The sequence below is a fragment of the Zea mays genome, chromosome 5 (assembly GCF_902167145.1).
Source record: "Zea mays cultivar B73 chromosome 5, Zm-B73-REFERENCE-NAM-5.0, whole genome shotgun sequence".
Classification (NCBI taxonomy): Eukaryota; Viridiplantae; Streptophyta; class Magnoliopsida; order Poales; family Poaceae; genus Zea; species Zea mays.
Genome location: NC_050100.1, coordinates 7,537,336 through 7,605,591, shown reverse-complemented (window position 1 = coordinate 7,605,591; position 68,256 = coordinate 7,537,336). Strand labels below are relative to the sequence as shown.

Sequence of the window (68,256 nt, the reverse complement as noted above, 5' to 3'; positions counted from 1 at the left end):
AATTTTAGCTTGTCAAATTCATTCTTGCTAGTCTTAAGTTGAGCATTAAGACTAGCTAATTCTTCATTTAATTTGGAAATTGAAACTAAATGATCACTACAAGCATCAATGTCAAAATCTTTACACCTATTACAAGTTTCAACAATTTCTACACAAGAATTAGATTTACTAGCTACTTCTAGTTTAGCATTTAAATCATCATTAAAACTTTTTAACTTAGCTATAGTTTCATGACAAGAAGATAATTCACTAGAGAGCATTTCATTCCTCTTAATTTCTAGAGCAAGAGATTTCTGAGCTTCTACAAATTTATCATGCTCTTCATACAACAAATCCTCTTGCTTTTCTAAAAGTATATTCCTATCATTCAAGGCATCAATCAATTCATTAATTTTGTCTACCTTGGTTCTATCTAATCCCTTGAATAAGCATGAGTAATCTATCTCATCATCATCACTAGACTCATCCTCACTTGAAGAAGCATAAGTACTAGTATTATGAGTGCTTACTTTCTTCTCCCTTGCCATGAGGCAAGTGTGACGCTCGTTGGGGAAGAGGGATGACTTGTTGAAGGCGGTGGCGGCGAGTCCTTCATTGTCGGAGTCGGACGAAAAGCAGTCCGAATCCCACTCCTTGCCAAGATGAGCCTCGCCCTTTGCCTTCTTATAGTTCTTCTTTTTCTCCCTCTTGTTCCCTTGATCCTGATCACTATCATTGTCGGGACAGTTAGCAATAAAATGACTAAGCTTACCGCATTTGAAGCATGAGCGCTTCCCCTTGGCTTTGGTCTTGCTTGGTTGTCCCTTGCGACCTTTAAGCACCGTCTTGAATCTTTTGATGATGAGAGCCATCTATTCATCATTAAGTCCGGCCACCTCAATCTGTGCCACCTTGCTAGGTAGCTCCTCCTTGCTTCGTGTTGCCTTGAGAGCAAGGGGTTGCGGCTCGTTGATCGGACCATTCAAGGCGTCGTCCACGTACCTCGCCTCCTTGATCATCATTCGCCCGCTAACGAATTTCCCAAGAACTTCTTCGGGCGACATCTTGGTGTACCTGGGATTTTCACGAATATTGTTCACCAAATGAGGATCAAGAACGGTAAATGACCTTAGCATTAGGCGGACGACGTCGTGGTCCGTCTATCGCGTGCTCCCGTAGCTCCTTATTTTGTTGATAAGGGTCTTGAGCCGGTTGTATGTTTGTGTCGGCTCCTCGCCCCTTATCATCGTGAACCGTCCAAGCTCGCCCTCCACCAACTCCATTTTGGTGAGCAAGGTGACGTCGTTTCCCTCATGAGAGATCTTGAGGGTGTCCCAGATCTGCTTGGCATTGTCCAAGCCGCTCACCTTGTGATACTCGTCCCTGCACAAACAGGCTAGCAACACAGTAGTAGCTTGTGCATTTTTATGAATCTGTTCATTAATAAACACAGGGCTATCCGAGCTATCAAATTTCATTCCACTTTCCACAATCTCCCAAATGCTTGGATGGAGAGAAAACAGGTGAGTACGCATTTTGTGGCTCCAAAATCCGTAGTCCTCTCCATCAAAGTGAGGGGGCTTGCCAAGTGGAATGGGGAGCAATTGAGCATTTGAACTATGCGGGATGCGCGAATAATCGAAAGAAAAGTTTGAGTTAACCGTCTTTCGTCTATCGTAGTCGTCGTCCTTTTGGGAGGAGGAAGATTTGTCGTTGTCGTAGTAGACAATTTCCTTGATGCGCCTTGTCTTCTTCTTCCTCCCGTCTTTTCTTTTGTGGCCCGAGCCTGAGTCGGTGGGCCTGTCATCATTGGGCTCGTTGACGAAGGACTCCTCCTTGTCGTTGATCACCATCCCCTTGCCTTTAGGATCCATCTCTTCGGGCGGTTAGTCCCTTTCTTGAAGAGAACGGCTCTGATACCAATTGAGAGCACCTAGAGGGGGGGTGAATAGGTGATCCTGTAACACTTCAAAAACTTAAGCCACAAAACTTGATTAATTGTTAGCACAGTAATTTGCCAAGTGGCTAGAGAAGGATCTCAACACAACACAATAACCAAGAGATATCAATCACAGAGATGGCACAATGGTAATCCCGTGGTTCGGCCAAGACCAACGCTTGCCTACTCCACGTTGTGGCGTCCCAACGGACGAGGGTTGCAATCAACCCCTCTCAAGCGGTCCAAAGACCAACTTGAATACCACGGTGTTGCTTTGCTTTTCTTAATCCCACTTGCGAGGAATCTCCACAGCTTGGAGCCTCTCGCCCTTACAAAAGATGTTCACGAAGAATCACAGAGCAAGGGAGGGATTAGCAACTCACACACGACACAAAGATCACAGCAAATACGCACACGCAAAACCCAGACTTGAGCTCAAGAGACTAGCACACTAGAACGGAGCTCAAATCACTAGAATGTCGAACAAGTGCGCAAGAATGAAGTGTGAGTGATCAATGATGCTCAAAGGATGCTTGGTGTTCTCCTCCATGCGCCTAGGGGTCCCTTTTATAGCCCCAAGGCAGCTAGGAGCCGTTGAGCACAAATCTGGAAAGCCATTCTTGCCTTCTGTCGTCGGGGGCACCGGACAGTCCGGTGCACACCGGACACTGTCCGGTGCCCGATTTCCTTCCTTAAACAGCGAAGCCGACCGTTGGCAAACTTGGAGCCGTTGGCGCACCGGACATGTCTGGTGCACACCGGACAGTCCGGTGCCATCTTCTAGCCGTTGGCTCAGCCACGTGTCCCGCGCAGATTGCGCGGCCGACCGTTGGCCCGGCCGACCGTTGGCTCACCGGACAGTCCGGTGCACACCGGACAGTCCGGTGAATTTTAGCCGTACGTCGCCGGTGAATTCCCGAGAGCGGCCAGTTCGCTCGAGCCAGCCTGGCGCACCGGACACTGTCCGGTGCACCACCGGACAGTCCGGTGCTCCCAGACTCAGCAGATTCTTGGCTGCTCGAGCCAAGACATTTCCAATTGGATTTTTCCTGTTTCCAGCACTTAGACACAATACATTAGTCCATAAAACAATGTACTAAGTCTGAGAAACATACCTTTATCCTTGATTTGTACTTTGTCCACCTTTTTACACTTAGGCACTTGTGTTGGACACTAAATCACCAAAACACTTAGAAATGGCCCAAGGGCACATTTCCCTTTCAGTGGTCTATTCAAGGATGAAGTTCTATTCTGATATCTAATTTTACCATGTCCATACATGAAATAGTCCTTCATTTGTCTCTCTTTTATATCAAGCAACATGCCAAATATGCTATCAAACACTATCTTCTGAACATGCATACCATGAATCTTGTGTCGTATGCCGAGCTATTTTTAGTATGACAAAAATTCTAAGAAAATTGGCATCTTCTTGAACGTATCCCCTTTTGATGGCTTCACAACCTTTCCTTTTCTTTATATACTTGGTATCCTTCCCCTAAACCAAGCTGATGTTGTTGACTACTTTGAACTATCTTATACCTATATTGTTACCCTAATGGAGCAATATAATTTACTTCGTCCATATTGTCGAAGTACTTATCCATTATTCCTAAGTGGTACATGTGTCCTCTCGGTAAGAAACGTTTGTGCCTCGTGCAACACTAGCTTGTTAGATGTGACAAGAACCACGTGAGAGGTTTAGTATATGCATACTATATAGCCAACATATCCATTGAATTGGCTCAGCAATGAAAAGAGAGTGGGCTAATCATTGATGTTAACAAAAATAAATAATGTTCTTAGCGTGCATTGATTTTTGCAAAACTCATCCCACATGGACACATCCTCTTCCCACACTATTCTCATGCCATCTATTAAAGACTCCATATATACTCCAACTTATATAGGTCCAAAAATAAGGACGATTGGGAAAAATATTTTTCTTTTGGCACAACCATGCATGAAGGTTGTAGATAGTTAGTGTTGGGGACTTGTTCTCAAATGCTATGAGTTAAGAACAAGGCAACACAGAAAATGTTAATCGGTAAGATCCTTTGTCCTTCGAAGCATTATTTCCCTTAGGATATAATGATTTTCGGACGAAGGTTATGAAGGACGTACCTTCATAACTACAGCATACGATGACGAAGAATAAATCATAAGGAATATGAAGGTTAACATAGACAATTATATATTATTGCCAACTTACTTTTTGCATTATTACTATGAAGAAACAGAAATGACATCGAATTACAAATGTACTTACAGCTTGGAAGGAGATGAAAGTACAGGTGCGACGTAAAAGCAAATGCCAAATCAGCGTGAACCGTACGGAGATACTGTTCACCTATTTATAGGCACGGGACACAACCCATACAGAATTACATTCATGCCCTTTACATTTGGTAATAATTCTATAGTAATCCACCGAGGTCTGAATGGCCTTTTCATCTTTAAGTCGGTTTCATTTTCTGCTACTACGCCGAAGCTTTTCCGCTCACATCTTCGGCGCTGTATCAACCTTCGTATTATTTTGGGCTTCTCCTACTGTGATACCGACTCGAGTCCGAAGATACCTGTTCACACATTATACTCCAGAAATACTGTTAAATCATGTTTTTGAGGACCTTCGTAAGCCGAAGGCCCCCAACAGTAGCCCCTCGCAATATTAATTTGTTAAAATAATAAATTTAGATTGTGACATGGACGAAGGCTTTAAGCCGAAGGTCCGAAAAAACACCTTCCCTTTGCTAGAATAGCAACATTCACTGACAGGCGGGGTCTTTCAATTTTCAACGCACTGGGCGTATAAATAAGAGCATACCGCAAGCTCATTTGGCACGCTCTCTTGCCATTTGTTCTTGCTCACTCAATTTTTAGCTCTTGCGCACCAAGATTTGCTTAGCTTTTTAAGTTTTGAAGCTTCGGCATTTGAAAACAGTTTTTTAGTGTTTCCGAAGATGTCTGAAGATAAGAAGGCTGCTGCCGAGATGAAGCTAAGTCTCTCTGAAGAGAAGAATCTGGGGTTTCTTATAGCAATGTCGAAGACCAATACAGAAAAAATCACCAAAGAGATTTTAGAAGGTTTGTCTGAAGATACTGATGACAGCGACAGTTATGATGTGGATAGTGGTGGTGAAGACTCCGAAGATCGCCCTTGGCAACCAAGCCATGCGGTTTTCGGCAAATCAAGTATCAAAGAAAATCATCTTGTCAACATGAGAGGAAGGTATTTCCGGGACTTGTCCGTTGTGAGGGCCGACGAAGGAGAAAAGACTTGTCCGAACCCTGAAGAAAATGAAGTCGTAGTGTACCGAAGCTTTTTGAAAGCTGGACTTAGATTTCCCCTGAGCAACTTTGTCGTAGAGGTGCTGAAAATATTCGAAGTCTATCTTCACCAACTTACCCCCGAAGCAATCATAAGGCTGAATATCTTCGTGTGGGCCGTGAGAAGCCAAGGTCTGGAACCTGATGCGAAAAGTTTCTGCAATATACACGAATTATTATACGAGACAAAACCTTGGGGTAAGGAACAATATCACAATAATTTTGGCTGCTACAGTTTTGTTTCTCGGTCTGGGTCAAGCTGTCCCGTGCCAACCTTTCGGAAGAGATGGCCCGGCGACTGGATGACAGAATGGTTTTATGTGAAGAATGGCCTGAAAGTACGAGAAGATATCAAAGGTATAATTATGCGCCCCATTTGGCAAAGTTTCGGCATGCGGAGGCCGAAGGTTGAAATGAATGAAGCTGCCGAAGAATGCCAGAGAGCCTTCGGTGTTATTTGTTCTTTTATTGGAACGAGAGATTTGGTACAAGAGCATATTGCCTTTAGAGTATGGCCGCTCGCGGAAAAATGGGAAATGTCGCAAGAAACCATAAAGGAGGCTGACGAAGGTGGACTTATCAGGCTGAAGTATACTTTCAAGTTCAGAGATAAATTCGTTGAGCCAGATGATGACTGGCTAAAAAGTATTGAAAATTTAAGTGATGAACTGCTTGGGGCTTATTCGAAGGCCGAAGATACTGCATTGTCAGTAGCCTTCGGAGGCCGAAAAAAGAAAAGACTGAACCGGGTGTTTGACGCAATTGGGTTCGTCTACCCTGACTATCGTTATCCCATTCGAGGGCATAAAAGAAAAAACACAACCTCTGCGAAAGAAGAAGCTGCAACTGCTCCTAGTGAGCCAGCACCGAAAAGAAAAAGGATAAAAGTCCTCACACATCGGCCACGCTATATTGAACCAGCCTCGGTGCCTGAGTTCGCCGGAGAGACCTCTTCGGCCACCGAAGCTGAAAAGCCAATCAAGCCAACCTTGCTGTCAGAAGTCGCAGAAATAGCCGAAGCGCCAACAAAAACAGAATTGGAAGAACCAAAGATTTTGTTATCAGAAAACAAAGAGATGGCCGAAGCGCCATCGTCAGAAAAAATGGAAGAAGCAAAAGGATCAGCTGAAGGATCAAAAATATCAGAAGTTTTAAGTCCTTCAGCAAATGTTGAGACAACAAAAATCCAAAAGGGGCCAGCGGTGACTCCGAAAAGAAAGAGAATGGTCAATGTGTTAGATGTTCTGGAAACAATTAAGTCTTCAAGCACAACTCCGAAGAAGACGGTTGCAACTTCCGAAGCGAAAACTGAAATTTCTGATACTAAGGCTCCAAAGCAAGAAACTGAAACTGAAGCTAGGCCCTCAGAGCCCACGAAAGTAAAATCCTTGGAAATCGAGGAAGAAAAAATAACGGAGCCAATTCTTGTTGAAGAAATCAGTGCTATTGCCCCCGAAGCATCCCCAAAGTCCTTGATTATATTGTTCGTCATGCTTCGGGGAAAAAATTATTAGAAAAAGAAAAGCAAGAGGCCCAGCTTTATGCCCAAAAACTGAAGTATCCAAAGGGGGCATTAATATTCAACGGTAGTGGAGAAGAAGACTTTTTGTATTGTCTCCCTGACAGCAAGGAGATTTCTGTCTGTCGAGAGATGAGCAAGAGCTTCGGATTCTCAACACTAGAAGACGGGCTCTCGGTGCTGTCGAAAAACGAACTGGCCGACAGCCTGGCATACAATAGCTTAAAGGTGCAAGAAATGAGATCTTTGTATTTTTTCTTGAGACCAAAATTTTTCGTTTGCTTAAATCTATTGATGCACACACATTTTTCTTTGCAGGGCCTTATACTTAGCAATGCCCTCAGGTGTAACACCCACTTTGTAATTTGCTAGAAATAATACCAATAGAGAAACAATTTCTCTTTATGTGAGTTTGATCTTTATGCATCATCTTATGTGAACATCATGCCCAAAAACAATTAATAAAAATATATACTACCAAATTATGCATCATGCTCGATTTTATTCTGTGTGCATTTTGTGACAACATATAATAATGTGAAAAAAAACAATATATTAATACCCAAATGGGAATTTAAGATTTGAAAGAAATTCTAGAATTAAGAAAAGAAGGAATACTAAACAAGGATAAAGAAAATAGTTTGATCTCCTTATTTGGGCTCAACTGGTACATTTAAAATAAATATAAATTCACAGTAAATTTGAATTCCAATTTGAATTCTAGAAATGAAAAAGGGGAAGAAATGAAAAAGGGAAATAAAAAGAAAAAAACATAACTATTTCAAAATGGGCCGGCAGCCACCCATTCGGCCCAGCTCTTCTTTTGATCCGTGCGGCCCAATTCCGATGGTGCGCGGCGTGCCGACAGCTGGGCCCTGTGGGCAGTCGCTCCGCGCACCCTTGTGCTCACTGGCAGGTGGGCCTGGGTTGGTGGGACTCACAGTTTGATGAACCGGGTCGCCGACTGGCGGGGCCCCCGTGTCAGCTTCTTCGTCCAGGCGCAACAGAACCCCGCGTGGAGGCCGGTGCGGACCTCTCCTCCGCAAATTCGAGCCTGTAACAAACTAGCCTAAAGCTTCGCGTCTCTCGCGGGTCGGCCAAGCTCGGACTTGCCCCCTCCGTCGCATATATGGGTCGCCATGTACCCCTGTGCCGAAGGAGAAACCATAGCGAGCAGAGATGGAAAGCGGGAGGAGAAAGCTCTGGCATGTCCGTCGATGGGGAATCTGCGGGGCGGACTGATGGACCGAACCTAGGGGAATTTCTCATCGGAGCTCACCGCCGCCGTGGATCCGCCATCGACTGTGGCCGTGGTGAACAACTACACGAATCACGGTGGTGATTGCTCACCGGAACCGCGGAGCCATCTGTACCGTGGGCAGGGCACGACGCAGCGTAGCAACTGGTATGGAGCCCTCATCTAATTCCCCTATGTTTTATCTGCGCTTAGCTTACCTCATATCAGAGTTTCGGGCCCGGGATCGGAGAACGGCAGTCTGACAATGGCGCCACCGTGTGGGCCTGGTGAGCCGCCGCGTTGGTCGTGCGGCTCCGTCGTGCATGTAAGGAAGAAAGGCTCCCAACCGTTGTTCGAGTAATAGACGGCCCAGATTGGTGGACGTATTCTACCTGCTAGAATTGATCCTGGCCGCTTGGTATTGATCAGACGGATGCGTGTGGGGCGCAGGTGTTTAAAAGATGGACCGTCGAGATTAGATCTAAGGGTAGATGGCGGATCAGACTTCATAAAATATAGGTCGTAGATCCTTGATCCGATGGTTCATGTCACTTACCGGTTTGTCCCGGGCGTGATCTAATCTGGATCGTGCAGGTTTGATCCATCGGCTGGGGTTCATCGGTACCCTTTCGCCTCGGCATTTATTCTAAAGACCCCCTCGGCTTTTCTCAAATCAGCCCGCCGTCCAGTGCGGGGAGAATATGAGTCTTGGGACGTTTGCAATCTAGCCCCTGGGCTTCTGTCTATTCCGCGCGCAGTCCAGAGAGTAGTAAAATTAGAGAATTAATTCTGGAAATTGATTTTTAATACAAAAATAATTCCCGAAACTTGTATAATTCATATTAAATTCATTTTAACTCCAAATTGAGTCATTCCAGTTGCAATAAGTTTGTTTTAATATTTTCTATCAACTAGTAACACTGTCTAGCTATGAAACTTAGATTAAAATTGTTCACTTGAATTAGTCTACACCAAGCATTAAATAACTCAGAGATTCATGACACAATAACCGTAACTCCATTTAGATCCATTCTAGTTGCATTAGTCCCACAACAATATTTATTATCATGTGGTAACTTTGTTTTGTCATGAAATATAGATTAAAATGTTGCACTTAGTCTATGATATATTTAACCACGTGGATCTTCGGAAAACCATAACTTCATAACTGTAACCCCGAATTTAGCAGTTCTCGGTCCCACGATCTCGTTATGACACGTAGATCATTATTATTCAGTTTGTACTTATGTTTGGTGTAATGTTAATCTTGTCTATATACTGTTTGTTAGTATTACTACGACTAGTAGCGAGGTCACGTGTCATCTGAAGAGCAAGTTGGTACCTGGAATCTCAAGTCACAGGCAAGTTGTGCCCTTGATCACTTCTTTTACCCACTCATGTTCTAATTAATTATAATGATCTGCATAGGTTAATTTGATGGGACCTAATAGGTTACCCTAGTTTGTCTATCTTTATGCCTTGTTTACCACTAAACTTTCTGGGTAGTACTTGCTAGTGCTATATGTGGATTTGGGCATTGAGATACATATTATTCATACTTTTGTTATCAGTTGCTATTTACTGTTCATGATAAGATCATTATGTTAATTGGAACATGGAGAACCACCCGGGAAAACAGTGCTACCACAAGGGTTTAATGGGACGCCCTTGGCTGATTAATTAGGAAAGCTAGTGGAAGACTACCTTACCCGAAAGGGGCAAGGGCAGTAGGGGAGTGGTCAGTGTAGGGAGGCCCTCGGGAGGATTTTGCTGCGATGGCGGTCCTGCAAGGGATTCCTGCATTGGAGCTTCCTATAAACTGTAGCGGGTTTTCTGAAGCTAGTGGAACTTTGTAAAGGCCTCGTAGTGTTACCCTGCCTCGCCTCCTCGGTAGAGGTGTATGGGAAGTCGCGATCCCTTGGCAGATGGGTAACATGACTTGTGGGTAAAGATGCGCAACCTCTGCAGAGTGTAAAACTGGTATACTAGCCGTGCTCACGGTCATGAGTAGCTCGGACACTCACATGATTAAATTATGGAACTTAAACTCAATTTGTCATATGCATTGCATCGCAGGTGAGGTTGTTACTTTTGTTCTACTGCTTAATTGGGTTGGTATTTACTTATACTTAGTAATTGCTAATAAAATGCTGACCAACTTTAAAAGCAATGCTCAGCTCTAACCATCCTCTTTGGTAAGCCTTACACTTCACATGAACTCCCACCTTTGGCGAGTCCATTCACATTATTCCCCACAACTTGTTGAGCGATGAACGTATGTGAGCTCACTCTTGCTGTCTCACCCCCCCCCCCACAGGTCAAGAACAGGTACCCCCAGGATGAGGCGCTTGGAGGATGTTGTGATGTGTTCGTGAGAGGTCTAGGCCGTCGTCTCCCAGTCAACTTTGGGTTGCTGGACCGTTGTCTCCTTATATTGTAATTATTTATTTATTTTGTATAGAACTCCTGTTATATAGTAAAGATGTGACATTCAATCCTGTGCCATGATTCATCATATGTGTGAGACTTGGTCCCAGCACACCTGGTGATTATGTTCGCGCCCGGGTCTTGGTGCCCCTGAAATCCGGGTGTGACATCAGGGCCCAAAAAGATGCCGAAGACGAAGGGTGCGCTATAGCCCTGAGCAACCTTCGTTCCGAAGTAATTGAACTGAGGAACGAAGGTCTCGAAAAAGATAAAATATTACATTCATTGATAAATAGAATAAAAGAAGACGAAGCTACTTTTAAAGGTCAAGCTGAGGCTCAGAAGCGTGAAATTGAAGATCTTCGAAAACAACTGGCCAAAGCCAAAGAGGAACGCATACTTGAAGAAACGAAGCGAGAACTTAGCGACCAATGGGCAAATCATTTAGAGGAAACTGTTGAAGAGCTTCGTTCATCCAAGAAAAGATGCTATAACAAATCTATAGAGTGTGCCAAGAAGTTGAAAGCTAGCTTCGCCAGTGTCGGCGCGTTCTCGAGCGAAGAGAACTTTACAAGAGGCAACCCCGAAGGTCCCATCGAATGGATTACTCACGAAGCTGAGGCCTTCGAGGAAATTTTAAATAGCCGCGGAGACATATGTGCTTTCTCGGGTGCCAGGGGAATTGCCACCATTTTGGAGAAAAAGGGCTGTGAGCATGTAAAGATTTTAGCGCAATCCGAAGCTACCTTGTCCTTCGAAGATGCAAGAGATCCTTCAGCCGAAGCTAGCATGGTTGGTGGAAAATTTTTCACCGATGTCTGGGATAATGGTGGCCGAGAAATGGCCCGAGAAATTGTCCAAAAAAGCGAAAAGGGTATTCACGATGCTAGAGAAGTAGCTGAGGCTGCTGAAAAAAGCGCAGAGCCCAAAGGGCAAATAGGTATTAACTAATGGTTTTTATTCTGTTGTAATTTTTGGTTTTACACTTCGTTCATAATTTGTAATAGCAATGTAGTCGTATCTTGTCCTCATTCAGATCCTACTAAAGCGTCTCCGGGCCCTCACCCGAAAGGAGATGACGAAATTAAAAAGATGGCTGAAGCTATCATGGATGAAGTTGTTGATCGGCTTCTGAACGAAGCTGCGGAAGTTGTTCTGAGAGAAGATTAAGTACTATTGTAAAAACTTCTGAAATGTAACATGTGTAACATCTTGTAGCCCTAAATATAATATACCTGTTTTTATTGTTCAATTCTTTACGATGCATGAAATTTTACATACGTACCGTTTTTGAGTCGTTGACGAAAAAACACCTTCCCTTCTTTTCATGCTTCGTGAAGAAGAATTTTTATTTATCACAACAATATCCGTAGTGCTCTGATGAATGATATCCAAGCTTCGTGAAGATATTTTCCGAAGCTACACTTCCGAAGATCAATAGTGTATCTGCTTACGACTTAGCATGATTTTCTCCTTTTTTTAAAAAAAACATTCTTCTGAAGATCAATATTGTGTCCCCTTCTTGTGCCATATGCAGCATGATGTATGATGCTTATGTTATGCGAAATGATGTAATGATGTTATGCTATGTAAGATGGTATTTATTCCGAAGACACACGCACATCCCTGCGATAAAACACATAATCTTTTTGAATCAGCGTTCACTTTTTGCCATAAGCCTCCCTTAGGAGCTTCTTCGCCTTTTACTTCAGCGGAATCAGCGTTTATTTTTCGCTGTAAGCCTCCCTTAGGAGCTTCTTCGCCTTTTACTTTCAGCGGTATTCGCGTTGACTTTTCGCGCTTTGTCTTTTACTTAGGCGGTATCAGCGTTGACTTTTCGCTGTAAGCTCTGCATTCCCTTTGGAACGACTTTGGAGCAGAGAACTTACACTGCGCTCCCTTTAGAACGGCTTTTTGTGACTTCAGCAAACTTACTCTGCGTTCCTTAGAACGACTTTTTGTTGCTTCGAAGAATTTTTTGATAATTCAAAGGTTATCCTTGTTATCCTAAAACTTTAAGCTTCAATGACTTAAGCCTGTGAAAAAAAATATATTTTCCTTGTGGCAAACAATGAAACTATTACATGAAATTTGAAAAATGTCCTTTATTACAAAGAAAATAAAACTGAATGAAAAAGACTAATATCAAGGTAGGATATTTGTCAATAGATGTGCTTCGACTCTGGCACAGTGCTGTTGACTGTGCGAGCTTCGGACTGTTCTCTGAAGTCCCTTTGGTGTGGAGCATATTGGCTCCCTTCTGACTGTTGGCCTTGTTGTAGCGGTGGTGGGGGCGGAGGCTGTTGCCAGGAAGCTTGAGGTTGACTCGCCGAAGCAACAAAAACTGCAGGGTGGTTGCCTACATATTCTGGGATGTAAGGCGAATGATACGAAGCAGTGTGCATGACCTGCTTCGGCTGAGCCTGTTGTGCCGCAGCTTCGGCTATTTCCTTTTGCTTCTGGATGGTAACATGGCACATCCTGGTGGTATGGCCCTTGTTCTCACCACAGAACAAGCAAAAAATTCTTCTTGGTTGATCTCCAAATCTTCCGCCGAAGCCCATGGCGCCTCTGCCTCTTGGAGCTGGTGGTCGGAAGGAGCCTTGCTGTTGCCCCGAAGCTTGTGAGGAGCATTGTGGCCTTTGCTGCTGGCTCCCCTTATCATCATTTTGAGCAGAGTTATGGATTGACCTAACGTGCCTCGGATAGAATCTTCCTCCGAAGCCCCTGGTCATTTCAGAAAACCTGAAAGCCTCCTCCCTTCTTTGACGAAAATCATTATCGGCCCGAATATACTCGTCCATCTTCTGGAGCAACTTCTCCAAAGTTTGAGGAGGCTTCCTAGCAAAGTATTGAGCTGAAGGTCCTGGCCGAAGCCCCTTGATCATGGCCTCAATGACAATTTCGTTGGGCACTGTTGGTGCCTGTGCCCTCAAACGCAAGAACCTCCGGACGTACGCCTGAAGGTATTCTTCGTGATCCTGGGTGCACTGGAATAGAGCTTGAGCAGTGACCGGCTTCGTCTGAAACCCTTGGAAGCTGGTTAACAACAAGTCCTTCAGCTTTTGCCATGAAGTGATCGTTCCTGGTCGAAGGGAGGAATACCAGGTTTGAGCAACACTCCTGACAGCCATAACAAAAGATTTGGCCATGACTACAGCATTGCCACCATACGAAGATACTGTTGCTTCGTAGCTCATCAAAAACTGCTTCGGGTCTGAGTGGCCATCGAATATGGGAAGCTGAGGCGACTTGTAGGACGGAGGCCAAAGTGTAGCCTGCAGCTCAGCGGACAGAGGAGAAGCATCATCAAAAACAAAATTCCCATGATGGAAATTGTCATATCAGTCATCTTCGTTGAGGAAACCCTCCTGATGAAGGTCTTGGTGCTGAGGCCTTCGGTGTTGCTCATCCTGAGTAAGATGACGGACTTCTTCAGAGGCTTCGTCTATCTGCCTTTGCAGTTCAGCTAGCCTGGCCATCTTTTCCTTCTTCCTCTGCACCTGTTGATGAAGCATCTCCATGTCTCTGATTTCTTGGTCTATCTCATCCTCTGGCGGTGTCGGGCTAACAACCTTCCTTTTCTGGCTTCGGGCCTCCCGAAGGGAGACAGTCTCCTGATTGTGGTCCAGCGGTTGCAGAGCTGCAGCCCCAGATGCTGAAGCTTTCTTCGGCGCCATAGCGAAGGTTTATGATCGCCGAAGGTGTTCAAAAACTCTAAGAGTGGAAATGAGTTCACCGGAGGTGGGCGCCAATGTTGGGGACTTATTCTCAAATGCTATGAGTTAAGAACAAGGCAACACAGAAAATGTTAATCGGTAAGATCCTTCGTCCTTCGAAGCATTATTTCCCTTAGGATATAATGATTTTCGGACGAAGGTTATGAAGGACGTACCTTCATAACTACAGCATACGATGACGAAGAATAAATCATAAGGAATATGAAGGTTAACATAGACAATTATATATTATTGCCAACTTACTTTTTGCATTATTATTATTATGAAGAAACAGAAATGACATCGAATTACAAATGTACTTACAGCTTGGAAGGAGATGAAAGTACAGGTGCGACGTAAAAGCAAATGCCAAATCAGCGTGAAGAGTACGGGGATACTGTTCACCTATTTATAGGCACGGGACACAACCCATACAAAATTACATTCATGCTCTTTACATTTGGTAATAATTCTATAGTAATCCACCGAGGTCTGAATGACCTTTTCATCTTTAAGTCGGTTTCATTTTCTGCTACTACGCCGAAGCTTTTCCGCTCACATCTTCGGCGCTGTATCAACCTTCGTATTATTTTGGGCTTCTCCTACTGTGATACCGACTCGAGTCCGAAGATACCTGTTCACACATTATACTCCAGAAATACTGTTAAATCATGTTTTTGAGGACCTTCGTAAGCCGAAGGCCCCCAACAGTTAGGACTCCCCCTCTTCCCTAGTATCATCAAAAATAGTTTTTTTTAGCAAAGATACAGTTTGGTTTGTTGCCTCACTTGCCATATTTTGTCACGTCTAAGGTTAGCCAAGTTTGACCAAGTTAGACATGTGTTTGGTTTAGAGCCACAGCTGTGACAAGATTTTTCTTCTGCTACGTAGATCCCACTTGTCAATGACTTATAAAAGTGTGGCAAGGTTTACTTGAACATGACAAACTATTGTGCAGAATTTGAGCGTTTAACCTTAGATAATTTAGGTAAGTGTGGCATAAAATGCGTAGTAATTTTTAGCAACTTAGATATAGAACTAAACAGGCCTAAAAACTTTTAGGACGCGTATATCTAGTACAAAACCTCAAAGACCAGCCCACAGAAGTGCGTTCTCGGCGATTCGGCCTGTTCCCAAATCTAGCAGCAGCGGCTAAGAGCCCAAGACGCCACTCGGGCCGGAGGAAGACAGGGTAAAAGTACGAGGAATTCAAAGGACGAGAAGCTCGCGCGTTTGGCGCTGGGTCTGGTTTGAATTCCCCTTTGCCTCTCGGGGCGCCGACGGCCCTGCCCGGCGTGCAGCGGTGCAGGTCCAGCAGAAAGGGCGCCGCTGACACGAGTGGCAGGCTGTAGCCTTTGCGAAACAAAAGGCATCCGTCACTCCCGTGTCCGTACTCCGTAGGCAACACCTCACCGAGGCGGAAACGCGACGAGATCGCGGTCGCGCAGGCCGCGCTAGTACCACACTAGCACTGACACGTCGGCAGGCCACGGAAGGAGGCGGAACCATTCGAATTTCGAACGCCGCCGGTCGCTCCCTGTTCCCTAGCTCTCTCCTCCGCGGCTCCGCCTCCGGCCTCCACGGTTTCGCAGGCAGAGATGAAGAAGGCGTCCGCGGCGTCGCGCTACGCGGCCTACGACTCCCCGTCCCCTTCGCCGCGCCGCGCGGCGCCTTCCGCGGCCGCCGCGACCCCGGGAGCAGCGCACGGCAGCAGCCGCGCCCTGGTGGTCGCGGGGAGATCCGGCCGCGATCTACTGGGCGCCAAGCCGCAAGCCCACGGCAACCTAGGCTCCGTGCTACGGCGGCTCATCTCCATGGACAAGAAGCCGCCTTCCTCCAAGAACCAGCTCCCGGTTCCCCCTGCCGCCGCCGCCGCAGCAGCAGCAGCAGCGAAGAACAACGGTGGCGGGAAGCTGCCGGGGCTGTCGCGGAAGTTGTTCCAGAAAGCCTCGTCCACCGAGGCGGCGGCGCCCAGGAAGACGAAGGCCCTGATGGAAGTCAAGAACAGCGGCAACAACGCCAACACGCGGACGCTCGGCATGGTGCTGCGCAGCGAGCGGGAGCTCCTGGCGCAGACCAGGGCGCAGGAGGACGAGATCGCCGCGCTCCGCCTGCAGCTCGAGAACAAGGACCGGGAGGTGGAGCGGCTCAAGGACCTATGCCTGCGGCAGCGGGAGGAGATCAGGACGCTCAAAGACGCCGTCCTGTTCCCGGACGTGGAGCCGGAGCCAGAGCCCGACCGCCGCCTCCGACACGAGATTTCCACGCTCACCGACCAGATCCAGTGCCTCGCGCAGGAGGTCGCCCAGGTTCGTTCTTCCCCTGTCACGATCTCGCCGCGTGTTATTTGCTTTTGCGCCTCGGCTGTTGATCTCTGATGCTCCGCCGCCTGATGTTTCACTCTGTGCAGGTTAAGGCCGAGAAGCACTCGGCAAGGTCGTGCTTTGACGAGGATGGATACTTCTCTTCCCCTAGGACGCCTGGGTTTAACGAGGAGACCGCTTTCTCTCTGGTGTGTTCGATTACTCCACCATCTCACTCTCACAGCGACACGATTGGCATGTTGATATACCTGTTTCCAAAATTACATCTTGAGTTAAGACCTGGCTATCCATTACTAGCAAATAGCAATATGCCTTCTGTCTTTGAAATTGCACCTTGAGTTAAATCCCATGTTTTATCCTTATCTGCTAGCAAATAGCAATATGCCTTCTGTTTTGAGGATGATTACTCATGTAGGTTGAGCATAATAAGTTGGGGAATCAGTTCACTGCTTTATTTATAGTTTTTTAAACTTGCATTTTGCATTTCTTGGCAAGACAAGCTATTTGGGTTGTTGTTGTACAAAAAACATTCTTTCTCTTCTATCTAATTGCTTGTACCTGTTTTGTGTTAATTCGTTTTATGTATTACAAGGGGAGTACCGCGGAAGCAAACTGGAAAATGGTTGCTTCGCAAATTAGCTAGCACTGGCAACTGCATAATAAGAAACTATCATCGGCCTAGTTCTAATGATGATATGATAGATGTACTCCGCTTGTTTAGCCTTCTCTAGCTACTGTTCTTACTTACCTGCAAGGCATGTCGGCATGACATACTTTGTTTTTTTTATTCTTAATGTGATACAACATCATTTGCACAGTGCAACTTGGAACATTTTTCAGTATCTTGTTACCTTGTTAGTTCAAACTTATCATAGTGTTATTTGCTGTCTATTCTTCATTGATAATCTATTCTTGCTATTGGCTGTCTAAAACAGGAGTGCAGCATTGGGGAAGCTGAGACGCCGAACTACGGTAGCCCAGACGAAATGTTCAGCAAGGATCTTAATCCTTGCTTGACCCCGTGCATTGCCAAGAGCAGATCTGATGTATCCGCACAATTCCAGTCGTCTTCCTCCCAGTTCACAAAGGTTAATCCTTTCTCCTGTGATCCTGTCATTTGTTGGCCTCAAGCCCAAAGAGACTTGAAATAACGTTTTTGCCATGTGCATCCTGCGCCTGCCAGGAATCTAGCGGTTCTCGTCGCAGCAGCGGCAAGGAAAGAGCAGACCGCTCTTATGGTTCTTTTGGCAGGCCAATGTCAAAGAGCTCTGACCATCACAAGCCGGCCGCCTCAGGAAGCAGCAACAAGCGACGAGTATACAGATCCGATCAAGACAAAATCAATCAGAACCTGTTTTGAGTTCACCATCGTCATCAGCTTGCCAGTGAAGGTAGCCTCCAGCTTCTACTAGGTGAAATATTTATAAGCATGTGGACTTTTTATGGTCCGTCGATACCGGTGCTCGTGATCTGTCAGTGAATGAAACCTTTGGTTTGTGCTTTTTTTGTGTTATGCTCTAGCTTGCCCAGCTATTTGGAATGGAATGCCAGTTTGGCTCTGCTATGTCATCGATAGGTGAATGTGCGTGCAAATTCTTTTTCTTCTTATTCTCAAAATTGTTCACAAAGAAATTTGGATCACGGCCTGTCTTAGGCCCCATTTCAATCTTAGAGATAAACTTTAGCTTCCTGCTAAACTTTAGCTATATGAATTGAAGTGCTAAAGTTTAGCTTCGATTACCACCATTAGCTCTCCTGTTTAGATTACAAATGACTAAAAGTAGCTAAAAAAGCTGCTAAAGTTTATCTCGCGAGATTAGAACATGACCATAGCTGCATATGGACCATATGGCAATGTGATATGTAGCATATGCATGACGTGTCATTTGCCGATCGATGCAGGTAGCATGTGATTTGTGAAGTGTACGTTGGTTTTGGTTTGCGAAATTATGGAAACAGGTGTAATGGACCGCTTGTATTTTTTTGTCGTGTTGACGTTTCGTCTATGGATACTCAAATTTTGAAATTTCGTAGACTAGTAAAAAAAATAAAGAACTCTTTGGGCGTCGGTCTATGGGGATTCAGGCATTGAGGACACGTTTGTTATTTGGGAAATTTAGATCCATACCATTAAAAGATCATCACTTTAGATCCATATCATTACTATCTCACTTACATGTGGGTCCACATGAGTCAATAACATGTGAGGTCCATGTTATATATCTAAAGTTTGGATCTTTTAATGGTATAGATCCAATTGTTCCTTGTTATTATTTTGTTCGGCGCTGTATGGCATCGAGTCTTGTATGTTCTGAGCTCTTTGGACTTGTGCGGACGAGATTTGGCTTCTCATGTTCTCCGTTCTCTCACGAATCACGATGGCGGCTCCAACATCCGTCGGTGCGAGTGCGCGGTCGTCGGGTAACCGATTGAACGACAAGGTCCGTACCGACCGCGTTAGAACCTGTATGGTCCAACTGCCAATTGCATTCATGAAATTTGAATTTGAAAATTTTCAACCCCTCTAAAATGGAGAATCTGAACTCATTCATGCAACTCATACTTTGAATTTCTCTACTACCTGCTCATACTCATCACACCCTCGTTTTATTTGATTTGGGTAAAGCGTTGTTGAGATGTCATGATCCAATCTGGATTCAACATGGCCGAAGATGAGGTGATGGAGTTGTTGCATTGCATCAAGTAATAATGCAGCGAACGTTGGAGATTGCTTCTGAGTCTTCCATGTCAATGAGGTGACATCAACGATGCCAAAGATACATGGAGTTGTATCCGTCCGTGGCCAGTTGATACAATACTACACTTCAACAACCCGTGCATGTACGTCCGTTGCTTTTACTTTTGTTGTAAGTACTACATGTGAAAGAGCATATTTCTTTAAAACTTGGAGAGATTGTGCGAGCACTCCCTGTATTCCAGCATCTCCAAATGACTTTTCATTTTTTTTGCTCTCTATTTGACTATCTATTTACGTTTTCATAAACATTACACTTTATATCTGCATCTTAGTCTAACAGATTATCTATCTAGTTTTGCTAGTCAGGTGGCTAGCCAAATTTACCTAGTGAGAGAGCCAATTTAGAGAGCCAGATAGCTTGCGAGTCAGATAGCTAGTCTGTTAAAGATTTATTTTGATATTGAGTATCTAAAATTTGGCTTGACGAGTTATTTAGCTACTCTTTTGGAGATGCTGTTAAAACTTATGCACTTAATGCAATGTATCTCATGCAGTAGAAGTACACAGCTAGCTACCCTACACAAGACCGAAGCATCACTGACTCCATTGATGTGTGCATCTAATGAGAAAAAGGTTCCTGTCCTGCACCGCCTTGTCCTAGACCCGAGTGGACCCGAGTGGCTGAGTCCACCTCTGATGCTCTGACCTCCGCCTCCTCCTTTCTCTCGTCGTCGTCTCCACGACACCTCAACCCCAATCAGAACCCGGACCCAGATCTCTAAAAAATCCCCAATCCCAATCTGCCGTACGCCGTTGCGATCATACCTCCAAATCCGCCCCCAAGTCTGTTCGATGCGAATAGCACCTGCGATTTAGCGAACCGTGCGCTCGCTAGGTTTAGGGTTTCGAGGGTTTGCGTTAGGGTTTGGGCGCACGATGGGGCGGTCGCGAGGGGTGCTGAGTTCCGGCGACGACGACACCGGGCACAGGTCCGGGCATGTTCTCTCTGTCTGCTTTGCCATTTTGTTTTGCTACACGCGCGCTCGGAGTGTTGAGCTGACGGTGCTGGTTGCAGGTCGAAGCGGAGGAGAGTCTCGTCGGGCGGGGATGCGACGGACTCCATTTCAGCCTCCATCGGGGGAGCTGGAGAGGGAGGGGGCAAGAAGGCGCTCTATCACTGCAACTACTGCAACAAGGACATCTCCGGGAAGATACGGATCAAGTGCTCCAAGTGCCCTGACTTCGACCTTTGCGTGGAGTGTTTCTCTGTCGGCGCTGAAGTCACCCCGCACCGCAGCAACCATCCTTACAAAGTCATGGTTGGTGCACAGGATTGTCTGTTGTCTTTGCTTCACGTGACGTTTTGAGCAGCACTCCACAAAATTTCAGTAGTTCTGTTATTATTTGATCTCCTAGTGCAACAACTAAATTGTAATTCATAACCACTTAGGTTATGAGGGCACGCTAGCTGCATATTTAGTGATTAATTACTTAATGGAACATTTGGAGCTGGTGAACTGAGAGCTGTGACCAATTAAAACCAAAAGCTGATCGCTATTAGTCAAAACCAGAGAAAATGCAGCATCCAAGAATTAAATTCTTAATAATCTGCACAAACCCTTAGCCTTTTGTCCATGCTCTGCTAAAATGCACTGATGCTTATTATTTCTTAACCCATGTAAACTCAACCTTCCAACATTGCTTACCGAAATTATCTTGTTCTTTGATCATTGCTTATCCAAAGTGCATTAATGTTTGAGTCATATTTTGCAACAGGACAACTTGTCTTTCCCACTTATTTGCCCGGATTGGAATGCAGATGAAGAAATTCTCCTCCTTGAGGTAACATTGTGTTTATTTGGTATATTTACTTTCTGGGCATTGTGTTTAATTGTTGCCTTTCATGATCCAAGGGAATTGAAATGTATGGTCTGGGAAACTGGCTTGAAGTTGCAGAGCATGTTGGTACCAAGTCTAAGTTACAGTGTATTGATCATTACACATCAGCATACATGAACTCACCTTGTTATCCCCTCCCGGTAACTAATTTTTGTACCTGTTTATAAATGCAATAAATGAGTTGTCACTTCTTAAGTCAATACTGCTTCATGGTTGTAGGATATGTCTCATGTTAATGGCAAGAATAGGAAGGAACTTCTAGCTATGGCTAAAGTACAGGGTGAGAGTAAAAAAGGTAAGTCGTGATTTTTAGTTTTTTAGGTGATGGAAACAATTGTACACTTGTTAATCATTTGAAGACTTGGGAGATTTGCTTACTGTCCAGTTCTTGTTTTTTGTTCATGCATGCAGACCTATTTTAGTATGTGATAGTTGGTCATAGGTCATGTGACTCGGTTCATGTTTGGACACTCCTAGCTAATAGTTAGCTGCATTAGGTGGGTGGAGCCAACTAATAGCTTTTTATAAGCTGGGTGGTTGGATAGTTCAGTCTGCTATTAGCTGGGTTGTTCGGATCAGCTAGAGCTTTCCTTAGTTAGCTCTGTAAGGATGTAGCTATTTTGTGGAATTGTATGTAGATATTTGGTTTTTGGTGTCAATTTAATGTGTTTGGTCATTTACTGTCTGAAATCTTCACATCTTCAACTTTTGGATTTGTGTATGCCATTCTAGTGGCTTTGCAAAAGCACTTGACTTCTACTTTGGATATATTGTTTTGGAGCGATGGTACCAGAATGGAATTTGTGAAGATCTTATAACTAACTATCTTCTTTACACCTCATTTGGATGTAGATATTGGAGCACAAAATTGGGAATTGGTATCAACTTTCCTAAATTCTGTTGTTTGGTTGCATGTGGAATTGAGATTTGGAATCAGAGGCCCAATTCCCTGGAATTGAACTATAACTAGAAACCCCTTCTCCCAATACAAAGCCTCAACCCTCGGTATTGCGTGGAATTAGACCGCACAATTCCAAACTCAAACAATAGAATTGGAATTACATCTCATTTCAATACCATGCATGATTTGGTATTCAACTCAATTCAATTCCATCCTCTCCAATATCGACATCCGAACGGAGCATTAGTGTATTTGGTCTTATTCTTATATAGAATGTTTGTTAGTGAAGTATCTATGCAGCTAGTGGCAGCAGTTACTTTCTGTTAGAGTATATTAGGCATGTTAGAGTATATTAGGCAACTCCTGATATGGTTGGTTTAGGATTGGTTGTAATCCCGGGATAATCTTCCTTGTATCTAGAATAACCTTTCTTATCTCTAGGATAGCTTCCTTGCCCTCCAAGTCATGTACTCCTATATATTCTCCCTAGAGGCTCAATGCAATACATCCAACACATTATGCACAATCTCTCCTTCCTACACTTTCAAGCGCGTGTAATTTTTTTAAAGGAGAAACATCTTGTGTTGATCTCTTATCCATAAACAACCTTATTTTTTTGGATTTTGGGTTTAATGGGAATAATTATGTGCCAGATATAATTGTGCGCCTTACCTGTAGCCCGTTCAACTGTATTGGGTTTAAGGAGAAACATCTTGATTAAACTAGAAGGAACTAGGTTTCATTGTAAATAAAAAGAAATAGGCATCCAAATTATAGTTGGTTGAGGTCTACAACTCTACATCCACACTGCACAGAGATGAACACGAGGATTTGCGCAGACGAACAACCTTGTAGTCAGATAAAAAATTCAAATAGTATTGCTGCTATAATTTTTTATGTTAGTAGCTTGGTTATGAATCCAATTATGGGAATGCTAGGTGCTTTCTAGTTTGTACTGCTACCCTGTACTATTCAGTGAAGAAAAGAAGAATGATAAAATCTTACTATATTGGGTTGTTTTGGTATTTGACCTTTCTTCTTTATTCATGTATATAGGGACTTTGCTGTTACCTGGAGAACTCACTCCTAAGGTTGAATCTCAATTTTCTCCCTCCAGGGTCAAGTATGCCAATATTTATCTGAACATCTATGGATATGCCAAAATTCAAAGAGGTTTTTTACCAGCTACTTATTTTGCATAGGGTGGAAGATGCACTTGGAGAAGGTCCAGCAGGTCGATCACCTTCACACATGGCTGTTGGTATGTATTGGGAATGAAATAATTAGCTAGACCAACCCAATCCTGAAACAGTGCATCTTTAGTTTATGTCAAGAGATGCTGCCATGTATTCATATTGTGCTAATTCTCGTTGACATGCTGTAGGTGCAAATAAAAAAGCTTCAAATGTGGGACATATTAAGGATGGCGCTACTGTATCAAAAGTCGAAGGTACAATCATCGATGAAAGCAACACTGTTATTTTCTAATTTTTATATCATTATATGTTCACTCAGCAATCAGACTCTGGCAAATTCTTAGAATGCTCTCTTATTTTTTTAACTTCAGAGATATGCTTTCTCAAGAACGTCTTTTTCTGTAATTTGAGTTCTATTAAGAAATGAAATGGTGATAGTCTCACGTTACGACATGGTATGAAATGGTGCAATATGTATATCCCTTTTGTTTGCTTTAAAGTCACATTACTGCACAAATCAACTGATGGATCTTGACATATTTAATTTGCATGTGCCAGATGTTCATGTAGATAGAAGTGTTGGTGTGAAGAAGCCCAGATATTCTGCAGATGAAGGCCCTTCGTTGACTGAACTGAGTGGATACAATGCAAAGAGACATGAGTTTGACCCAGAATACGATAATGATGCCGAACAAGCTCTTGCTGAGATGGAATTTAAAGAAACTGATTCGGAAACTGATCGTGAACTGAAACTCCGTGTGCTGCGTATTTACCTCTCCAGGTTTGTTAGGAGTGAAGCATTTTTTTTGTTCATAGCAACTTTTAGTGGATTGATCCTACTATTGTCCTATGTTCATTTCATTTCTCTGCTATAGTTCACATTGAGGTGATTTTTCATGTTAAATATGAAATTTATGTTAACGGTGTTTTAGTTGCGAGTTAAAGTATATATTGATTTCATTTATTAGTATAATAAATAATGTTTAATAGTGCAAAGCTACTGTTTCCTTTGTAGGCTTGATGAAAGAAAAAGAAGAAAGGAGTTCATATTGGAAAGAAATTTGTTGTTCCCTAATCCCTTGGAGAAGGATCTTACGAGTGAAGACAGGGAACTTTACCATCGCTATAAAGTCTTCATGCGTTTTCTTTCTAAGGAGGAACATGAAGCCCTCGTTAGGAGTGTTATTGAGGAGCGAAAAATTCGGAGGAGAATTCAAGAACTCCAGGTGTTATGTTTGCTCATTCGCTCTCTTACAAAATCAACTATATTAATCTATTCTTCTTACTAGCAAACATATCCGTGTATTGCAATGGAACGTTGAGCTTGTTACATAAGTTACCTGGACTATTTGTGGCTCAGATATTATTCACCTATCATTTCATGCATTTTAATTTGTTTGAGAATCGAACTCCGTACTTCGCCTTTCATAACTTGTTGCATAGCTGCCCTAACTCTATGGTTGCGCGAGATTATAGATTTATTAATGATCATGTTATACATTTAATTTGTTTTGAGATTGGGCTTGATCTAACTTGTACGGGCACGTGAGAGAGTGACTGACTATGGAAATGCTCCGTAAACCAATTTGGAATTGGACTCTACATTGTGCTTGGATACGCTAGTCTAACTTGTATGGATCAGGAGACAATCTGGTCCGTCGGATCTCCATCGGACGATTGCTAGTGACAAAGGACGAAGAAATCTTCCGCTCTTTAATATTAATTAGGGAATGCCGGAATGGATTATGGAATGATTACATCTGGAGCATTCAGAATCTTAGAGCAACTCAAAGAGACTTAAGTGCATCTCCAGGAGTCTTTCCAAAATTTACTCTCTAAATCATCTTGTGAAGAGTCATTTGAGTAACCATCATTTTACTCAAATGATGATTTAGAGAGTAAATTTTAGAAAGACTCTTGGAGATGTTTTTAATTTCATCTGTCCATCTCTTCTATTCCCAGTTGCTCCACCTTGGTAACTCACCTAACCATTGGCACAACCAATTATCTGTTTTTTTTATCTTGTATTACCTATCCTTCATTTTAGTAAGTTATGTACTGAACTTATGTAGAAACGAACCAGGCTGTATGTCTCTTCTCCGTAAGGTCCTAGAAGTATCAATATATTCTGGTGGGAACATAGAAATGTCACTGTTTACATATATTGTGTTGAATTTCAGGAATGCCGTTCTGCTGGATGCCGCACACTGGCTGAAGCAAAGATACACATAGAGCAAAAGAGGAAAAAAGAATACGAGCTGAATGCGCAAAAAGCTAAGGATAGCAGTCAACTTAATGCAAATAATAAATCAGTACAAAAGATGAATCGACCTATGAAAATTGAGTCCGATGGGAATTTGGATCCAAAGAAAGGTGGTGCTGGCTTGGATTCTCCTAAGACAACAGGACCTACAAGTGTTAAGCAGTGGGATGACTGGGATATAGTTGGTCTTCCTGGGGCAGAGCTATTAAGTGCTAGCGTAAGTGCATTTCAAATCCAAGTACCCTGTCTGTTGACTCGTGCTCTCATTTTGGGCATATTAGTAATGTAACCTTCTTCATACCTTTTGTGCCTTTTACACTAAGGCATGGCAATCCTTTTCTATTTCAGGAAAAGCTTCTATGCTGTCAGAACAGATTGCTACCCAGCCATTACCTGAGAATGCAGGAGGTGCTGATGCAGGAGATATTCAAGGGTAGCGTCCTAAAGAAGGAAGACGCCCACGTCTTATTTAAGGTCGATCCTACCAAAGTAGATAGTGTTTATGATATGGTATCTAAAAAACTGGGCAACCATGAGGAGGCCCCAACCGTCTAGCTTACGCTTTTGAGCTTGCCTGCTGTGACATGCCGAAGGAAACAAATCTTGGTCTGGCCCTTCGCAGCGTGTCTGAATCAGGGCTGAAGGTGGTGGAACCATACTAAATCGAATCGGCCATAGTTAGCTGAAATTCATATCAGCTGTCAGTAGCACAGTAAGGCATTCCCGCCAAGCTGTAAAATTATTGCCCCGACGAGAATGTGTAGCATGAATTTGAATTTCTTTTCTGCTATTGCTGTGTACTGTTGCAGGGTAGTGCCTTATTGTAGTATATGTATAGGTGCCTGAGTTTTATGTATCATCGTGTATGTACCATTTGGGCGCTCTATTTATGCCATTGTACCAACCCCAAACATCGATTATTATAATTCATCTCGCAGCCAAATTCTTGTCTCTAAAGGAATGCTTGGCCTTCACCTTTGTTTTCTGTTTGTTGGTTTGGTTGAAGATAAAACCCTATCACCATACATCAACTTTCAAAACGATCATATATCTCTTCTTAAAAAACCGATTTAAAAATATACCAGGGGAGATAGATTGCTAGAAGGCCATTTTGAAAGCTGATTGCATGGTGGGAGGTTTGTTTTGAAAAATTATTATAATTGTTTACACGGTTTGCATAAAGCGGTTGGTTGTTTACAATTAAAAAGTTTCCTTATTTATATGCTATAAAAGATACTCACCTCTTACGTGTATCTTTTTATATAAAAAATAGTCATTACACTATGGTCTGTCAGATCTCTTCAGCGTAGCATGTTTCACATTAGGGAGTACATACTTTCCTACAGAACATTGAAGAAACTGAAGATGGACAATATAAAAACCTAAAATGGACCAATTCTTTCTTTGAGGGCTACAACCCTACTCTGATGTAACTTATTCTAGTGTCATATAAGGTTCTCCACTACTTAGAGGGTGTTTGGTTACACCCCGCTAAAATTTAGCCACTGTCCCATCGAATGTTTGAACCTCCGTTCCGGGTATTAAATCTAGTCGAATTATAAAACTAATTTGTCAGCCGAAGATTAAAAGACGAGACGAATCTAGTCCAGTTGGTTGGGTCTATATTCCATACTCCTATTTAAAAGTCAAACGCTTGATGTGACCCGGGCTAAACTTTAGCAGGAGCAACCAAACACCCCCTTAGTTGTATAGTGGTTTACTGACTACAATGACTTAGATATTACTCTGTTTTTCACTGTTATGTTGGGAAAACTTACTGTCTTCTCAATTTCCAAACAAGTTTGCTAGATCCAAGTCACCTTGGATCTTGCAAGACCTAGATAGCTTATCAGTAATCATTCGTTTTCAGGAATTTCATGCAGTTAGTTTTCTCTGGGGATCCCTCTGGGAGACTCTTGAAGTTTAACCCACAGACAAAGGAAACAACAGTACTGCATCGTAACCTCCAATTTCCCAATGGTGTGTCCATGAGCAAGGACGGTTCGTTCTTCGTTTTCTACGAAGGATCGCGTGGCAGGTGTGCATTCTCTGTCTTGCATCTGGTTTAAGCTTTCTTATTTCAGCTTTACAATATCAGGCACTCAGTATTTACTATTTGTGCTCTTCTGAGACAGGTTGAGCAGATACTGGTTGAAAGGTGAGAAGGCTGGCACTGTGGATCTTTTCGCTATCTTGCCTGGATTCCCAGACGAACGAGAAGGGCGAGTTCTGGGTGGCGATCCACTGCCGGAGAAGCCTGTATGCTCGGCTAATGAGCCGCCATGTCAAGCTAAGGAAGTTCTTGCTCAGCCTCCCGATCCCCGCCAAGTACCACTACCTGATGCAGATCGGTGGCAAGCTCCACGCGGTGATCATCAAGTACAGCCCAGAGGGTCAGGTGCTTGATATCTTGGAGGACACCAAGGGAGAGGTCAGGAGAAGGACGGGAAGCTCTGGATAGGGTCCGTCCTGATGCCGTTCATCGCTGTCTTTGATCTCACGATGAGTGGTTAGGGTGAGTGGTTAGGGTGTATTTGGTTGGATGTATATAGTGGGATGAGAGAGACTGACCATAGTTTTTATAGTGTTTGAATGAGAGTTACATAAGGACGATGTTAACACCGGAGTAGTTTTTGGTGGCGACGTGATCTAAAAAATCAAGACAACACTCGTCCTATCTCATTTTGACCTCAAACCAAATACATCCTCAGCCGCGTCAGGTTGATTGGAAACATTGTTGTTTTAAGATACGGAGTCCATGTACGCTTCTTTGAGAGGATCTGTGGTCCCAATAATTTGGTTCTAGAGCAACCTGGAGCTGTATAAAGCATCCAAGTACCAATGGATCATGAACAGTGATCTGTCTGTTCATTTGTTGTCGACCGATCTCCAAGCCAGTAATACTAATGGATCGTTTGAGCACAAGTTTGAAGTTTCAGCATTTGCAGCTCCCACAGGGACGAAATATGAAAAACCTAAGCACAATCACCGATCCCTTTGGCTTCACCTTCCTAAGCAGCAGCTGCCGGCGTGGCCCATGCAAGACAATGGCTGGCAGTAGAATAATCTAATCCACAAGACCACAAGGGCCAGTTTCGCTTCCGTAAAAAGTGTCGATCCAGCGCAAGTGCACGGTCGCTTGTACGATACCCAAGGCTGCTCCTGTTGCCATGCATGCTGCACTGACTGGCAGTCTGGCACAACATCACCAAGAACGGCGGGGCGGGAACTCCAAGAACAGGCCGAGTGATCGTTGGCAGTTTTGCTATTGGCAGCGCATGGACGAGGAGCTGGAGCTGGAGGAGACGCTGCGCCAGAAGCCGGCGCCGTAGAAGTGGGAGTCCATGATCTCGCGCTCCAGCTCAGCCGTCGCCGCCGACGACTCCGCCTCGCCGCGCGCCTTCTCTTCCTTCTCGGTGACTAGAGTCGCGCCGATCATCGCCTTGGCGCTGCTTCCCGACGGCGGCGCGGGCGCCGCCCCCGCGGAGGCCGGCCTCTTCCTGTTGGCTCCGGCTCCGGCTCCTGTAGGGCCGCGGTGGCGGCGCCTCCTCCTCACCCGCCGCATGACGCCCGTGGGGAGCCGGACGGTGACGAGCAGCAGGACGTCGAGCAGCGCCAGCGGGAAGCAGCAGCACACCGCCGCGCAGTTCGCCGCCGCCTGCCCCGCCCCCTCCCCGCACCCCGGCTGGGGCTCATGCTCGTCCTTGCAGTGCCGGTGCTCGCGCATGCGCCCTGCTCCCCTCCCGATCGCGAGACCGCTGCCGATGATTCTTTCTATCTTAGAGTCCCGTCCTTGGCGCGCCCCGGTCAGGTGCCGCCGGCTGCGTGCGTTAACACCGAGCCAAGAATCTTGAAAGGAAGATACCCTGCTCTGTGCTCCCCTCAGGCCTCAGATGGAGAGATGGGGTAGAGCAAAGCGAGGACGAGGATGAGGGGATAGAGGCGGCGATGGCGTGCGTGGCGTCGGCTTCCTTTTCCTGCTCGCGGGCGCGGCTGCGGCCGCTCCGCGTCAGGAAGGAGAGGAAGAAAAAAAAATCCTCAATTTTCTTCCACCCGTGACGTATTTATCGCTCCCGTTCTCCGGATGGCGACCGCCGCCGCGAGACTGCAAACTCACGAAAGATTTTGCGCAATTTTGTCGAAACACGGCGGGTTTGTGACGTCGGAACGCGGGACGCGACGGGGACACCGAGCCGAGGACGCCGTCGATTGCCTACCGCGGACGGAGTCGGCTGCGCGCTGGCTCCGGCTAAGGAGTCGGTAGTTACCTGATAATATTTCATTCTTTAGATAATTAGATCTAAATAGTTCTACATAAAAAGTTTAGCTAATCATTAGCTAAGACCCCGTTTGGATGGAGTGATTAAAGATTAGTCCTCCATTTTAGTCGCATTTAGTTCTAAATTAACAAACGGTAAGACTAAAATAAAAACTAAACTGTTTTAGTCTTTTAAAATGTGGCTAAAAGGGACTAAATCATATTAATTACACACTTACCCCTCATTTAATTCAATTATACTAATGAAAGAAGAATGTTAAAGGACATTTCAGTTTTCTCATGAGTCATTAGGGCATGTACAGTGGAGAGACACCAAAACGGTTCTCTAAGCACAGGAGACAACTAAGAGACTGTATTGTACAATGGAGTGTCTACAAACGTAGTCTATTAATAAATACAGAATTAAATGTATTTGTATAGCATCAGATCGATAGAACAGACGACAAATTCGTACAGTGGGAAGTGAGGCGTCTGTTGCTACTTGGTTTACGAGCCAGAGACGTCTCTTCGCGGAGAGACGGCTCTAATATTTTTTTGCAAATAACCCCCTTAAACACCTTAAGAGCCTCCACATTAAACACCACTGTACATGCCCTTAAGTATATTATTACTAATTTTAGTCTCTAGAATCAAACAGGTTATGGACTAAACTTTAGTCACTAGACTAAAGAAACCAAACATGGTCTAAATATTCAACTAACAACTATTTTACTGCTTGGACTAAAGTAACTAATAGCACCTAATGGATCCAAACATACCTTATGCACTCGTGGTTTTCTAGGATTTGGGTGTGGATGAACGATGCTGCGCCAGTTTGCTGGTTTGGATGGTAACATGCTAGTTAGGTTGTTAGATCATGTATATGTATGCATATGTTCGTGTAAAAAAACTGTTCCAAAGAGTGCAAATTTAAAATGTGGGATGAGATAGGAGACATTATAGGTAAGCTACTGAAAATAACCTTAGACATTGCTGTTTTTTCGCTTCTTCGGCTGCCGATTAAATCAGGAGCTGTTTGATCACAACTTGAGTGTTATAATTTAAGTTATATATAAATTATTATAATAAAAACTACACATTAAAATAACCAGTGTTTGTCTTATGAATTATGATGATTGATTATAATTGGTTAAAGTGATAATTTTCTATTTATTCTTTATATTTGGTAAGATGGATAACCAATAGAGTATAAGCTTGACTTTCAGCATCTATAACCCCTTATAATCAGATGTTTTGATTTAATAATCCATCATATAAACAATTACCTTCGGATCTAAAATTTAATTATATTTGTAATCTAAATATTAGGCTAAGATCATCAGATTTTCTATCCCTATTTTAAACTCCACGGTAACGAAAGAAAGGTTAAAAAGCAAATAAGCAACGGGACAAGACTGAAGAAGCTTCCAGAGGATCCATACCACACAAACAGAAAAACCAGTCGAATAAAAACAAGAAACAAACCACCACGACGAAGGCGGCATAACCTTCACGTTGTTTACAGCATAACACTTAGCGTTGTCACTATTATTCACCCAGCAGGTAAAGGTCAAGATCAGGTCGAAACTTTCTACAAGAAACTGGAGTGCGGCGTTTTCGCACTACTAGCGTCAGAGAGATACACCCTGGCTCAGATTAAGTTATGATACAAGTCCACCCACTGGTTGCTATCGGTCTAGAGAGTTACAGAAGCAGGCCAAATGGTCAATCCTAGGTCGAATTAGTTTCTGTCCTCCATCTTAAGTGTACACCATAGGAGAAATCGGATCCGAAATAGTAGCCTACAGGACTTGTTGACGACTTGGCAAGAGTGCAAGACCACTAGAAGATATATAGGTGGCCCACAGGAAAGGAATCAGAACATTTGGCTTCAGATATAGTTTCCATCTGAGGAAGCAATGTAGCACCATCCCATCTCTGATGCCATGCTACGACGGATCTGAACAGGTGAAGCCAAGGCAGACTAGACTAGCTTGAAGGAACCTGAAACTAGCTGCGCAGGTTCACAGATTAGCTTGGTTGTTGAGAAGCAAAAGCTGTTTAGCCTCATTGACGGGCGAATTCAAGGTCTGTTGCCACCTTTTCAACAATGAGTAGCATGGGTTCATCCAGACTGCAAGCAGTTAAGCATCTCCCGTCTTGCGGAAGCTCACCCAGCTCCCGCATCGTTTGGTTTAAGCTTCGACTGAAGTTCATCCGAGTCCCTGGCTTGGTACTGCAAGGACTCATTACGCACCTTGATCTCTTCCTCCTTCAAATTGACTTGGAAAACACAGTCCTGGTACTCAACCAGCGAGGCCTCCATGTCCTTTGCCCTACCCTCCCAAATCTCTGCGAAGGTATTGTCACGGACGAACCTCTCAATGTCAATCTCCAGCATCGATGACGAAAGCAGCGGCCCAGTCTCTGACACGGGCCCGGGCCCACGAGTCATACTCCTTGGATGACGGTTCCTGGGTGTAGAGAAGTCGAACCACCGCTCACGCCAGTACTGCGCCCCCTCAGGGCCGTCGTAGAAGACAGAGAAGGTGAATTTTTAAATCAAGGCAGCGGCAACAAGGCGCCTCGCGCGCGGTCCGACGAAACTGCCATGTGTGGGGGCCACGCATCAGTCAGCCGCGAGGACAGACGCGACAGATAATGTGACCGATGGCAGACTGACAGTGCGTGAGCGCCGAGTTAATGCGGCGCGCGCTGAGGTGGCGCCCCAGTCACCGGTCGTGCCATGCTGACGCAAGGTACAAGTTTTGGCCCCACCTGCAAGCTCGCATCCTCCCCTGAGGTGGGCCCGGGGGCCACTGTCGATACCCTAAAACAGGGGTACCCCTTGCTACAGTATGAAGACGCTATACCCGCGGAGGCTACCTCTAGTCACGTGGTTAACAACGCTCGACCCCACCTCGTGGGCGGGTCCGGAGCCGCCACGTGGCCAGGGAAGACGATATACTCCAAAATATCAACAGTGGGTCCGGACCCCATGGGAAAGTGCCTAACCCCTGTACATGTAGACCGGACCTTCGGGTAGGGTCCGGGACCCCCACGGGCGCGACCCAGACCCCCGGGACGGGTCCCGGACCCCTCTATGGGGATCCGGGCTGCCCACAACCGGGTCCCGAGACTCTGGGACAGAGAATACCCAGGCCTTGCTCAGGCAGGGGTCTGGTGCCGACACGTGTCCGGGCCCAGCCTGGTGCGGACCTGTCCGCATAACGCTACTGCTCCCCGCCCAGGCGGAGACCCGATGCTGACACGTGGCCTACAGCGCGTGACGTAAGCCAGCGGGCGGAGCCTGACGTAAGGCCTCCGGGTTGCGCGGTCCCTGCATTTATTGCGGATAAGGCGTGCTGCCTGACAAGCGATGTGCCGCCTCGGCATTTAATGAGGCCTGCCCACTCTGCTCACAAACGGCGACCTGTCTATTCAACTAGCAAGCAGTGTGCCGCCTCAGCATTTAATGAGACTTGTCCATTCCGCTAGCATGCGGCATGCCTGTCTATTCCGTTGGCAGGCAGTATGCCTGTGCTACTGCATGCGCTGCACTCATCATGACTCGTGCGTTACCAAGGACGCTGCCGCAAGATATCAATATTGGTTGCACTACGGATATTATGGCGCTCAGAGATCACCTTGGCGTTGCAGGCAGTAGTTTCTTCCTTCCATTTGTCCCTGACCCACATGTCGGGGCTCAGTATCCTTATATGTGCCCCCTTGAACTATAAAAGGGAGGGCACACTACGTTACAAGGGGGATATGCTCATTCAGGCTCACACTCACTCACTTAGACTCTCAGACTCACAAGTTCATACAAGCTCTCAAGCTCAATACAGCACATAGTGGAGTAGGGTATTACGCTCCGGCGGCTCGAACCACTCTAAACCCTTGCGTGTTCTTGTGTTCATCGTCCATCTAGCAACAGGCAAAATGCTTAGGCCCCCCTCCTCATCTTAGGATTTAGGGCAGGTGCATTCCGTCACCCGGCCAGAGAATTTCCTCTCCGACAGCAGTGGTCATTTGTGTTTTTTTTTTAAATTTAATTTTAGCTAGGCATGTGATGTACATGGGAATGAGAATGAGCTTTACGGTGAGGGGATGAGAAATGCAGAACTAGGAATGAAAATGACAGAATAGGAAATGATGACAGAACATGAGAATGGACTGTGCGGGGAGAGGAGAATGAAAAAGACAGATAAAGGAATGAAAATGACAGAAGACGGAATGACAGTCTACTTTTGTTATCTTAATAAGTAGTAGACATTACTTTCTTTTTTGCAAAGGGTCCTATTAAAAGCTGCGTATGCTTCTTCTCTGGACTTGTAACCAATCACGCAAGTCCTCGAAAAGCCGACCAAGCTTCCTTCCAATTGAAATAGACCTAAGTTTGTTGTGAACATTTCCCGTGCAATCAGAATCAATCATTATCCTGTACACTTTAGCAAAGAGTTGAGTAGTTCATTCTCATGTACAGTCTCTTTGCCTTGAGAGATTGCTAAAGGCACTCATCAAATATAATCGTTGCAACACATGGATGTTGTAGTAATTAGACTATATTTAATACCTCACACGAGTATTTAAATATTTGATATGACACAGAGCCATCCAACGGTCAGACACTTTGAGGTGGGCCGTAGGGTTTTAGAGGATGTTGTTGAAGATAAAAAAAAATATAAAGAACTGATAAATCTTTTAGACGATACTGTAAATGATAAAAAAATATTTTTTTAAGACGATATTCAAGTGGACACAGCCTTGTAGCGTAACCACCGAGGAAAAGGACGGTGACCACTTGGCCCGGGAAACCCCAAGCCTTTGCTGTTATGTTGATCTCACGCGCCGCCTTTGTCGCTGGCCCGTTCTTCCTTTCGACCGAAGGCACGCAGCTGCACAGGGTCATGAGCTATATTTCACACACACACACACACAGCCCTCAGCAGCAGGCAGGAGCAGTTTCTTTGATGGGGCTGGCCGAGGTTCTGTTGTACTGTATATTTGTATCTAGATGCCACCAGACCAGAGCATACAACAGTTGGTGGTGGAACGGTTGCCGATATGCGGCGTGCGTGTGACGGGTTTCTGTTCTCGTCTCATTGAACGTCGCTGTGGTCCCGAACGGGATCACGAGTTTCCCATTCCATCGCAACGTGCCGCCACTCGCAAAGACGCAAACGACTAAAAAAAACAGGTCATGTTAACGCAGCGCGGGAGAGCGCGGCCGTGTGTGACCTACTACAGACCTGTAGGCATGGCACGGCGGGCGCCACGGTCCAAGCGTCGTGCGCGGGGTGGACCAGCCCTGCAACTGCGAACCGCGGCTGCACCATCAGCGTCACGAAACGAACCGTGTGTATCTGTTGTTCATTCTCTAGTTGCTCTTCGTTCTTCCCCAGCGTTTGTCATCGCCACGGCTTCTCCAGAGTCTGTTGACTGTGCCGGACCGACGAGATAAGTCATCAGATGACGTGAGAAGCAGTCAGGCGTTGGTGCTTGCTTATATAGCTGCGCTGCCTGCGCATTCACGCCACAGCGTCCTCCCCTCCCCGTCCTCCCTCTTCTTCACACCACTCACAGCTCACAGGTCCTCCCCCTCCTCCTCCCGGGCTGCCATTGCTGCCGCCCGGCCAGCTGATTCAAGGTGTTCCGCTCACTCCCTGTCTTTCTCGCTCTTTACTCTTTGACAGAGATGAGGGTTCTAGGGATTTTATTGCTTAAAGATTACGTGCTGACGATTTGATCTTCGGCCAAACCTCTTATCCCCCTGTTGATGAGTTCGTTTAATTGTTCTGGGTGGAGTGTGTGTGTTCTACGCTTCAAACCGCCCCACTCTGCTTCTTCTCTGCTCTCCTTGATTCTTTTCTTGTTGCGTGCTGGTAGACATAAAACCAGTTGCAATCACACAGGTGGCTGTCCTCGTCTGTGTGGGTGCGTGCGTGAATTTGTTGGGATATGCATCTGTCTGTCTGTCTGCGTCTCTTTCTGTGTAGCGCTAGTAGCAACACGAGAGCAAAGAATTTGGTCGTGACCAGGGAGCTGTGCAGTGCAGATGCCGACCATCATCGTCTCGGTGGACCTGGAATGCAGCCGCTGCCGTGCCAAGATCGAGAAGGTGCTCAACAGGATCCAAGGTGTGTTTGCGCTTGCAGCTCCGCTCTGTTCGTACTGCCTTGCCTTCCTCCACCTGTGGACTGGTGGTGTCGCGCTGGTTCCGTTGATGGCAACTGATACTGACTGAGCGGTGGGTGTTTCTTTCTTTCTTTCTTTCTTGGGACGATATGGATGCCGCCGCGGTTCCGTCGTTGCTGTGCGCACCGTGGGTCCGCGCCGCGGCCAGAGAAGGGTGAGTTCTGCATCGACGACATCGACTTGGACGAGAAGAGCAACAAGGTGAAGGTGACGGGGCCCTTCGACCCGGACAAGCTCGCCGACAAGCTGTGCTGCAAGGCGTGCAAGATCATCAAGCAGATCGAGATCGTGGAGCCGCCGCCGCCGCCGCCGGAGAAGCCCAAGAAGGAGGAACCCGCCCCGCCGCCGCCGAAGAAGAAGGAGGAGCCGGCCCCGCCGCCGCCGGCGAAGGTCGAGCCGCCACCGAAGGAGAAGCCCCCGCCACCAGCACCGAAGGAGGAGCCAAAGCCCGCCCCGGCGCCGGCGCCGCCGCCCAAGGTGGTGGAGGTCCCCTACCCGTGGCCGTACCCGTGCCCGTACCCGTACCCGGCGTGGCCGTCCGACTGCTGCTGCCACCACGGGCACGGCGGCTGCCACTGCTGCTCCTGCGGCAAGGCCCCCGAGGCCCCGGCGCCGCCCCCGATGCCGCAGTACGTGCCCCAGCCGTACCCCTGCGGCGGCGGCGGCGGCTACCGGATCGTCTGCGATGAGGACCCCTCCTACGCCTGCGCCATCATGTGATTCATTGTCCCGTTACGCGCCCACAACCCACCACACCAGTGTCAGTCATCTCGTCATGCCGTGCCGTGCCGTGCCTCCCGTATAATCGCCGTACAGATTCATCATACACACACACACACTCATATTATATATATATACACAGCATCATGTATACCGTACGTACGTCCGTACCTGTACCGTCTCCTTAGCTTGCGTGTTATGTTGTGCTTCAATTAAGTACGGAGTATCATATAGTAGTACATATATGTTAGGCAAAGTGAGAGAATAAAATAAGCGATGATGATGTTGGTTTTCCGTGTATAAAGAAGAAGAAAAAAAAAAAGACAAGGCGAGAGTGAGAGAGTTGGCGTGTTGGTGGCAGCAGAAATGTCAATTTTGCGCAGCAGCCTCCCTTTCTTTATGTTGCGCCAAGAGGTGGTGAAAAAACGGGGGGGGGGTCCTTTTTATCGACGCTTTCGACGACCTCCACTTTCGTTATCTCGCTTCCATTTCCATCTGTGGGGACGAGCGATGTGACGTGGCCATTTCTGTTTAGATCATGTAAAGATAGGAGGAAGACGATGTTGAAGGGGTGCATGACTGGGCGGGCGTTGCTAGGCTAGGCTAAGGGCCTGTTTGTTTACCCCCATGGATTATATAATCTGGATTATTTTTGGAGGATTATATAATCTGGATTATATAATCTGGATTATATAATCTCGGTAGTCCTGTTTGTTTACCCAGATTATTTGAGTTGTTAATATGATTCTTTTGTATGAGAAAGACAAGAATGCCCTCTATATTTGTACTAGGTTGAAACTCATATATGAAAAAAAAAATCAATTGACATTGACAAATATTGCATTAGCAATATTATCACGGAAGGCATTCATGTCACCTTCTTCATCCCCAAATTGACTAGTACTAGGCGCAAAAACGATTCGGTGGATTATAATGGTAATGGTGGGTAATTTCTAGGAAACTTGAAAGGGTAGTGGGGAAGTGGGAAAAAATAATCTGAAATAAGCACCTCCTCACTTGCTTATGGATTATCATAATCCAAGGGGTTAGATTATATAATCTAGCCAAATAAGCTGGACTGTTTGTTTGCCTCTTAGGATTATTTAATCCAGATTATATAATCTGGGGGTAAACAAACAGGCCCTAACCCGGGGGAACGTGAGAAGGACACGCGTGTGCCGTGCGTAACGGCTGCACTAGCGAAGACTGTGAAGGCGAGGCGAGGCGAGGCGAGGCGTCAGATGGTGCGAACAAACACAGCGAGAGCGAGATAGATGTGGGCCGGCGCGTGACCGACACGGCGGCAGCAGGAGTGCAGTGCGGAGGAGGGGCCGATGCGGATCCGCGCGTCCGCGGCGTCGTGCTTTGTTCGCCTCCGTCCACGTCTGATTTGGACGGGCCACCTGCAGTTGCTGGCCGCACCGGTGGGCGCTCGCTCGCTTTGTTCCCCGCTCTGCCGTTTGGACTTGCCTCTGGACCGCGCCGTACTATTATGCTCTTGTCCACGCTTCGTTTGTAGGGTAGGGACCCCATTTTTTTTTGAAACGAGATTTTACTCTGCTTTTAAGAAAGCATATAACAATGTTCAAACACATACTGGGATACCAGTTTACAATCATCAGACAACCAAACCACCAGCCTAAATGAACCTATAGACTAGCAAAGCCAGGATGCAAACAGTGAACCAATCAGCTAGAAGAAATACAGACAGCACACAGGAGCCATGAACTTCTCCAAAAAGAAAAAACCTCCAGAATTTTTCCTCCAGCAGAGATGAACCACCAGCTAAGTGGAGAACACTCTGAAACACTCCAGAAAGAGTTGAGGAACCTCTAACATAGTTTTTCTAATACTTCAAATCACTACTATGTCGCTTCCCCCTCCATCAATACTCTTGAAGCTGAAGATCCAAGACTGCACCTCCTCTACCTTCTTTTCTAGCATGGTAGGGACCCCATTTTGACGGAGCTGGATCTGACGTATCTACATTGTTTGCCTGACTTTTCGTTAAATAATTTTCTTTTGATAGCTGATTGAGTTGCCCTAAACCAGTCCACGTGTGAATCTGAACTCTCCCAGGCGCGCAGCGTGTTGACGTCCTGCCAAGCACAGGCAACTCTTTGGATTACAAAACGCGATGCTAGCTAGTACAGTATTTCATATCATCATGAGATATTGAGATCTATACAGTTCAGCGATACCGTAAAACCAAGCGACGGCACGAAACCAAAACCAGACAGCTTGCCGTATTGTATATACTCGTCATGACTGTCCTGCAACAGAGGCCTCCTCTTCAACCAGTGGTGCTTACGTGTGGAGCACTGCTTGGGATCATCATATCCTTCGTCCTCTACCTTCCGTGGCAGCCCTCTGATCCTGACCTGACCTACGCGATCATGCACAATTCCAGAGTTTTGTTGTTTGTTATTCTCCCTGGACCCTGCCTGCTTCCCGTTGAACTTTTCCCACCTACTAGTAGTAACCCGGAGAAGTGGAAGAAAGCAAGCAGCATGTGTGTGTACTGTACGTACGCTGTAGGGATTCAGATGGTCCCTGCTCCCTGCCTGCCCATGCCACCAGCCCACCACCCACCCACACCCAGTACGAGCTCTGAGCCCATTGGCTCAGGGCCGCCATCGCTTTCTCTTCTCTGGCTTTGCTTGCCCGCATGCATATCCCGTGGGCTGTGGCCCAGTACTAGAAAGTGGGCCAAGGGCAAAGCCGGACGGTCCTGCTGCCGATTTGGACGGCTCCTCCCAGCTCAACTCAACTCCTATGCCGTTTTGCCTGACAGGGTTGCTGGTCGTTTAACTTTTGCTCGTCCGTGGCTTTTGCTGCACTTGCGCTTCCTCCCAGACTGTCAGGCAAGATCGGATTGCGCTCTCACCTAACCCTAATCGCCTGGTTTCACAATATCCACCGGTGCGAATTTCCTTTCTCCCATTCACTCTTTTTCTTCTTTCTTTTCTTTTCCTGGTGAATCTTCCTTTTTTTCCTCCTTTTGCATTACCCGCCGAGGGTGTCATGTGTCCCAGAGCAACCACGGCTCCGGGCCAAAGACAAGAAGATTCTACGACAAAGGAGAGCCCAAAGGCCTCTCGAATCTGAAATCAAAGCACTCGATGGGTGCCGTGTCCGGGGGGGCTTTTGAAATGAGTAGCTCCCACATTCAAAGGCGAGACGTCATGTCGTCGTACCATAAGCATTCGATCCAATCACGCGCCCGACCACTGTGGGCGAGGAGAATCAACGAGCAAGCTAGCTGGAGTACGGTGGAACGAAGCCACGCCACATTTAGTTTGTTGTTGTTTGAATTAGTTTAATATGTGATAGAGTGATTTTAAAAACGAAAATTTATGTTTAAATCTTCGGACGAGCCGCTTTTAACCGGCTTCGGACCAAACTCTAACCGTCGGCTGGGATAAGCTCGAGCTTCTGCTGGCCAATGGCCTGTCAGCCGTGGTTTGCAGAAGAGAGGCACACACACGTCCGACGCGAAAAAGTCGCAGGAACTTGCTCGCCTCCGTCGATCACACACAGCTACTCAGAGCTTGGTGGGTAGGTATAGGATTTACAATTTGCTTAATAATGGTGTCTTTCATTTCACGCGGCGGAAGGTTATCGAACAATGTGTTCGTTGGCACTTGAAATCTTGCCACTCGATCTGTCGGCAAGGAACGGGGTGGCAACAGTCGTTCCTCAATAATAATATTCTATATCCTTTTTTGATCGTACGATAGTTACACGATTCCATCCTAAATCCGAGTAAAGGATATTTGTTTGAGATTATAATTCGTCTAGATTATATAATTTAATAAATTTTAAGCTAAGTGTTGGTTTAAAATTTATTGCATTATATAATCTAGATGGATTGTAATTCCAAACAAATACCCCCTAATTATATTAGGCTACGATGAAGATAGCCAGACATGCAGTGGCGGAGCGCAACCAAGAAATAAGGTATGGCAGGAGGGCAGGGGGCTGAATTGTTGTCTGTTGGAGAGGGGGAAGCGGGGAGGGCTGCCGCACCGGTGCACGGACGCGACGCGTGAGCGCGAGGACGTTGAGGAGGGCTGCAACCCAAGACTGGTCGCCGACCGCACGGGAGCTAGAGATTGGAGAGGGCGGAGCGCTGCGCTAAACGGACGAGCCGTGAGCGAAGAAGCAGGCTGCGAGCAGAATTGGAGAGGGGAGCTAGAACGGCGACTGCTGAGACGAAGAAGCGGGCTGTGACAACGTGTCGCGCGAGCAACTTGGCAAGATTACAAAACAGTGTTGAATAATACAAGTGGATTGAGGGCCTGAGGCAAGGTATGGCGCGGCCATACCGAGCGCTCCGCCGCTGCAGACATGCATTCGGTCTATTAGGTTAATTAATTCGATTCGTTTTATTCAGGTTCTAAAAAATGAGAACCGAAATTTTTAAAATAATTTTAGTAATCGAACTTGAAAAGACTCACAATTTTGGTTGATCGAATAGATCCGAATAGTAGAGAGACTAGTATCTTTTGTTAAAATATACACAATAGATAATTAATTGAAGTATTATTATTACAACAAGTGATTATAAAAAAAATAGTATATATATATGTGATATCATAATTTTTAGCTAATAAGTTTATAAATCATATAATAATATCATCACATATTAAGAGTATTTTATATTTCGGGTTATTCGGTCTATTCGGGTTTGGAAGGTTAGGAACCGAACCTGAATACATACCTTAAAATATAACACATACAGGAACCGAACCCGAAAAAACCAAATAGACCAACAATTCAGTATATTCGGGTTCGGGTTCAAGTTACATTTTTAAAATACCCACACCTAATTAGAGTTTAGGATCTAGGGTCTAAGCATGGACACTCGACTAAATCTGATCTGATTTGTCCAAAAAAAACTGATTTGACTAATACAACGGATGGATACGAGATACACAAATCCATGGCTATGTATGAATCATATTTTTTAACTCAAAACACGACATAATCCAAAAAACCTAACTCATAGATAAAAAATCCAATTAAACTCAAAACACCTGAACTGACTCGTGCAATATGTACACGGTACAACACGTTCGGACCTCGACACTATTTATGGATCAGGCGTGAGCCATACAAAACGACCCCACATCTAGCGATTGTTTGGTTCACATTCAATCCATGTAGATTAATTAGAATTAGGTAAGTTTAAATTTGAAATAAGTCATTTTTAACATTTTTAATCTGATTCAATCCATGTGTAACGAAAACAATAAAAAAGATCTAACATGATCCGACCGAATGTTTCAACAGTTCTAAAGGGGTGTTTGGTTTGTATGGACTAAACTTTAGTCCCTCCCCTTAATTCCATTTTAGTCCCTAAATTACTAAATATAGAAACTAAAACTCTATTTTAGTTTCCCTATTTAACAATTTATGAACTAAAATGGAATTAAGTGGAGGGACTAAAGTTTAGTCCCTATAAACCAAACACCCCCTGATTCGCGCCCCTTGACTACATGCGCCGGCGTCTTCTTCCCAGGCCCAGGGACGGTAGTCATTCGCGCACGCCGCATTGCAGTTGCTCCCTTCGGTTTCTTTCGTGTTCCCCCTCCTCAAGAGCAGGGCAACGCCCAAGAGTATCGTCGCTGCCGCTGCCGCTGCCTCGCCCGCGCGCAGGCCGCTCGCTGAAATTCCCTCTTCTTCCTCAGTGCTTATCCGCGGCGGAATCCAATCACCTCCCTCATCACGTCCTTCTCCCGAGCAAAGCCTCCCCTCGCTTTTGGCGTATGCCCCCGCTGGCGCGCCCATGATTCCCGCCGATTCCTCCGCCCGTTCGGTCCAGCAAACCTTGCTGCTGCTGCTGCGCTGCGGCTAGTTCGGTGGCGGGGAAAGAGGAGGAGGGATCTTGGAGTAGGGCGAAGCGGAAATGTCGTCGCCGTCGAACAACCGTGGGACGTGCTCCCGGAGCAGCTCTGCGCGGTCCAAGCACAGCGCGCGGGTGGTGGCGCAGACGCCCGTGGACGCGCAGCTGCACGCCGATTTCGAGGGCTCCCAGCGCCACTTCGACTACTCATCCTCGGTGGGCGCCGCCAACCGCCCGTCGGCCAGCACGAGCACCGTCTCCACCTACCTCCAGAACATGCAGCGGGGCCGCTACATCCAGCCCTTCGGCTGCCTGCTCGCCGTCCACCCGGACACCTTCGCGCTGCTCGCCTACAGCGAGAACGCGCCGGAGATGCTCGACCTCACGCCACACGCGGTCCCAACCATCGACCAGCGGGACGCGCTCACCATCGGCGCCGACGTGCGCACGCTCTTCCGCTCGCAGAGCTCCGTCGCGCTTCACAAGGCCGCCACCTTCGGGGAGGTCAACCTGCTCAACCCCATCCTCGTGCACGCCAGGACGTCGGGGAAGCCCTTCTACGCCATATTGCACCGGATCGACGTCGGCCTTGTCATCGACCTTGAGCCGTTCAACCCAGCAGACGTGCCAGTCACGGCCGCGGGCGCGCTTAAGTCGTACAAGCTCGCCGCCAAGGCCATCTCCAGGCTGCAGTCGCTGCCCAGCGGGAACCTGTCGTTGCTGTGCGATGTGCTTGTCCGTGAGGTGAGCGAGCTCACGGGCTATGACCGGGTCATGGCGTACAAGTTCCATGAGGATGAGCACGGTGAGGTCATTTCTGAGTGCAGGAGGTCCGATCTGGAGCCGTATCTTGGCCTGCACTACCCAGCCACCGACATCCCGCAGGCGTCCAGGTTTCTGTTTATGAAGAACAAAATGCGGATGATATGTGATTTCTCTGCCACTCCAGTGCTGATCATTCAGGATGGCAGCCTTGCACAGCCCGTCAGCCTCTGTGGTTCTACCCTCAGGGCTTCCCATGGTTGCCATGCACAGTACATGGCAAACATGGGTTCTGTTGCATCGCTTGTGATGTCAGTCACTATAAACGACGATGAGGAGGAAGATGGGGATACCGACAGTGACCAACAACCGAAAGGCAGGAAGCTGTGGGGGCTGGTCGTCTGCCATCATACAAGCCCGAGGTTTGTCCCTTTCCCGCTAAGGTACGCTTGCGAGTTTCTCTTGCAAGTATTTGGCATACAGCTCAGCAAGGAGGTGGAACTGGCTGCTCAGGCAAAGGAGAGGCACATCCTCAGAACGCAAACCCTTCTTTGTGATATGCTCCTGCGGGATGCTCTTGTTGGGATATTTACCCAGTCACCTAATGTGATGGATCTAGTAAAGTGCGATGGAGCTGCATTGTATTATCAGAACCAGGTTTTGGTGCTCGGATCAACACCGTCCGAGTCAGAGATTAAGAGCATTGCCACATGGCTGCAGGAGAACCATGATGGTTCAACTGGGCTGAGTACTGACAGCTTAGTGGAAGCGGGTTATCCTGGTGCTGCTGCACTCCGTGAAGTCGTGTGTGGCATGGTGGCCATTAAGATCTCTTCCAAAAATTTTATCTTCTGGTTCCGATCACACACAACAAAGGAGATCAAGTGGAGTGGGGCTAAGCATGAACCGTTTGACGCAGATGACAATGGCAGGAAGATGCATCCACGATCTTCATTCAAGGCCTTCTTGGAGGTGGTTAAATGGAGAAGTGTTCCCTGGGAGGATGTTGAAATGGATGCTATCCATTCTTTGCAGTTAATATTACGTGACTCCCTGCAAGGTGAAGATGCCAACAGAAACAACATCAGGTCCATTGTAAAAGCTCCATCTGATGATATGAAGAAGTTACAGGGGCTACTTGAACTAAGAACAGTTACAAACGAGATGGTCCGCTTAATTGAGACAGCAACTGCCCCTGTCTTGGCTGTTGACATTGCCGGTAACATAAATGGATGGAACAAAAAAGCTGCAGAACTAACAGGGTTACCTGTAATGGAAGCCATAGGGAGGCCTCTGATAGATCTTGTTGTTGCTGATTCTGTTGAAGTGGTTAAGCAGATTTTGGACTCAGCTTTACAAGGTTTGTCACTATGCTTTCAGTCGATCTTTTTGTGGTTCCCAGCTTAATCTGAACGTGTCCATTTTTTTCTATGACAGCTTAGTGTCTCCTTGTGTTTCAGGAATTGAAGAGCAAAATCTGGAAATCAAGCTTAAAACATTCCATGAACAGGAGTGTTGTGGTCCAGTTATCTTGATGATTAACTCCTGCTGTAGTCGGGATCTTTCAGAGAAAGTCATTGGAGTTTGCTTTGTAGCACAAGATTTGACCAGGCAGAAGATGATTATGGATAAGTATACTAGGATACAAGGAGACTATGTTGCCATAATAAAGAACCCCAGTGAGCTCATCCCTCCCATATTTATGATCAATGATCTTGGTTCCTGCTTAGAGTGGAATAAAGCTATGCAGAAGATTACTGGTATGAAGAGGGAAGACGCGATAAATAAGTTGTTAATTGGGGAGGTCTTCACGCTCCATGATTATGGCTGTAGGGTGAAAGATCATGCTACTCTAACGAAACTTAGCATACTGATGAATGCAGTGATTTCTGGTCAGGATCCAGAGAAGCTCCTGTTTGGTTTCTTCGGCACAGGTGGGAAGTATATTGAATCCTTGCTGACAGTGAACAAGAGAACAAATGCTGAGGGTAAAATCACTGGCGCTCTTTGCTTTCTGCATGTGGCTAGCCCAGAGCTTCAGCATGCTCTTGAGGTCCAGAAAATGTCTGAACAAGCTGCTACAAACAGCTTTAAAGAATTAACTTACATTCGTCAAGAATTAAGGAACCCACTCAATGGCATGCAATTTACTTATAACTTATTGAAGCCTTCCGAATTGACAGAGGATCAGCGGCAACTTGTTTCATCTAATGTTCTGTGTCAGGACCAGCTGAAAAAGATTTTACATGACACTGATCTTGAAAGCATTGAACAGTGGTAAGTTCTGTATTGTCCGAATCATCTGTAGCAATGTTGATTTAATTATTTGTGTCGTTTTTGTGGCAGTTCTAGAAGGGATCTATAAACAGCATACACTATACATAAAGATATATACTTGCTTTCATATTCACATGATTAGAATTGCTCAGACATGAATTTTTTGTTCATTGTACTAATGCTTTGTAGTGCTAAAGATGTATACATATGAAAAGGCTGACCAGTTCAGTTATACATGCATGGCAATTTTTTTAAACTATTGGTAAACAAATTCTTGCTGTTACAGCTATATGGAGACGAACACAGTAGAGTTCAACCTTGAGGAAGCTCTGAATACGGTCCTGATGCAAGGCATTCCTTTGGGCAAGGAAAAACGTATTTCTATTGAACGTGATTGGCCTGTGGAAGTGTCACACATGTACATTTACGGGGACAATATAAGGCTTCAGCAGGTCCTAGCAGATTATCTGGCTTGCGCCCTTCAATTCACACAACCAGCTGAAGGACATATCGTGCTCCAGGTCATTCCCAAGAAGGAAAACATTGGGTCTGGCATGCAGATTGCTCATTTGGAATTCAGGTAATACGGCACTCTCATCTTGGTCTTTCGATAGCTGTTCTTGAACTGAAAGGATGATTTGACAAATAAGTGAACTACTAAATTGTACATCTAGTTTCTATTAACTCAGCACAACTCCAACATTTGTCTCTTGTAAATAACTTTCGCAGTGCTCCTAATTGTGTTAGTTATAATCCACGAAAAGGATTGTATGTTGACAAGGAACAGATAAGACCTAATGCTAGCAAATTCACTTCTGAACATCTTAACTCCTAAAAAAAATTCGACCTTCTCACGTAGGTCAAGAAAACCCTGAACCCCTGTCACATCCATACAAAGTGATATTATAGCCCATGTGAGAACGACCGGGACCGGTCCTTAGACCTCTGCTTACTCAGCTTAAAATTCGCTCCCACGAGGAGTCGAATCTATCCTGGTCACTGCACCAGCCAAGATGCAGTGATACATGTCACTTCAGGCATGTAGTTACACTTTGCAGTTTGAAACAATGGAAATGATCCCTGTGTAAAATTGGCGCTATCCCTGCCATTCTATATACACTGCAATGTGGCGAATGCGAGTATTGGTGGTGATGGGAGCTGTGTAACTGATTGACTCAATGTGCAGGATTGTCCATCCAGCTCCAGGCGTTCCAGAGGCCCTGATACAGGAGATGTTCCAGCACAACCCAGGGGTGTCCAGGGAGGGTCTCGGCCTGTACATAAGCCAGAAGCTGGTGAAAACGATGAGCGGCACGTTGCAGTACCTACGAGAAGCCGACACCTCTTCGTTCATCATCCTGATAGAGTTCCCGGTCGCCCAGCTCAGCAGCAAGCGGTCCAAGCCTTCGCCAAGTAAATTCTGACACTGATGCTCCTGGAACTGCAGTGACGGTTCGGCCGTGTCAAATTCTCGGGTGTAGGGTGTACCTCTGGCCAAGTGACTGATATTCTGAAAAACATACGGACTTCTAGTATAGGAGAAGAGGAATCCTAATCCTAGTAATTATATCTTAGTAGATATGTGCTTAGTCTCTTGTTAATTTTTTGTCTTGAGAGGACTATATATACTGATAAAGTGATAATTTATTCAGAGAATAAAGAATGGGCTCCATGCTTTGTCTATGTATTCTCTTCTTGAGGGCAATTTACGCCTCTTGAGAAGGGTGGCTTCGTTGTTGGGCTCTTGAAGGCCCACGCAGTCCAACGGAGCCCACTAAGCCTAATTCTGTTTCTTCGCGATCGATTAGCTGATTAGCTCCATGGCGGCTTCGAAAAAATCAAAATAAAAAACTAGCGCCATGGCGGGGAGGGATAAGAGGCGACGAGCGGCGCCGCTCGAAGGCGACGAGCAGCAGTTGCGGCGGAGGCTGGAGGAAGCGGCGCTCCTCCTCCGCAGGATCAAAGGTTTTGTTACTCATCTCCTCGATCGCCTGCCCTTAAATCTTCCCTCTCTCCTGTAGCGTCTGGAGCTGACGCGCGGTTGGGGATGGTGCAGGGCTTGTGCGCTGGATCGTCGAAGAGGTTGCCGCCGGCCGCTCCCCGTCTATAGTGCTCCACCGGTACCGGAACTATTGCTCCTCCGCCGACTCTGCGTCCCCGTCCCCATGGTTTAGCTTCCGCGCCCGCTCCCGGGATCATCTCCTTCCCGACCAATTCACCGTCACATCCCTCGAACAATTTTCACCCAAATGTGTGACATCCGTAGACCCTGGGCGCGCGCTCGTGCGTGATTGCAGTGCCTGCAGCTACGACATCCCCGTCGGCACGGACGTCCTCTCTCTGCTCCACAAGGACTACCACACCTCCCGCCTCAGTACGAATACATCTAAATCTTTGCATTTATGTGATCACACTAATTACTTTCTGATGCGTTGTTCATGCGTAGATGTGCTCCTGAGGGTGCTGTTCGTGGTGCAGCAGCTCCTGCAGCAGAACAAGCACTGCTCCAAGAGGGACATCTACTACATGTACCCCTCCATCTTCGTAGGTCTGTGCTCAGTAGGTGCAATGTTTGCTCCTCATTCCATTATACGGGATTACTAGAATTTGCACATATCTTGGCTCCCTGCAGAAGTAGCAGTTGTTGACCGTGCCATCAACGATATCTGCATACTCTTCAAGTGCAGCCGGCACAATCTCAACGTGGTAGGTCCATAGGTGCCACTAGTCTGCTGTCTTCCCTGAAGCTTCCATTGTGTATTGTAGAAAGGACTTGTGCCATCAACGATATTTGCTCCTTCACTAATATGCAGCACCATGACTATTACATACTGTCTTAATTTCATAACCTTTTATCTGACTGAATACTGTGCTCCCTTGGCTCTCTGCAGGTTCCTGTAGTGAAAGGGTATGAACTGTCATAGAGTTGAAGCTCTGAAGATATGTCCGTTTGTTATTCTTCTATTATTTTACAACGCTTCATTTTTTTATAACTTAAATAAACCCGTTTTTTTTTGTTCCTTAATCATCCTGTGTGCTTCTCACCATTATATAAAGAAAGATGATTTGGATGTGTTTGATGAGCTAGTGGGGTTGGGAACCTGGGATACCGTTCTTTCAATGTAGTCTTAGCCGTATAGGTTTATGCATATGAAGAGGAGGAAGAAATGATGCCATGATGGATCTGTTGTTCTTCCCAGTGTCAGTTCACAACTTTGAGATATATTTTTTTTGATACAGAACATGTCTGAATTCATGAAGAGTTCTCTTTGGTTTATCTGAATAAAAAATCAATATAGCATAAGTGTTAACTAAATTCACTATAGGAATTTGGAAATTCTATATGATTTCCGTATTACACTTGCTGTTACTTGCATTGTTTTTGCTAGGTTTGCGATGTTATATTCATAGAACTATTTGTTATTTATTCAGTTGTTTAATTGTGTGCACATGTCTATTCCCTTCATTATCCTAGTTTGGTGATGGGCTGGATAAGATTTATGGAGGGCGAAAAGAAAGTGTATTGTATAACAAGCGTCAATGCTGTAAGCTTTTATGTTCTCTGCCCCCTAATTTTGCTAACTGGTCTATTGATAAGATTTCATTTAATTTGTTTGCTTTACCTTCTGTATATTCAGGCTTTCTCCATTCCTGTTGACATTGAGGCAATCAAAGGTTTTTCCATCAACTTTAGGAACACAACCCCTTTGTGCTTTTGTGAAATGTGTAGAAGGGAGGGGGTAGTGAAAAATCAACTCTTTCCTTGATGTTTTGAAGCACACTGGGCAAAAAGTCACTGATCATTTTTTGCTCTTAAATGGTACCATAGATCTTCAATTTTTTGTTTCTTTTTTTAAAAGAAATTCATAATCTTACATTCTGAATTAAATAACTACTCCCCCTCTTCCAAGTTATAGTTTACTACTTCACTCTAGCTTTGTCCCAAATCAAACCTCTCTAACTTCACTTTAGTTATATGTTTTGATAAGAGAAGATATCCGGTGCACATGAAAGATTGGTGCACATGGTGCACATATTAAATCATCACCACTCAATTTAGATCTAACGTCTCTAGTTGTTTGGTATATTTTGCTAAGGACACCCTCCAACGTGGTGGTGTGTAGTGATGGAAGGTATTATTTGTAAATTGAATGATCAACTAAAGACGTTAGATATAAAATAAGTGGTGGTGATTTAATATGTGCACCATATGCACCAGATATGTCCTCTTTTGATAATGCATTTATTGAACTTCTAGGTGATAATATATTGTTCTAAAACTTGATCAAAGTTAGAGAAGTTTGACTTAGGACAATGCTAAAGTGAAGAATTATTTGAAACATCGGGAGTACCTTTTATCTTTTCCAGTCAAATTTTGTAATTGAGATATTATATGGTTGTTTAACAACTCGGATTTAGACGTGCCTACACCAGTACACCTCTATAGCAAAGCTTTTGATTTCCTCCCTTGATACCCTGAATTGCATTATAGTGAGCTGAAGTTGTCTTATTCTTTCTTCTCTTGCAGATGTTGTTAGTGTTGCCCACTACATACTTGTGGTTGAGAAGGAGACAGGTCTTTTTTTTTTTGCATTTAATAATTTCCGCTCTTTGTACAATATGCTTCAGTAGTCCCTTTGCAGTGTTCCAGCGTTTGGCCAATGACAAGTTCTGTGAAAGAAATCGCTGCATTGTTATTACAGTAAGTAACAACTCTCACCCGATGTTATCAATTTTCATAATTTTTTCTCTAGTTTCATGATATTGCATTGTCAACCCAGGGAAGAGGCTATCCAGATATTCCAACAAGAAGGCATGTGCTCTTTATTCATTAAGTTCCTCTTGCATATTTCTCAACCGCTATCCCAATTTTACATTCTTTTTCCATCCTAGATTCCTGCGGTACCTTGTTGAACTGCTGCATCTGCCTGCTTATTGCTTAGTGGACTCAGATCCTTATGGTTTCGACATTCTGGCTACCTATAAATTTGGTTCCTTGGTAGGCATGATTTATCTGATGCTGCTATGCTCATCTATATCTATTGTCTATGAACTTAACTTCCTTAGCAGATTCACAGGTTAAAATTGCAGGTAACGAATCCATGGACATGATCATATACTGCACCTTTCGTCCTAAATCAACAGCTTGTCTGGCCTCTTTGCATTTGAAAGTTCTATTACTTTATGAAGTCCCGTTAGCAATAAGGCTGTGTATTAGAGCAGTTCATTTTTCCCCTCAAAATAAACATGATTATGCTCGTTTTGCTCATCTTATCACAAGCATGACCAAAATATTTCTTTTTGCTCTTTGAAACCCAAGATTATGACATATTTACTTGTGTTAACTTACCAACCTCTGCTACTTGCGTAATTTCATTCTTCAAGCAATTGGCACATGATGCAAACTTGTTGCGTGTCCCTGATATACGGTGGCTTGGAGTTTTCACATCTGATTTTGAAGAATATTGCCTTCCAGACTGCTGCCTACTTCGTTTGTCACCTGAAGGTGAATAAACTGTAGTGATTCAAGTGGCATACATACTTTTTTTTGGAAGATGTTCCTTAGTTTCTTGTTGTATGTCAAATGCCAACCTGTGAAATCATGTGTTCTGCTGCGCAGATAGGAGGAAAGCTGAAGGCATTCTTGCTAGGTGCTATTTACACAGGGAAGCCCCAGAATGGAGGTAATGAAGTAATGAACCAGCTTTGGAGTTTTACTAGGTGTATTACAATTATATCCTCCATGATATCATTGTGATCTCCAGGTCAAGATCGAGGTCTATTAGTGCATGGAGTTTTACTAGAGCTTTCGTGGAATCTGATTTGTACAGTCATCATTCTTATGATTTAGTTGCTGGAGTTTGAGTTTCTTCAGCACCAGATCTTTAGCTTCAATGACTGTATAGCTTCCTGTTTTTACCAGTAAAGGCACAATAGTTTGAAGCACTTTATATTTTAAGATATTAAACGCATCATTTCCTATCAAGAATTCTGAGTTATTTTTTACATTTTCTCCCTGAATTTCACATGTATTCTCTAATTTGACAGGTCAGAGTTGGAAGCAATGCTGCAAAAGGGTGTCAAGTTTGAGATTGAGGCACTATCCGCAAATTCCATTTCCTTTTTATCGCATGAGTACATTCCCCAGAAAATCAAACAAGGCATGCATTTATAAGATTGGACATTCTTGTATCCGTCCAGGATGTGTCATAGAGTACAATCTTTTTTTGTCTGATTATAGTTATATCCGGAGACATATCATGTGCAAACACTAAGGATCTGTTTCAGAACATAACATAATATTTCCTTAATCCTAAGATAATATCGTGGTATTTGAGCATAACATGTTATTTTAGACTAAAAGATATTTGGGAGCATATCTAAAAACTATGTATTTTAAACCATGGTTTTACTAATACTTTTTGTTTGTACATAACTACGTCTTCTCTTCTACACTATAACTGAAATACTGTGTTTCTAAACGAATGTTGGATTAGACTGATATAAAATATACCATATGTATGTCATGATATACAATAAACTGTAGTATTATAAACTGTGGTTTTAAGAAACAGAGTTTCCAAATAGGCCCCAAGGATGTGTTTGGTTTGATTATAGTTATATCTCGAGACATATCATGGATGTGTTTGGTTTGAGGACATTCCTCACTTTTTTTATTTGATTTGTGGATTAGAATGAGGGCATGTTTGGTTCTATGAGGCTAAACTTTAGTCTCTCTTTTTTAGTCCTTAAATTACAAAAAAAAAGGACCAAAGAAGAGAGGAAATCTGATGTATTACCTTTTAGTCCCCAATATTTAGTAATTTGAGGAGTAAAATGAACAACCATCAAGTTGATCTATCACCATCTCATCCTCACAAGCAACGTGCCACCGTGAAACTCATCTGATTATTATATATTTATATGTCACAGCTGCTTCCAACTACTGCTCTCGCCCATTCCTGGAGCAGGCGGCTTGAACGGATGTAAAGTTTTTGTTGGTACTTAATTGATAGTGCAGTACGATGGTTCAGGATGGCGTAAAACTAAAACAGGTAATGGTAGTAGTAAGTAGCGTTATGATCCCCTTAGTTATTTTGTTTCAGCCTGCAGTTATTTTATATATGACCTAGTTAGTTTAAAACTGAACTGATTAGGTGCATCATATATAAAAGAAAAGAGAAGCATATATATATATATATATGGCTCACTTTTGTGGTATCAGAAAGCAACACTGTTTGTCAGCATAAAAGATAACAAAAGTAGCGTTATTTTCCCGCCAGAGCACGCCAAGAGTCTTCCTATCAAGCCTAGGACACATCACTACCTAGAGGTGCTAGCATAGCAAACACTCTCCTCTATCTAATACATATATAATTCTAGCATAATAATATAGGTCGTTAAAGTATGTTAAGTTTAATTTGGTAGACGTGCTAGAAAAAAACTACTAAAAAAGTTCTCATAATAACCAGAAACTTTTAATTTGGTAGACTCTAATCATCGTCACCGATAATAGCAATTGGATCTATATAATAAATTAAATTACCCACCTCTACTGCTGTTATGAGTAATATTTGAGCTTTCACAAACCATCGCCATTGCCACTCTCAGTTTGCGGCCCCGGCTCGGCTCACTCACCATGGTGGTCTCGCCGGTCGAAGTGCTCTCGTCAGACTGTCCGCAGCGGTTTCCTCTAAATTTCTCCCTCTATATCACTTTTTTGCGTCACATCATCAACATTTCATCCCCTATTTTTTCATCTTCCGCAGCGGTTTCCTCTATATTCTCCCCCTATACCCCACTATAACTATAAAATATCATTATCCAATCTTATTCATCATTTATTACCATTTTTTCTTCACCTATTAAAAAAACAACCGTACAAATGCACAGTTGAAGGGGGACGGCGAACTCATGCTCACTGCAGCGTGTTGCTGTTTACATCTGCTGCGTGGGGAACCTTTTAGAGGATGTCGTTGCGGTCGTAGAGGACTTCTGCAGCCGCCAGATTGAGAGGAGGGAGCGGTCTGGCGGACGCCGCTGCACACAGCCTCAGTAATGGCGGCATGGCAACATTCCCAAGACCGGGGGTGGCCTCGTCCTCGTCCACTGCTTTTTCTATCCATATTCTATCTTGTGTTGCTTCCAGCAGCAGCCGTCGTCGTTCAGCACGAATGGGAGAGAGAAAAGAAAAGAAAAGGAGGAGCTGATGTCACGACGCAGAAAGCTCCACGTTTGATCTGACCTCTGACGTCGGAATCGGAACGTCCTGCACTGCACACAATGGAAGGAGCAGCCGGCGGCCAGCGAGCGCTCGGACCGAGGCACCTATCCAGCTGACAAAGACCGGTTCTGGAGGCATGACGCGTCAGCTCGTGCGGCTGCTCTGCTCCGGGGACCGACGGGACCCCCCCCAATGAGATTTTACTAGAGCATAGGATGGAGCGCCGTCGTTTTTCACAAACTTGTTGCACCCAGAAAATGTATGAACTAGTCTCCAAATAATGACTGGGCTCGGACTGCTAATTGACTAAGGGCATGTACAACCCAGATACTGCTGCACAGTACTCCAAGTATAAGATACAACTAAAACACAACATAATACAGTGGTCATGTCTAAAACATGTGTCTTACGATATTTATTGTACCAATCAGAGCATTCAATAAATTAAAGTGACCAATCAGCTAGTCTCCTGTCTCGAACATAGAGCTAAGACACTGTGTCTTCGTCAAGATACGTGTCTTGAGTTTTTTTACATTCACCCCCCTAGACACACTGTAAGACACAACTTAAAACACCCACTGTACATGCCCTAATGATATCGTCATCAAAATGAAAGAAAGGTAGTATGGTTCTTATCTTAAACGGAAGCATTTACGGTACGGGTGAGTTGGGTCGGTATCATGGGGACTGTTGAGAGAGTGAGTGATGATGATTGATGAGTGACACAAAGCAAGGTAGCTAGGCAGTGACAGGAACCCAACCGGAATCTCATCTGGGACTGGGAGGACCGGTAATGGACACCGGGGAGGCGGCCGGCCCGGGCCCTATATGTGTTGACGATTCTCGCTCGGATTCAGCTCCCGCGCGTCGAGCTGGTTATTGGTCATCATGCCTTGCGTTGCGTGTACAAACGGAAGATACCGCGACGCCGACGGCGACGTGGATCCTGTCAGCTGCAAGTAGAAAGCTCGTTCGTTGGGGTGCAATCATGCGTCGTATGGGATTATGTCATGCGTAGTATTTAGTGATACTCTCTCCATTTCTTTTTATTTGTCGTTATATATATATATATATATATATATATATATATATATATATATATATATATATATATATATATATATATATATATCACTAAATACCAAGCGGCAAGCGACACCTAGCTAGGCATTTTAATTTGCATCCACGAAATGTCCGATCCCAATCTCTGCGAGGATAAGAGACCCAGTGACTGCAAGCTAGCCAGCCAAGAGATTCCGAGGCTGCCGTAGGAAATAGGAATCCAGCAAACCACTCACGGTCACGTACGTCTCGGTCAAGGAGAGCCGCTCGCTCACGTCACCAGTCCAACCCCAAGTGTTTCGTTTCAACCAGCAGAGCAGAGCTAGCCCTGGCCAGCAGCGCAAGTGTGGACTCCATGTCCTCGCCAGTCTCACTCGTTGAAAGATAAAAGAAAAAACGGCGTGTCCACCACCAGCTACATCAGAATTATGTCCTACATGCATATATGCTTATGAATTTTGGATCCTTTTCAAGAGAACGAGTGCCCTGAATACGATGGCTGTGATAATAATCGTCCATGGTGGGAGCTTACTTGACGCCTCTTTTCTCCTGATCCATGGATATATAATTTGTTAGGCTAACTCTCTCCCCTCCTGCTAACACTGACAATGGAGTCACAGTTAACCATGCCTAACTTAAATCCTTTTGGGTCCTTTCCGGCTACCTCCTGAACGTACTGCTATATAAACCCCTTCCTGCATTGCAGGGTTTGGCCAAGCACCAGCTAAGCTAGCTAGGTCACATGACATGAGCTAAAGACGACGACACACTAGCATTGCACACACAAGACACACTAACTACATAGCTAAATACACTAGCATACCCCCCCAAAAAAATATGTCCGCGTCACGGTTCCTCCTCGCCGTCCTCGTCGTGGGCAGCGCCGTACTGTGCACCGCCGCCGCTCCCCGCGCGCTCGCGGCGGCCGCCGCCGCGATGGCGTCGCGGCACGAGAAGTGGATGGCGGAGCACGGGCGCGCGTACAAGGATGAGGCCGAGAAGGCGCGGCGGCTGGAGGTGTTCCGGGCCAACGCGGAGCTGATCGACTCGTTCAACGCCGCAGGGACGCACAGCCACCGGCTGGCGACCAACAGGTTCGCCGACCTCACCGTCGAGGAGTTCCGCGCGGCCAGGACCGGGCTCCGGCCGCGCCCGGCGCCGTCCGCGGGCGCCGGCCGGTTCAGGTACGAGAACTTCAGCCTGGCGGACGCGGCGCAGAGCGTGGACTGGCGGGCCATGGGTGCCGTCACCGGCGTCAAGGACCAGGGAGCGTGCGGTACGTACCTACGAACGAGAACGACCATGCAAACACGGAAACACCACCTGCGCACATGCACGATGCATGCATTCTGAATAGTGAACGATCAAAACCTACCGTGCGTGGCCGTGGATACGTCTCCATCTAGCTACCTTTTTTCTGAATGAAGGACCAATTAAGTTAAAAGGTTCCCAGTATTTTTAGGCAATTAATCCAACGTAGCCATGCACAACACGTCAACACACACGCACGCAGGCTGCTGCTGGGCGTTCTCGGCGGTGGCGGCGGTGGAAGGGCTGAACAAGATCCGGACGGGGCGGCTGGTGTCGCTGTCGGAGCAGGAGCTGGTGGACTGTGACGTCAGCGGCGTGGACCAGGGCTGCGACGGCGGCCTCATGGACAACGCCTTCCAGTTCGTCGCGCGCCGCGGCGGGCTGGCCTCGGAGTCGGGCTACCCGTACCAGGGCCGGGACGGGCCCTGCCGCTCGTCCGCCGCCGCCGCGCGGGCCGCGTCCATCCGGGGCCACGAGGACGTGCCGCGCAACAACGAGGCCGCGCTCGCGGCCGCCGTGGCCAACCAGCCCGTGTCCGTGGCCATCAACGGCGAGGACATGGCGTTCCGCTTCTACGACAGCGGCGTGCTGGGCGGGGCCTGCGGCACGGACCTCAACCACGCCATCACGGCCGTCGGGTACGGCACGGCGAACGACGGCACAAGGTACTGGCTGATGAAGAACTCCTGGGGCGCGTCGTGGGGCGAGGGCGGATACGTCCGGATCCGCCGCGGCGTCCGCGGGGAGGGCGTCTGCGGTCTCGCCAAGCTGCCGTCCTACCCCGTCTAGAGCGCCGATCGCGTCCACCAACGTAACCATCGCACAGCATACAGTACGCATGATGCTGTTACGTCATCCAAGACAAGCGTGCTCGTGCATGGCATATATATTTGACTCCTCCATTTTTAAACAAGCGAACGATAAATATTCGAGAATGGAGATAATACTTATTATAAGATTGTATATAGGCCCTGTTTGGGACAACTGCTGCTTGTTGAAAAAGCAGCTTATCTGATAAGCTGGTAAGAAGCAGCTTCTGCTTGTTGGCTGCTTTTAGTTCATTTTGAGAAGCAGCTGAACTGATAAGCTGCTGCAGAAGCTGACTGTTTGGCAGGACTTCAGCTTAAATTTGTGAAGAAGCTGAAAATAAGCTGTGCCAAACAGGGCCATAATCACATGATAGATGGTTATATGTATAGTGATATAGTCGAAATCACGACCCACGCCAAGCACTATGTATTGTACTCCCAGCCATAAGAATGTCGCTGAGGTATTAGTTGGACCTTTACGTGTGATGGTCACGTGTATTGTAATGTACAGATTGCCTTGAATGCAACCAATTTAGTGTAAACAAATACATTCATATTCTAAATGTGTAATATATATATATATATATATATATATATATATATATATATATATATATATATATATATATATATATATATATATATATATATATATATATATATATATATATATATATATATATATATATATATATATATACTCAGAAACCGTGATGTGTATGAATATACGATCGTGTGTACATACACATCATGTTGACGAGCAAAACTGACATTTAATGAGAGCCGCCCATCACTACTTCTGGAATAGGCGAGAGATAAGCCAATAACTACTAGTGTAACAAAACATATTTTCTCTACTAGTTAGATGCCCGTACGTTGCAACGACATATAAAATATTCAACAAAATATTAGTGTTGATAGGTGTGGCTCCAATCCGTCTGCGCAGTCCTTGAATGGATAAGTACTACACCTTTGAGCAGCGAATCCCGGTGGTCGGCAGTGTGGATCGTGCATTGGCCATGGCCAGTTGGCCACCACGAACTGCGTGGTACTTGTCCATTCCAAATCTAAAAGGCAGCATATGATATTTGGCGTCTTTTTTAAACGAAATGAAAACTGCAGTTGCGTGCCAACTGGTCTTCCGATTCGAGCCAAACCTGTCGTCCCTCTTTTCGACTACTACTGCATGTGCCTGCGATCGCTCGCCACGCTGCAGAGCAAACCATTGATGCGTTTGCGACCTCTGCTGGGTGGTTGGCTCGGCTGCTGTATGGCCAGAGCCAGAGCCAGACCATATTTCGCATGTCACTCTCTCCTCCTGCAGTCCTGCGGGGATATAGCGGCAATCACGGCGACGCGGCGGTGCACGGTGGACGAGCTCTGCGTCGGTGTGAGACCGTTGGGGCATCACGCGCGGGAGGCGGAGGCATGGCCGCTCTCACACTGCATTCTTAATTAGTAGTAGGACATGAGCTGTTGGAGACTCATAGAACCGAGTCAATGCTTCAGATTAAGGTAGCCTTCTTTCTCACAGCTGCCTCAATTTGTACTGCATTTATTTAAGAAATCTTGAATAACCCGGAGCTTGGCGCCTCCACATGTCAGCTAAGAGAACTTGAAAGCAGGCGAAGGAGCAGGACACAAACATGACGGCAGTGGAGTCCCGCGTCGTCGTTGCGACTCCTGCAAACACGAAGGTGATGAGCGAGAAGGAGAACCACATCCTGAGGATCTCAAACTCCCTGAACAAGAAGCTGGATCACGCTAAGAACACTCCTGAGGCCCCTGAAGCGGCTTGCAACGAGAGGAAGAGGAAAGGCGAGGCGAGGAACGCATCCATCGACGGCGGCGAGCAAGAGAACAATAACAACGGTGGGAGGAAGAGGAGCCTGCCGGCCGAGCGCGAGGCGAGGCTGAAGAGGAAGTCGACGGAGCCTCCTCCCCAGGTGAAGAATCTGGTGAGGTCGACGGCGGCGTCGAGGGTGGCTGTCGCGGCCACGCACAAGGCGGCGGCGGCTCCGAGCTCCAGAGCCGCCGGCGGTTCCGAGCTCTAGAGCCGGCGGCGCCAAGCAGCAACCGGGCGACGGGAACAAGACCAGAGGGTGGGTTAGGTATTCGAGGTGTGTTGTATGTGTACCGGTGGCTGGCTCAACTTTTGGCTGAGTCCCACTCACTACATTGCGCCCACACTCAGCGATCGGTTTCTGTGATATGCCGCGCCACGGCAATAGAGGGCGGCTTCCTCCGCCCGCCCCCGTCCCGGCGCCTCGACATCTGCGCTTTCTACCTCTGCCTCTCCTCCTGCTCCACCATGACGCCCGTGGAGCTCACGCTGGCCTACCACCCAGCCATCGGGGACGCGGCGCTGGGGCTAAACGGCCGCGCGCTCCTGCCAGCCGCGCCCGCCAAGGTCACTCTCCGCCGGGTCGCCGCCAACGCGTACGCGAGCGCCGACCGCGTCGCCGCCGCCGAGGTCGCGCGGTTCGTGGTGCTCGCCGCCACCGGGGAGGAGGTCGCGGCGAAGGGTGTCTTCTCCGCGCGGCGCGAGGGGGTGGCACGTGGAGTGCCGTCGAGCACTACCCTCGCCGGAGGTGTGTGTGGCGGAGGTGGTGGTGCTCGCGAAGGGTGGCGTGCTGATGCGGGACAGGGCCCGCGCGGCCGGCCGAGGCCGGGGCGGATGCGGTGCGGAGCCACCCGACTGGAGGGGATACCAGAGGAGGACGCCACCACGGGCCTCTGCGGCTGGTGCCGCTGTGAGTGCGACGACGATGGGTGGGAGGTGGTCGGGGACGCAGAGTAGGAGGAGCAGGAGGTCGAGATGGAGACGGTGCGGTGGGCGATGGAGGTGGGCGTGTGGGCCGTGTGCCTCGGCGTTGGCCTCCTCGCTTTCCATCGGTGTGGAGCCATTGGGGCATCGCGCGTGGGAGACGGAGGCGGGGGCATGGCCGCGCCAGGCGCCTACACTCTATTCTTAATTAGCAGTAGGGAAGAGGTGACAATACTTCATCAGTATAGGTATACATTCGAGCCACCTGACCAGGCACGATCTTACATGTTTGAATTTTGACTTGACACTACCCGACACGTAGTTGCTTGCTAGTCTCATTTCAAGGGTCCCAAAATTCAATTTCTGGTCCGAAACTTAGTTTCTAGCCCGAAACTCACATCAAAGCCCTCAATTCAAACCATATTTAACATCAAAATTATAAAAAAAATAAGACCAACAAATTTGAACAAAAAAATTTAATGTTTATATTAAATTACTAGAGCTGTGTAATGACTACCTCGCTAAAAAGTCCTTTTCCTAGAAGGGAAAAGGAGTACAACCACGAGTTCATAAGTTTCATTCATTATTCAATGTTCATAACATAATTAAAATTAAATCACATCCTCTAATTCAAAGCTGCAAAAGAAACATCTAACTAGTATCAACTCCAGCTTCACGCTCTTTAAGTAAATGGAAGTGTGAATTAAATGTGGTTTTAATGAATACATAAGCCTTTTTGTGTGTCTCTGTATGGGCCATTTAGTGTCTGACTTAAACGAGTCATGCCCGTACGTGGGCCGTGTCCTTGGCCCAATGTATCGTGTCAGACCGGCCCGACACTAAATTTTCTTGGGTCATGTCTAGACCATGTTTTTTTCGTGTTTCGGACCAGCCTATCTAACCCTACATATAGATGGCCAAAAAGCACGAGGCCCGCGAGCCCGACACGAAGCCCGCTGTTTGGGCTCGGTCCGAGCCCGGCACGACCCTGTTCTATGCGGGCCCGGGCGGCCCGGCACGAATAACCAGGCCGGGCTCGAACAGGAAACTAGGCACGGTGGGTTAGCCCGGCACGGCCCGTTTACCTCTAAGCACGTTAAGCCCGCTTTTTTTCACTAAAATCTGCTTACCGGCCCGCTTAGTCCGCTTTTCGGCCCACTTTTTTGTGCTAAATGGGTCGTGAAAGGGAAATAGGCTTACACCTTTTCCTAATTGATTTTGGTGGTTGAATTGCCCAATACAAATAATTGGACTAACTAGTTTGCTCTAGATTATAAGTTTTACAGGTGCCAAAGGTTCACAATAGACCAATAAAATGACCAAGAAAGGGTTCAAACAAAGAGAGCAAAAGACAACCGAAGTGTGCCCTGGTCTGGCACACTGGACTGTCCGATGTGCCACCGGACAGTGTCTGATGCACCATCGGACAGTGTCCGGTGTACCAGGGAACTCAGCTCCAAACTCATCACTTTCGGGAAAATCAGAGGGCGCTCCACTATAATTCACCAGACTGTCCGGTGAGGCACCGAACAGTGTCCGGTGGCGCACCGGACTGTCCGGTGTGCCAGCGGAGCAACGGCTACTTCAGCGCCAACGGTCGACTGAAACCGCATTCAATGCGCTACAGTGCGCGTCAGAGTCAGAGCAGCATCAGAAGGCGCACAGGACAGTCTATAGTACTTGTCCGGTGCACCACCGGACAGCCAGAAGACCCCACCTGTCAGAGCTCCAACGGTCGAACCCTAACGGCCGGGTGACGTAGCTGGCGCATCGGACAGTGTCCGGTGTGCCCGTCGACAGCAGCCTCCACCAAACGGCTAGTTTGGTGGTTGGGGCTATAAATACCCCAACCACCCCACCATTCATTGCATCCAAGTTTTCTACCTTCCAACACCTTACAAGAGCTATAGCATTCAATTCTAGACACAACCAAAGAGATCAAATCCTCTCCCAAGTTTGGAATCACTCCAAATCAAATAGTGACTAGAGAGAGTGACATTTGTGTTCATTTGAGCTCTTCCGCTTGGATTGCTTCTTTTCTTTCTCATTCTTTCTTGTGAACACTCAATTGTAACCAAGGCAAGAGACACCAATTGTGTGGTGGTTCTTGCGGGGACTTAGGTAGTGTTTGGTTGAGGAGCCAAGTAGAACGGAGTCGTTCCATCCCTGATTCTAGAAACGGAGCCGCTCTGTTCTGTGTTTGGTAATCTGGAACGGAGCGGCTCTGTTTTTTGTTTGGTTGCAGAGTGAACGGAACGGAGCGTGACTGTGAGAGCGGGATGGGAACGGAGCGGCTCCGTCCGGTTGATTTTTTGGAGCGGAATGGTTCCGGATCTGAGGAGAATATTCCCTAATTGGAGTCATTCCGTTCTAGTTCCTTTGTAACCAAACAGCAACAAAACTGGGACAGAACGGCTCCGTTCTACTTGGCTCTTCAACCAAACACTACCTTAGTGTCCCGTGTGATTGAGAAGAGAAGCTCACTCGGTCTAAGTGACCGTTTGAGAGAGGGAAAGGGTTGAAAGAGACCCGGTCTTTGTGACCACCTCAACGGGGAGTAGGTTTGCAAGAACCGAACCTCGGTAAAACAAATCCTTGTGTCTCACTCCTTATTTGTTTGCGATTTGTTTTTCACCCTCTCTCTCGGACTCGCTTATATTTCTAACGCTAACCCGACTTGTAGTTGTGCTTAAGTTTATAAATTTCAGATTCGCCCTATTCACCCCCTCTAGGTGACTTTCAATTGGTATCGGAGCCCGGTGCTTCATTAGAGCTTAACCGCTCGAAGTGATGTCAGGAGATCACGCCAAGAAAGAGATGGTGACCGGCGACAAGCCCGCTACAAGCCACGGGAAGGCTCCATCGGGAGAGTCCCGCAACAAGGGGAAGGATAAGGCTTCCTCCTCACAAAAGTCGCATCGGAGTGGCGACAAAAAGAATAAGATGAGGAAAGTGGTCTACTATGAGACCGATTCTTCATCGCCATCCACCTCCGGCTCCGACGCGCCGTCCATAACTTCTAAGCGCCATTAGCGCAAGAAGTATAGTAAGATTCCCCTACGCTACCCTCATATTTCAAAGCGTACCCCTTTATTTTCCGTTCCACTAGGCAAACCACCGGTTTTTGACGGTGAAGATTATAATATGTGGAGTGACAAAATGAGGCATCATCTAACCTCACTCCACACAAGCATTTGGAACGTTGTTGAGTTTGGTGTACAGGTACCATCCGTAGGGGATGAAGACTATGATTCGGATGAAGTGGCCCAAATTCACCACTTCAACTCCCAAGCCACTATTATACTCCTCGCCTCTCTAAGTTGAGAGGAGTATAATAAGGTGCAAGGGTTGAAGAGCGCAAAGGAAATTTGGGACGTGCTTAAGACCGCGCACGAAGGAGACGAGGTGACCAAGATCACCAAGCGGGAGACGATCGAGGGGGAGCTCGGTCGCTTCATGCTTCACCAAGGAGAGGATCCGCAAGCCATGTACAACCGCTTGAAGACCTTGGTGAACCAAGTGCGCAACCTCGGGAGCACCAAATGGGATGACCATGAGATGGTCAAGGTTATTCTTAGATCCCTCGTTTTTCTTAACCCTACGCAAGTTCAATTAATTCAAGGTGATCCTAGATACACGCTAATGTCTCCCGAGGAGGTTATAGGAAAGTTTGTGAGCTTTAAGCTAATGATTAAAGGCTCAAAGAAAATCATCGAGCAAGGCGCCTCCTCCACGCCCGAGGCACAACCCGTCGCATTCAAGGCAACGGAGGAGAAAAAGGAAGAGTCTACATCAAGTAGGCTCCCCATCGACGCCTCAAAGCTCGACAATGAGGAGATGTCTTTAATCATCAAAAGCTTTCGACAAATCCTCAAGCAAAGGAGGGGGAAGGACTATAAGCCCCACTCCAAGAAGGTTTGCTACAAGTGTGGTAAGCCCGGTCACTTTATAGCAAAATGTCCTATTTCTAGTGACAGTGACAGGGGCGACGACAAGAAGGAGAGAAGAAAAGAAAAGAAGAAGTACTACAAGAAGGGTGGCGATGCCCATGTTTGCCGGGAGTGGGACTCCGACGAGAGCTCCACCGACTCCTCCTCCGATGAGGACGTCGTCAACAAGGGACTTCTCTTCCCCAACGTCGGCCACAAGTGCCTCATGGCAAAGGACGGCAAAAAGAAGAAGGTTAAATCTAAATCCTCCACTAAATATGCCACCTCTAGTGATGAGGCTAATTCTAGTGATGATGAGTATGATTTGTTTACTCTTTTTGCCAATCTTAACATGCAACAAAAAGAGAAGTTAAATAAATTGATTAGCACCATTCATGATAAGGATGAACTCTTGGATAGCCAAGACGACTTCCTAATTAAGGAAAATAAGAAGCATGTTAAGGTTTAGAATGCTTATGTTCTAGAGATGGAAAAATGTGAAAAATTAACTAGTGAGCTAAGCACTTGCTGTGATTTGATTGCCAACCTTAGGAATGAGAACACTAGATTAATTGCTAAGGTTGATGCTAATGTTTGTAATGATTCATATGCCAATCTTAGAAATGATCATGCTATTTCTATTGCTAAGATTGAAAAATTAAATGTCTCTCTTGCTAGCCTTAGAAGTGAAAATGAAAAATTAATTGCTAAGGTTAATGAATTAAATGTTTGCAATACTTCCATTTCCAATCTTAGAGATGAAAATGCCATATTACATGCTAAGATTGTTGAATTAAATTCTTGCAAACCCTCTACATCTGCCGTTGAGCATGTCTTCATTTGCACTAGATGTAGAGATGTTGACATTGATGCTATTCATGATCACATAGCTTTAATTAAACAACAAAATGATCATATAGCAAAATTAGATGCTAAAATTGCCGAGCATGAGCTAGATAATGAAAAAATTAAATTTGCTCGTAGTATGCTTTATAATGGGAGATGCCCTGACATCAAGGATGGCATTGGCTTCCAAAAGGGAGACAATGTCAAACTTAATGCCTCCCCTAAAAGATTATCTAACTTTGTTAAGGGCAAGGCTCCCATGCCTCAGGATAACGAGGGCTACATTTTGTACGCTGCCGGTTATCCCGAGCATAAGATTAGGAGAATTCATTCTAGGAAGTCTCACTCTGGTCCTAATCATGCTTTTATGTATAAGAGTGAGACATCTAGTTCTAGGCAATCAACCCATGCTAAATTGCCTAAGAAGAAAACCCCTAGTGCATCAAATGAACCTAGCATTTCATTTAAAACTTTTGATGCATCTTATGTTTTGACTAACAAATCCGGCAAAGTAGTTGCCAAGTATGTTGGGGACAAACACAAGGGATCAAAGACTTGTGTTTGGGTACCCAAAGTTCTTGTATCTAATGTCAAAGGACCCAAAACTGTTTGGGTACCTAAAATCAAGAACTAAATTTGTTTTGAAGGTTTATGCATCCGATGGCTCAAGTTGGATCATCGATAGCGGGTGCACAAACCACATGACAGGGGAGAAGAAGATGTTCTCCTCCAACGAGAAAAACCAAGATCCCCAACGAGCTATCACATTCAGGGATGGAAATCAAGGTTTGGTCAAAGGATTGGGTAAAATTGCTATATCACCTGACCATTCTATTTCCAATGTTTTTCTTGTAGATTCTTTAGATTACAACTTGCTTTCTGTTTCCCAATTATGTAAAATGGGCTACAACTGTCTTTTTACGGATACTGGTGTTATTGTCTTTAGAAGAAGTGATGATTCAGTAGCTTTTAAGGGAGTATTAGAGGGTCAGCTATACTTAGTTGATTTCAATAGAGCTAAACTCGATACTTGCTTAATTGCTAAGACTAACATGGGTTGGCTCTGGCATCGTCGACTAGCCCATGTTGGAATGAAGAATCTTCACAAGCTCCTAAAGGGAGAGCACATTTTGGGACTAACAAATGTGCATTTTGAGAAAGACAGGATCTGTAGCGCATGCCAAGCAGGGAAGCAAGTTGGTGTTCATCATCCACATAAGAACATCTTAACGACTGACAGGCCACTCGAGCTCCTCCACATGGACCTATTCGGCCCGATCGCTTACATAAGCATCGGCGGGAGTGAAAGTTGCCTAGAGGGGGGGGGGGTGAATAGGCAAGTTAAAACTTTTTCAACAAAAACTAGAACAAACTAGGTAAAACCGTCCAGTGTCAAAACCGGTGCAACTGGTTTGAACAAGCTCAACTAAAGAATGAGATATAAAATTGAATTGATCTCGAAATTCACCCAGTTAACTTTGGAAATGAGATGTTCTAAATGATCCACAGGGTTCAAAGTAGTAGATCTAAGAAGGGCACTTCTCAAAATCCACACACCAAAAAGATATGAACAAATCTTCCACGCAATGGTGAGAGAACGAAGAACACAAACAAACACAATGAGCAAGAACACAAGAGACACAAGATTTATCCCGAGGTTCGGTCACACCACCAAGGTGCCCTACTTCCTCGTTGAGGCGCCCACAAAGAGCCAGGTCTCTTTCAACCCTAATCCTCCCTTTGCCGACCACAAAGGTCAAGCCCACACAATAATCTTTGCTCAAACGAGCGGGTAATACAAACTTTCTTATGGTCTTCCACAAGATTTGGAGACTCACAAGAGACACCTAGTCGTCTAGGAGCTAGAAGCTCCAAGAGTAATGAATCCACAAAGAACTCGATGTAGTACCAAAGCTCGAATGAAGAGGAGCAAGAGAGATTTGGAGATGAAGCACAAAAACCGCAGCTCTCAAACTCACTCAAAGATTTCTCTCCAAAGATTTGAAATGGGAGAGGCAAGAGATGTGTGAGAGAGAGTGGGAGGTGTTCTTCAAGTTAGAAATGGAGTTTGGGTCGTGCTCTCTTATGTGTGGGGAGAGAGGTAGGAGTGAGTATATATAGGTGGAGCTCAAAACTAGCCGTTGGGCAGATTTTTCTGTCTGAGACCGGTTGAACCGCCCCCTAGGGCGGTTGAACCGCCCCTGGCAGGTCAGACAGACTGTCTGCCAGTCAGACTGTCAGACTGACCTGCAGACTGGTCAAGTTGACCAAGACCGGTTGAACCGCCCCTAAGACCGGTTCAACCGCCTGGGGCAGGCTGATAGACAGTCTACCAGTCAGACTGGCAGACTGCAAGTCAGACTGCAAAAACAGGTCCTGACACCGGTTGAACCGCCCCTAGGGCCGGTTCAACCGCCTGGGGTTCAGACTGGCAGTCAGTCTGCCAGTCAGGAGGACAGACCGGTCAGGTGACCCTAACGTCGGTTGAACCTCCCCTAGGACCGGTTCAACTGGTTTTGACCAGTGAGGTTCGGGGAAAATACCCCGGCTGAACTTTCCTTGGACACCGGTTGAACCTCTCTGGACCCCGGTTGAACTTGCCCTGGACCCCGGTTGAAGTTGAAGTTCAGCTGGAGCTGAGAAAGCTCAACTCAGCTGAAGTTCAGCTCAGCTGCAGCTGAAGAAGCTCAGCTGCAGTTTAAGAAGTTCAGCTGCTTTTCAACAAGAACACTCTAGGTTTCTCAAACCTAACCACGGTCAACCATAGAATTTTAAAGAGATTTTTGGTTTTCAAAAAATAGCTTTTGAATATAGAGGCTTGAGCTTTGGCAAACACCTACCTTCTTTTTGGATCCCTCTTTATAGTACGACGATTCCTATACTCAAGTTAAATAAAATATAATTAAGTAAACTCCTTGAGTCATTGGTGTCTCATGTGTGATTTCTCCATGGCGTTGCTTCATAAGGATCACAAACATCTTTGTCTCACCTTTTGAAGCAAACATAAATCAAACCATGTGACTTGTACCATATCACCATATGTGAGTTCAAATCATGGCTTTAAGTCACTGTACTGATGCATCAACATGTTATAACTCTTCATAGCTAATTAGTTCATCGACTTAGTGCAAGTACTCCCTTCTTCACCTTAGCCATGGCACCTCGGTCCACAAGCCGTCGCTTGGCCTTCACCTTCGCTTAGTTCCTCGAAGCCCTTTCCTTGCTATCTTCACCCTATCAAGCCATTCTTGAGTCACATCATATTGAGCATCCATTGAGAGAATCATTTCTTCAATATTGTGAACCTTGCTTGAATGTCTTCTAAATATAACCGTTAAGATCAATCAAGCTCTAGTTTGATTCTCATAGAAGCATATATGGACTAATAGTAATATGGTCAAGCCAATTCACGATTCCTCATATCTTATTCACTTTGGCTTGACCTATCCTATTTATCACTTCATCCTCTATTTTGATCATATGTATGTAGTGATTTCTTGGGTCTTATCCATATATTCAAACCAATATAGAGATCATATAATATCCATTTGCATTGTCTCATTGGTTATTTAACCTCGTGTTGAACCTTCATTCACTGATCATTATACACTATTCAAGTATGTTCATCATACTGAATTTCCTGTTCAACACTTAGCAAACTCGTTAGACCTTTAAATGTGTTGTTATCCAAATCACCAAAACTCACAAAAGGGATGAATGCACTTTCAATCTCCCCCTTTTTGGTGATTGATGACAACACATTTAAAGCTTACATAAGATTTGATAAATAAGATTTTGAATCCTATGATATAGT

General features: G+C 45.8%; 8 protein-coding genes and 1 pseudogene across 22 annotated transcripts; 8 read left to right on the top strand and 1 right to left on the bottom strand.

Moving 5' to 3' along the window:
• Positions 1-15,650: 15,650 nt before the first annotated feature.
• On the top strand, positions 15,651-18,041 carry LOC100194167 (uncharacterized). Its single transcript, NM_001139217.2, has 4 exons — positions 15,651-16,459; positions 16,561-16,662; positions 17,410-17,562; positions 17,658-18,041. The coding sequence occupies exons 1-4, from the start codon at positions 15,749-15,751 to the stop codon at positions 17,832-17,834; spliced, it is 1,143 nt and encodes a 380-aa protein (NP_001132689.1). The 5' UTR covers positions 15,651-15,748; the 3' UTR covers positions 17,835-18,041.
• A 1,070-nt stretch (positions 18,042-19,111) lies between these two features.
• Positions 19,112-26,388, top strand: LOC542677 (uncharacterized). Of its 2 annotated transcripts, none has more exons than XM_023300056.2 (12): positions 19,112-19,315; positions 20,248-20,491; positions 20,949-21,014; positions 21,086-21,211; positions 21,291-21,366; positions 23,029-23,095; positions 23,175-23,233; positions 23,357-23,422; positions 23,727-23,949; positions 24,184-24,394; positions 25,349-25,648; positions 25,780-26,388. In XM_023300056.2, coding segments are annotated over exons 1-12 (1,647 nt in total). In that variant the 5' UTR covers positions 19,112-19,313; the 3' UTR covers positions 25,987-26,388. The 2 variants fall into 2 exon arrangements, with proteins under 2 accessions (XP_023155824.1, NP_001105664.1); NM_001112194.2 differs by lacking the exon at positions 19,112-19,315 and adding an exon at positions 19,874-20,161 and having other exon boundaries at positions 25,780-26,385.
• An 899-nt stretch (positions 26,389-27,287) lies between these two features.
• LOC103625880 (protein STRICTOSIDINE SYNTHASE-LIKE 3-like) lies at positions 27,288-28,092 on the top strand (annotated as a pseudogene).
• A 181-nt stretch (positions 28,093-28,273) lies between these two features.
• LOC103625881 (uncharacterized) lies at positions 28,274-29,488 on the bottom strand. Its single transcript, XM_008646278.4, has one exon. It carries the CDS (start codon positions 29,156-29,158, stop codon positions 28,697-28,699), a length of 462 nt encoding a protein of 153 aa, XP_008644500.1. The 5' UTR covers positions 29,159-29,488; the 3' UTR covers positions 28,274-28,696.
• A 5,745-nt stretch (positions 29,489-35,233) lies between these two features.
• LOC100501522 (uncharacterized) lies at positions 35,234-37,006 on the top strand. 2 transcript variants are annotated; one of them, XM_008645984.4, is made up of 3 exons: positions 35,234-35,339; positions 35,743-35,829; positions 36,036-36,992. In XM_008645984.4, exons 2-3 carry the CDS (start codon positions 35,748-35,750, stop codon positions 36,605-36,607), a joined length of 654 nt encoding a protein of 217 aa, XP_008644206.1. In that variant the 5' UTR covers positions 35,234-35,339; positions 35,743-35,747; the 3' UTR covers positions 36,608-36,992.
• Positions 37,007-42,518: 5,512 nt separating this feature from the next.
• On the top strand, positions 42,519-46,918 carry LOC100192976 (phytochromeC2). Its single transcript, NM_001138150.1, has 4 exons — positions 42,519-44,577; positions 44,678-45,494; positions 45,781-46,074; positions 46,681-46,918. The coding sequence occupies exons 1-4, from the start codon at positions 42,519-42,521 to the stop codon at positions 46,916-46,918; spliced, it is 3,408 nt and encodes a 1,135-aa protein (NP_001131622.1).
• Positions 46,919-47,275: 357 nt separating this feature from the next.
• On the top strand, positions 47,276-54,329 carry LOC100279325 (meiotic recombination protein SPO11). Of its 12 annotated transcripts, XM_008645235.3 has the most exons (17): positions 47,276-47,459; positions 47,551-47,662; positions 47,792-47,868; positions 47,941-48,042; positions 48,127-48,200; positions 48,386-48,402; positions 48,970-49,039; positions 49,133-49,169; positions 50,023-50,070; positions 50,138-50,196; positions 50,276-50,307; positions 50,388-50,493; positions 50,880-51,000; positions 51,115-51,178; positions 51,543-51,655; positions 52,428-52,549; positions 53,388-54,328. In XM_008645235.3, exons 1-16 carry the CDS (start codon positions 47,354-47,356, stop codon positions 52,472-52,474), a joined length of 1,185 nt encoding a protein of 394 aa, XP_008643457.1. In that variant the 5' UTR covers positions 47,276-47,353; the 3' UTR covers positions 52,475-52,549; positions 53,388-54,328. The 12 variants fall into 12 exon arrangements, with proteins under 12 accessions (XP_008643457.1, XP_008643454.1, XP_008643451.1 ...); XM_008645232.4 differs by having other exon boundaries at positions 47,306-47,459; positions 47,551-47,868; positions 51,543-51,591; XM_008645229.4 differs by having other exon boundaries at positions 47,306-47,459; positions 47,551-47,868.
• A 1,047-nt stretch (positions 54,330-55,376) lies between these two features.
• On the top strand, positions 55,377-57,454 carry LOC100284926 (cysteine protease 1). Of its 2 annotated transcripts, none has more exons than XM_035968083.1 (2): positions 55,377-56,056; positions 56,261-57,454. In XM_035968083.1, exons 1-2 carry the CDS (start codon positions 55,618-55,620, stop codon positions 56,878-56,880), a joined length of 1,059 nt encoding a protein of 352 aa, XP_035823976.1. In that variant the 5' UTR covers positions 55,377-55,617; the 3' UTR covers positions 56,881-57,454. The 2 variants fall into 2 exon arrangements, with proteins under 2 accessions (XP_035823976.1, NP_001359077.1); NM_001372148.1 differs by having other exon boundaries at positions 55,509-56,056; positions 56,294-57,420.
• A 1,092-nt stretch (positions 57,455-58,546) lies between these two features.
• Positions 58,547-59,967, top strand: LOC103627981 (uncharacterized). Its single transcript, XM_020537701.1, is given in 4 exon segments — positions 58,547-58,858; positions 59,095-59,447; positions 59,449-59,569; positions 59,572-59,967. Coding segments are annotated over 4 exon segments (1,182 nt in total).
• The last annotated feature ends 8,289 nt before the right edge of the window (positions 59,968-68,256 follow it).

Excerpts from the sequence above, each read along its gene's own strand:
- LOC100194167 (NM_001139217.2), top strand. The coding sequence starts at position 15,749 with ATGAAGAAGGCGTCCGCGGCGTCGCGCTACGCGGCCTACGACTCCCCG. Across the intron at positions 16,460-16,560 it reads TCGCGCAGGAGGTCGCCCAG|GTTAAGGCCGAGAAGCACTC; the intron begins GTTCGTTCTTCC and ends CACTCTGTGCAG. Across the intron at positions 17,563-17,657 it reads CTTCCTCCCAGTTCACAAAG|GAATCTAGCGGTTCTCGTCG; the intron begins GTTAATCCTTTC and ends TGCGCCTGCCAG.
- LOC542677 (NM_001112194.2), top strand. The coding sequence starts at position 20,109 with ATGGGGCGGTCGCGAGGGGTGCTGAGTTCCGGCGACGACGACACCGGG. Across the intron at positions 23,096-23,174 it reads TTTTCTCCCTCCAGGGTCAA|GGTGGAAGATGCACTTGGAG; the intron begins GTATGCCAATAT and ends TATTTTGCATAG. Across the intron at positions 24,395-25,348 it reads GGAGAATTCAAGAACTCCAG|GAATGCCGTTCTGCTGGATG; the intron begins GTGTTATGTTTG and ends GTTGAATTTCAG.
- LOC103625881 (XM_008646278.4), bottom strand. The coding sequence starts at position 29,158 with ATGCGCGAGCACCGGCACTGCAAGGACGAGCATGAGCCCCAGCCGGGG.
- LOC100501522 (XM_008645984.4), top strand. The coding sequence starts at position 35,748 with ATGCCGACCATCATCGTCTCGGTGGACCTGGAATGCAGCCGCTGCCGT. Across the intron at positions 35,830-36,035 it reads GGTGCTCAACAGGATCCAAG|AGAAGGGTGAGTTCTGCATC; the intron begins GTGTGTTTGCGC and ends CGCCGCGGCCAG.
- LOC100192976 (NM_001138150.1), top strand. The coding sequence starts at position 42,519 with ATGTCGTCGCCGTCGAACAACCGTGGGACGTGCTCCCGGAGCAGCTCT. Across the intron at positions 45,495-45,780 it reads CTTGAAAGCATTGAACAGTG|CTATATGGAGACGAACACAG; the intron begins GTAAGTTCTGTA and ends TTGCTGTTACAG. Across the intron at positions 46,075-46,680 it reads ATTGCTCATTTGGAATTCAG|GATTGTCCATCCAGCTCCAG; the intron begins GTAATACGGCAC and ends CTCAATGTGCAG.
- LOC100279325 (XM_008645229.4), top strand. The coding sequence starts at position 47,354 with ATGGCGGGGAGGGATAAGAGGCGACGAGCGGCGCCGCTCGAAGGCGAC. Across the intron at positions 48,043-48,126 it reads GTACCCCTCCATCTTCGTAG|AAGTAGCAGTTGTTGACCGT; the intron begins GTCTGTGCTCAG and ends GGCTCCCTGCAG. Across the intron at positions 51,179-51,542 it reads AGGGAAGCCCCAGAATGGAG|GTCAGAGTTGGAAGCAATGC; the intron begins GTAATGAAGTAA and ends CTAATTTGACAG.
- LOC100284926 (XM_035968083.1), top strand. The coding sequence starts at position 55,618 with ATGTCCGCGTCACGGTTCCTCCTCGCCGTCCTCGTCGTGGGCAGCGCC. Across the intron at positions 56,057-56,260 it reads CAAGGACCAGGGAGCGTGCG|CCATGCACAACACGTCAACA; the intron begins GTACGTACCTAC and ends AATCCAACGTAG.